Source organism: Epinephelus moara, chromosome 14 (genome assembly GCF_006386435.1).
Source record: "Epinephelus moara isolate mb chromosome 14, YSFRI_EMoa_1.0, whole genome shotgun sequence".
Classification (NCBI taxonomy): Eukaryota; Metazoa; Chordata; class Actinopteri; order Perciformes; family Serranidae; genus Epinephelus; species Epinephelus moara.
In genome coordinates, this window is record NC_065519.1 from 10,638,857 (window position 1) to 10,710,945 (window position 72,089).

The window sequence follows — 72,089 nt, forward strand, 5'->3', positions numbered from 1 at the left end:
TGTAGTGGTAGCATTAGTAGTAGTAGCAGTTGTGGTAGAAGCAGTAGCAGTAGTAGTAGTAGTATCAGTAGTTGTAGCATTAGTAGTAGTAGTAGCAGTAGTGGTAGAAGCAGTAGCAGTAGCAATAGTAGTATCAGTAGTTGTAGCATTAGTAGTAGTAGTAGTGGTAGAAGCAGTAGCAGTAGCAGTAGTAGTATCAGTAGTTGTAGTGGTAGCATTAGTAGTAGTAGCAGTTGTGGTAGAAGCAGTAGCAGTAGTAGTATCAGTAGTTGTAGTGGAAGCATTAGTAGTAGTAGTAGTAGCAGTAGTGGTAGAAGCAGTAGCAGTAGCAGTAGTAGTAGTACCAGTAGTTGTTGTGGTAGCATTAGTAGTAGTAGCAGTAGCAGTTGTGGTAGAAGCAGAAGCAGTAGTAGTAGTAGTAGTAGTAGTAGTACCAGTAGTTGTTGTGGTAGCATTAGTAGTAGTAGTAGCAGTACCAGTAGTTGAAGTAGTACTAGTAGTAGTAGCAGTGGTAGAAGCAGTAGCAGTAGTAGTAGTGCCAGTAGTTGTAGTGGTAGCATAAGTAGTAGTGGTAGTTGCAGTTTCAGTAGCAGACTTCGTAGCAGCAGTAGCAGTAGTTGAAGTAGTACTACTAGTACTAGATCAAGTCATTTTGTTTTTTGTTTTGAGTCTTGAGCGAGGGACAGCTAGTAGGTCCTTGTCAGAATGAACGAGGGTCCTACTGACAATATAAGGATGGAGGAGATCACTGATGTGTTCAGGTGCCTGACTGTGGAGGGCTCTGTACGTGAGAACAAGTATCTTGAAGTGAATCCTGAACCTGATGGGAAGCCAGTGTAAAGAAACTAAAATGGGAGTGATATGGGTTGACCTGCTGCTGGACCTGGTTAACAGCCTAGCAGCAGCGTTCTGGATTATTTGAAGACGATTTAGAGAAGATTTGTTTAGACAAGTAAAAAGAGAATAACAGTAGACAAGTCGAGAGGACACAAAAGCAGGGATAATCATCTCTAGCTCAGGTCGAGACACCACAGACTTAAGCTATCGACAGACAATATCTCCAAAACTTGTCAAGGAAACACACAAGTAGACGAGGACCGTACCCTTTATTTTATTGTCACACACACAAACAAAAAGACACCACCTTTCAAACATCTGTAACACATTCTAGTCCAGAAACAGTAACCAAACATACTCTCCTCTTAAATTACTCTGCTACATAAAGGAAACTGTACGTTTTCCAAAATAAATGTGAGAGTTGTGGAAAACGTTACCTTTTTTAAGCAAAAGCCAAAAAACATTGTTGGAAATAAAATAAATAACTAATATGGACACAAGACAGTGGTTTGATCCAGAACAGTTCAAGTCATCAAAATATTTTGGTAGCTCTGTTTTTTATATTGTTTTATTTTTTCCTCTCCTTTTGTTTGTTGATTATTAAAACACTTGAGTGACCTGATTATTATTATGCTGTACAGTATGTCTTATGTTATTAGAGGACTATCAGATAAATGAACACATGAACATGTTGCACTGCTAAACGTTCACAGATGCTTCATTCATACAGTATATCACTGTAACACACCTGTCATATCCCACTGTGTTATTGTGTACCTCAGTAATGTTTCATCAGCAATACATCACTTTTATTTGGCCTGTTTTACGCTAAATAAGTGAGCTAAATATTAACTTTTCTCATTAGAAACAATAGGAAAGGATTACGAAAGGTTCCTTTAATATGACCTTCATTTCTTTGGGGAAAGAAGTACCCTATCTAATAATCGTATTAGGCTCAAGTTGAATCGATTAGTTGATTAACTGATTAGCTGACAGAAAGAAAATCAATCTGCAACTATTTTGACAACTGATTCATTATATAAGTATTTTTTTTAAGCGCAACCCAGTGATTATTTTTTAAAGATTCTGTGATATTAAACTAAAGTCCCCCTCCACTCACAAATCTGTTTTTGACAAAGCATATTTACCATGTGCTGATAACACAAACCTTTACGAAACGTTTCTGCTAAAGAAAAATAATTCAACCATATGTAACAAGTTTGTTCTGATCTCACTCCCTCTTGACTTTAGGCGATTGTTTACTTTCCTCACTTCCTGTTTCTCTTCTCGTGCACTGAGCTGAACTGCCAATCAGAGAGACTTTATTTACCGACGGACTCTGCTGTCTCCGACGCTGAATCAAGGCGCTGCATTTGCTGAAAAAAGGCAACAGGGGCCGACGCAAAGACTAGGGCGACAGACGCTCACTGATGGCCCAACACTGACCAACAGCCAACAGTCGTTTTGGTGTGTCCCACAGGCTCAAACATATATGGCTGAATCTCTCAAATGTTTTCTCTAATGCTAAAACTAGGGCTGCCCCCGACTAAAAACTTTCCTAATTAACCAATAGTCCTCATTTGGAGCCATTAGTCGACTAGTCGCCCGCATGTTTATGATATTAATTTAATTATTAAATGATATATTTTGGGCGAGGCAACACAATGGTTTGAGCTGAGGTTTGAGAAAGAATAGTATCAGGCAACAGCCAGATCCAGAATTTCTCAATGAGGGAGAAGGAGTAGATCTGCAAACAGACCCTTTTTAGTTTTTTAAACTATTATGAGGGAAAACCATGTTAAACAAAATATTGGTATCATAATTTTTACAAACTTTAAAATGTGTCTGGAGGGGGACTTTAAAATCTTTGGGTTTTGCACTGTTGGTTAAAACAACAATGTCAACTTGAGTTTCTGTTTTCTGCCATTTTATGGACCATGCAATTATCATTAGGTTTATCTATAATGAAAATAATTAAGTAATATTAGATGTAGTTTATCTTAAAACTATGAAACTGAAGTATCACAAGCTGTATCAGTCCCTTTCTAATTGCACAGTACCTCTATGAATGTATTTAAACTATAGTTCATTGTCAAGTACGAGTGATCATTCATGGTCAATACACAGTGACACACAACACTGTATTCCAGTCAAACCAGCTTTCAGAAGGCAACACCTCACGACAGAGAAGAGTCTGAGGTCTAAACGACTGGAAACATGAAGGTCAGAATAAGCGGCAGCCGGCAACTAAAAGCATCACACTGCGAGTGGAAATGTGTCCTCAGTCCACTTCTATATTTCAAACATGATCCCAAATGTTACATCTAAATAAAGCAGAGTTGAAACACTCTTTTGTTGTAGAAATAAATAGTCTAACGACTGATCCTGACATTTCTAAATCTAAATCTTCATTACAAAAATGAAAAAATAATCTACCTGGTCTGTTAGAATGTAAAACCCGCACATGCAACTCAACGCACTCCATATGAATGCGGACTAAAGGTAACTGTCGTCATCAAGCCTCCCTGTAGTCAAACAGTCTCTGTTGCTTGCACAATTCACAGTAGTGTGGGGCCCTTGGTGGTGTAGTTCATGGCGGGGAAGTGCCTGCTGTCAACGTCCCAGTGACCGAGCGGCTGGTGTGAGGCAGGTGGGAGGCTGGGGTTCCAGTGGTTAATGTAGCTGGCCATGAGCAGCGTCAGCTCCAGTATCTGCGACAAGAGCAACAACAGGTCACATCAGAATGAGGGATTAATGGTTTTAACACTAAGATATGATGTTTCATTTGGTTCCAGGGAGCTGAAGGACCACAGCAGCTCACAGAAGACGGGAGAAACTTGAGACGCCCAAATGATCTGTTATCAAGAATGGAGTTTCTCTTATTAGCTTCGCCCACAGGTGTAATATGACTGTGTTAAAGCTCCACTGAGAAAAACAGAGAACCTGTTTTCTCCATCAGCTCTGGGTGGTGAGGGGATGGAGAAACAGGTAAATATAAGTCAGGGCTCACTGTTTCCTCTCTTATCTTCAGAGCTCCTTTATATGACTTCAGTGCCTTCAACATTCAGTCCATTTACCCACACTTCCAGTATGCCTCAGCTGCTGGTGGTCTACATCAGCGTTTCCTGACCTTGCTCCCTCACAGCACATCACATGAACTCAACCATCCCTCCATCAACACCACCTGTCATGTCTGTTTAAAACTGGGTGTTATTTTACACTATTAATTTAAATTTAATTTAATTAAACTTTCAATGTTACTATTGGTTAAAGTCATTTTTCTTATAAAACAGCTTCACAAATATGAAGATTTGCTGCTTTTCCTTAAATATTTTCACCCTCAAATTCACCCTCAAATTAAAAAAATATATTTTAAGAGCACACCCCTCCGCCCTTCCACATGCAAATGAGGAAAGCCTGAAGCAGAGAGAGCAAACCTCCCTGCCCTTCCATGCGCCTACATGGGAAGCCTAAGGTGGAGAGGGCACACCTCCCTGCCCTTCCACATGCAAACAAGGAAAGCCTGAAGCAGAGAGAGCAAACCTCCCTGCCCTTCCATGCGCCTACATGGAAGAGAGCAGCAGCAAAGACCCCACGGGAACAAAACAGAGCAGCGTCAATGACAAACAGAGATGACACTGATGAGTCAGACACAGCATGCAAAGGAGGAGCTGGGGTGGAGGCAGGTTGCAAAGCAGCTTGCAAGGATGCAGCAACAATAGGCAGGCCAGAGCAGTTTATATAGGGTGCTCTGAATGAGTTTGCCAATTGGTTGCATAGAAAGGAATCATGTGATCTATCAGCTGACTCCCTTCCATCAATCAGCTGCTCCATCAGTTGACTGGGGTGTTTGAGATGAGCTGATGTAGCTGGGATGTGAGCTGAGCTTGACATCGTGTCCTGCCTGAACTAATGCTATGCTCAATTTTTTTGAGCACCACAAGCCGAGTGCCATCTAGTTCCATTATACTGTAAGACGAAGAGGCAGACATCTTTATGGTGGATATCTTTAACACTCAGCAACTCACAGCAAAACAATATAGATTGATAAATATCACTACAGGTGAGAGTAATATTATGTATTTCTGATTTTGGGGTGAACGGTATTTTTGTTTATTCAAATTAGTTAAGCTACTCCTGAACATTTCCACCTACTCCTTAGCAACAAGTGTACCTGGTTGTGAATTGTAAGGGAAATTGTTTGATCACGCTGCATCCTGTACATGTAACCACTGACTGATGTAATCATGTTAACTACCCTTAAGTTTGATCCTGCTGGACCCAGTACAGTGTAACCTTTAACTAAATCAACACTGACCTGATTGTCTAAACCAAGGCATTGCTGCCAACCTGAATGTCTTTACAAGATCCTGATAAGCCTTTATCTTGAGAACAAAGGCATGTGAGATGTACAAAGGGGAAGCACAGAGCCAATATATACCAAGAGAACAACTAACCCTTGTCTTTAATACTCTGAGCATTAAAGTGTGACAATATTGTGAGAGATTTTTGTCTCCTTCCTCCTTGTCAGAGCTGAATTACAAAATTGCTACGAGAATATCCTGATGCGGATCATCTGACAAATTGTTCGGTGACAAGCTCACATGTTGTGGCAAAGTGGAAACATCTCAATCACTCAGACTGACCATATGTGCAGATGTACTCAGTGACACTTACCTTTGGTTTGGCCATCACAAAGACCAACTTCTCCACGCTCTTCTTTCCGACGCCAGGCTCCCTCTGCTGGCTCGTGACCACCATAAAATCGTCACGGCAGCCACCAAAGGTAATCACAGACTGGTAGGAGTATGTGAGCAGCGTGTGCTGAAGAATGAAAGCATTGCCAGTGTGAAATGTGCAGTGATATAAACAGGGAGCATGTTCAGACTTTATTGCTGCTCCTAAAATAGAGCGTAGAATTCTTTTGGGAAATCATTTCTGTTTTTCTGCCTTTTTTTTCTTTCTGAAGGGCAAATTGAGTGTGAAGAAGCGTGACATAACTTCCAGCGACTTCATGTGATTTGCACTTTGTTTTTCTCTCTGGCTTTCATGAAAGTGCACGAGCAGCGCCGTCCGCCAGACCGAGAATGAAATGGATCTACATGGGCTGCTGAAAATTACAGAGTTCATGCTAACATTGTTTACATGTTGGGATGGCTGTGTGTCAGGGTCAAGGATGTTGAATCGGAGGCTGGCCATTTTATTTTCCTGTGGATTTCTGGTGTTTCAGACACCACAGAATAAAAAATCATTCCAGACCAGTGGGTCAACAAAGCTCTGCAGCTGTGGCCCCGGCAGCTGAGAGCCACAGTCGTAAAGAGGAATCTCACTTTTTGAGCTATAAAGTGAAGAAAATGTAAATTCTAAAATATTCTAAATAAACATGATTCTCTTTTTCCTCGCTTTATGCAACAACAAAGGAAAGAGACAGTGTGGATTGAAGTATCTGTGTGAAACTCACCATTGTATAGTCCAGCACACACAATCCATCTTCATTGACTGCCAGCCACACCTGGCTCTGCTCAACAGGAGAGGGGGGGACAGGCTGTGGACAGGGGAAACAAAGACAGGTCATGTTACAGGTGTTATAGATCCTAGTAAACATTAAAGCTTCCTCTCAGGGTCTTCTTCTTCTTAAACTGGTCCAACCTGTGCTTAAAAGCTTGATGGATGAGGCATGTTAGGGGTCAAGCCAGATGAAAGGTGGAATTTTACCTAAGACGATTCGGATGCTTGTTTTCTACAACCCCAATTCCAAAAAAAAATTGGGACGTTGTGTGAAACGTCAATAAAACCAGAATGCAATTATTTGTAAATCCTTTTTGACCTATATTTAATTGAATGCAGCCCAGAGGCAACACATTTAATGTTCAAACTGATAAGCTATAGTGTTGTATGATAAAAAATACATTCATTCTGAATTTGACGCCTGCAACCTGTAAAAAAGTTGGGACAGGGAAATGTCTTGCACTGTGTAAGCACTCAGTGAGCGTTTGGGAACTGAGGACACTAATTGTTGAAGTTTTGGAAGTGAAATTCTTTCCGATTCTTGCATGATTCACAACTTCAGTTGTCATTGTATTTGGTGCTTCATAATATGTTCCACATTTCCAATGGGAGTTAGGTCTGGACTGCAGGCAGACCAATCTAGTACCTGCACTCTTTCACTAAGAAGCCACGCTGTTGTTACAGGTGCAGAATGTGGGTTGGCATTGTGCTGTTGGAATAAGCAGGGACATCCCTGAAAAGACGTTGTCTGGATGGCAGCATATGTTGCAACAAAACCTGTATGTGCCTTTCAGCACTGAAGACCCATGATGCCACTGGCACTAACACACATCACAGAAGCTTTGAACTTTGAGCTGGTAACAATCTGGATGTTTCTTTTCCTCTTTAATACGTAGGGCAGGACGTCAATGATTTCCAAAAACAATTTGAAATGCTGACACATTAGACCACAGCACACTTTTCCACTTTGTCAGCACTTTGCATGGCAGAGTCTTAACTTGCATTTGTAGATGCAGCAATAAATTGTTTACTAACAATGGTTTTCCAAAATGCTCTTGAGCCCTTGTAGCAATATCCTTTCAACAATCAAGTCAGTCTTTAATGCAGTGCAGTCTGAGGGGGTCAAAGGTCACAGCCATTCAATACTGGTTTTCAGCCTTGCTCCTGATGTGCACAGATTCTCTGGATTCTCTGAATGTTTTCATGATATTATGGGTTGTAGATAGACACCCTTGAAATCCTTGCAATTAATTGTTGAGAAAAGTTGTTCTCAAATTGTTTTTCACAAAGCAATCATTGTTGTGTGTGAACAACTGAGTCTTTCAATGATGATTATTTCAAACTCAGTCATGATACTTTGGTTTAGTTTTACATGGTTTTACATCATTATATGATAATCAAACGGCAACTTTCTCAGTTGCTGTTGGCAGTGCCACCTCCTCAATGGCCCCTCTGACCCGTGGTGTTCCCCAAGGTTCTACCCTTGGTCCCTTGTTATTCTGCTTCTACATGCTACAACTCAGACATACCATAAATAAACACAAAATCCAGCGCCAGTAATATGCAGATAACACACAAATATATGTCTCATGCCTTGTGGTCTTTTATGCTGTCTATAAGATATAGAGTGCTGGATGTCCCAAAAACTTCTCCAGTTAAACAAAAACAAACCAGAAATTCTCTGGTCCATCAAAGCCCATCCCTGTTTTACAAAACCATCCTGGTCTAGTGTCTGGAAATGTCAAACCTGCAGCCAGAAACCTTGGTGTGGTATTTGACAGTGATTTCTCTTTTGAAAAACAAATAATTATTACTATTATTATTGTTATTATTATTATTGTTTATGCTGCTGTGATTGTTATTATTGTTGTCATTCATTTAACTTATTTCTTTTTCATTTATTTTATTGCCCCACCTGATCCCTCTCTCTATGTAGTCTCTATGGAGACGATACTGTTAGTTTCAAATTCCTTCTCTGCATTTCATTCATTTGTACATACAGTGTGCAGCAGTAAATAAGGTACTACGCAACAGTACATGTCGTCACAGTGAGACACAACCTGAGTTTTTATTTGTTTTTCAATGTGTTTTTAGATGAAACGTGCGGCACACTGAACTGCAGGCTGCAGTGTGTTTACCCCTGTGACTTCCAGCAACCCACGTCATGTTGCTTTTTCATACGTCAGCAATGACTAATCTGCCTAATCTTCACTGGTCTTTAGACCTCTGTGGAAATAGTGACATCAATGGGCTGACGAAACTTTAGAGGTCCTAAAAAAGTCGTCCCACAACAAAAATGACCAGGAACTTCTTTGTGTAAACAGAGCAATACAGAGTTCAACATTCAACACAAAATAAAGAGAGAAGTGGACTTCCTTTTCTTACCTTGGCACTAAAGAGTTTGGCTCCAAACAGGGGCCATTTCCGAGCCACAGTCAGGTATATTCTCACACACTCGGGTGCACTGCACCCACGTAGCATAGACCACTTAGTGGCCAGACGCTCAGTAAGATCCCTGGAGGAAGAAAAATCAACATTTGTAAGAGTTTAAATCTCATCTATATCAAACAAGAACATCCTGCAGTGTTTATGTCTGATCAATTTATTGAAAAGTCCCTCTACAGTGTTTGTGTTTTTGTTGCAACAGCATATTGCAAAATACATTAAACAAGTCTGCGTGAGGACTTCAGGTTCTTTGGTTCTATCATAAATACGTCATTTGGACAACAGCAGTGTTTGTTTTACCTGAGCTGCTCTGAGCTGCAGTCCTGTTTGTAGCGTTTGGGGTAGAAGCGCTCTAAGGCCTGCAGGAGGATCAGCTGAGACTTGGGCTGAGGAGAGCTGGGAGGAGACGAGGCCGCTGGTCTCTCCAAGTCACCGTGTTCAACCTGGAAGAAGAAAAATGAATAAGAGAGAGGGGTAGAAGGAGAAAGATTGTTTTAAAACACGGAAATTCTGTTTTCATAAATCAAATTACAAGTCTTTGTAGTCCCATAAGGAATTGCTATGGTAAATCAGAAAGTTAATCATAATCATAAATAAACTAAAGAAATTGTAGTATTAGGGTGTACTGCAGTTCTGTGTGTGTTTGTCTAAAGGCCAAAACACAACAGGTGTGAACGCCGCGCATCAAAAAATACGCCCCTTTTATTTTCAATGTACAACCTCACACCAGTGGTGGCTAGATGTGCGTTGGCGCTCCGGGATGCACTACCCCAAGGCACTTCATGCCACTGTCATACATACTGGCTCCTGTAGCAGCTCTTTTTCTCTGCTCCTAGAGCAGCTCAACTCCTCTCCTCACCATTGATGTATAAAGAGAACTCTGCAGCTGCTGTGTCTCATGTGTGACAAAGAATGGATGAGGAGAGACTCATTTTTGAGGTCAAGAAATACCCTGAGCTAAATGACCCACAGTCCCGTCATTATAAGGACAATAGCCAAAAGATGTTGTCTGGCAAGTCATAGCTCTGGAGATCGGCTCTTCAGGGGAGAAATAAAGTTTGATTAGGGGCTGTTCACACATGGTTTCAAGCTAACGCAGAGGTGGAGGAAGTACAGATCTTTCATTAAAAGTAGTCATAACATAGCCTGGTCATCTGTTGATGAGCTGCAGCGCAATGTATTCAGTGTGTGCTAGGGGCCACACTTGACATGTGTCACATGATGCGCCACACCACAGCAGCACTGGTGTGTCTTCAGTTTAAGTGGTGTTGCTTTACCCCAGCAGAATCAGCCACTGTTGTGGGTACAATCAATGTCAAACATTGTACTGTTTCTCTATTTCATTACTTTTAAATTATATTAAAAAATGAAACACTAGAATGCAATATGAGTGTTGTGGGTTATATCACCATCGACTGTAATAGGTTTTATAAACTGGTAGTATGTCATAAAAAAGTCATAAAAAAAATTCACAGTGTCTGCACTTTTCCTGAGGCCCTTAATTATTTAAAATTGATCTACGATTCTAAGAAAATTGTTTCAAAATGCTTTTAAATGTTCAGTGTAGCTGTTGAGTTTCCAAATATTTCTCCTTGTGGGAATTCCCCCGTAGAACCCCCTGGAGGGTTGGGTCACAGAAAGCGTAGATGGAAAATGGTCCCCCCCTCCCCAGTGAAAATGAATTGATGATTATAGCCCTGGTTTACAGACCTGTGCCATGAGGGCAGCCACCTCAAGAGCCAGCTCTTTGTTCACCGGGAAGTGGCCTTGCTGAACCTCATCATTCACCTGGTACGCCAGCAGGAGGCGCTCCCGCTCTGTCTCTCCTTTCACCTGAGATCTGAAACACAACCTGTGCATGCACACATGAAGAAACACTTGTCATGAAACTTGTTTTCCTGGTAGAGGCTGGAATTTTATACACTTTGAACCTGACACTTCCCAAGTCCCACCTGTTCTTATATGTCAGACGCACAATCCGTGTCCCCTCATTTTTCCCAGGATGCAGCTCCTTCAGGGCCTGCTCCCACTTGGAAATAACATCACAGATCTGCAAACAGACAAACAAGTCAGTCTCAGTCACACATGTGGAAGCTTTTACTTTATTTCTGGTTCTGTCAGTAGGTGGCAGCAGCTCCATCTTTAGAGAGAGACATCAATCTGTCCAAAACTCCACTGTACGAGCCAGAGTTATAAATGCACTCTATTCACTGTCTCTGGTGAGCTGGTTAAACACAATGGAACAGTTTCAGTAACCAGAGTGAATGTGGAGTCAAGGCACTGCTTTTATCATGATTGAGCGGAATTAAATTACAGAGTAAGAGTTTGGTACGCTGGCATGTGACTACATTTAAAAATCAAAAAGTCACAAAAAAAGTTTGGACAGCCCTAATTTGTCAAAACAATCTTTGACTACCCACCGCTGCTCCTCTAAAATATTAAGTAACAGGAGATAAATGATTTGAATAATACACCACAGAAGCCTCAGTGGTGTGCGGAGAGTTTCTTCCACCCACTTATGTTCACTGACCCGCGCTCTTACCTTGGCAGACGGCTGCAGGCAGTGCTCCAGGTCTTTGCCAGATGGATCATCAGTGAAGAGGGCAAACCCAGACAGCTGAGGCTTCCTCACGCAGATCCTCTGGTTCAGCGTGTTGAGGAACTCTTCAACTGTGGTGGAGCCGTCGAAACCCACCACCTGCAGGAGAAAACAAGGACACGTTTCACTCTTACTGATGGGAAGAACTGGAAACCACCTTTTGAAGAAAAGTAATAGCAGCAGATTACAACTGCAGATGTACTGAATGCTGCAGCTGTAAGAGGAAGTTAAGACCAAAAACAGCCCTGAATTTAGAAAAATTTACAAGTTGTGTTGTTTAAGGTACCACTGAGATGATAAAATATGATCCAGGAAGTCCAGTTTGAGTAAAAGATCCATGAGTTTGAAGGCTTATCAGTGCCAAAATCTTTATGAGACAGGATTTTGCGACTCTGGCAAGTTATCACAATGGCAGTTTTTATTGTCTCAAAGTAAACACTAATAAATACAGCCTTCACATGGCACATATTTGATTGGCCAGTGCAGTGTCTTCCCAGATGACATTGCACTGCATTCTGGCAAAAACATTTTTTGTTGTTGTTGCCAGATCTCTCTGTGTTGGCACCCTCACACTGCAGGTGATACTAAATACTGAAGCAGCTGTTGCTTTATTTGCCCGTAGGTGGAAACATCGACGTGTCCTCCACATCTGCAGGTGTAAACTGATGCTGCTGTTACTTTCCTTCCATATGGGCAAAATACATACAACTGCTCTGGCTTAAGGGAAATCTGCTGCTAAAAGTGAGTGATGTGCAAGCTGATCTGATGAGCAGTGTACCTACACATTTTCCGTTACAAAATTCCATACTTTTCCAGACTTCTCTGTTGATTTTTCAGAGTAAAAGTGATTTGACATCTGAGTACAAATAGCTGGATATTTGTGATGCTGATGCAGTTATAAGACACTTGGGGCAGAGCTGTTTTACGTACAGGCAGCTCTGCGTAGAAGTGTGCATTCAGTCACATGCCATACTTCTTTGCCTTGCTTTCAGTGACATTAAGCTCCCTCTGGCCCACAATCTGTTACACAGCACATATTGGGTGCACTGGCTGCCTGCTCCAAACACCATGAAGAACATTCTGCTCATATGATCAATTTACTTTTTGGAATTCAACATTTTATATATTTCAGAAAACAGAATAGGAGCAATTGTCTGGAAACACAAATATTTTTCCATATTGATTGGCTGTTGAAACAGGTGACGTGCTTTACGTTCTAAAACCAGCCACTGGTGATTTGACCAGCTGAGTTGCAGGTGACACCGTCAGCCAGCTTGAGTTGAGCTCAGATTGACCAGTTCACACTGCTGCAACTTTTCTCTGCAACCTTCTAAAACGGTTTTGTCTCGTTGCGAATCATTGGTCTGAACTGGGTGAACTGGGCGAGCAGTGTGTTGTAATTTTGTGTTACCTGGTAGGTGTTGTTCATGAAGTGGACCGGGATGCTGAATGGCAGTGAGTGGTGGTAGGGGTTCCTCAGCAGGATGGAGACGATCTCCATACGTGAAGGTTTGGCCTCTCGCTCTCCATTCTGCAGCGTTCGCTCCACAGACCTCTGACAGTACACCGCGTACTTCCCCACCTCACTCCTGTGTGGGGACAAAAGAGATAGAGATGGAAATAATGCATTAAAAACTGCCTCAGAAGTGGTTTAAGTTATTTTGGAGGCAGCACTAAAGGGGATCAGGGGTCGGCTACAGGCTTCAGGCACCTCACCTTGGGTCAGCATTACGTTGCAGGTACTGTCTCAGGTACCACAGGAAATGTTGCTGAGGAAGGAACAGCGCCACACAGAGAGACAACAGCTGCCAGCACTGCAGGAAGAGGTGGAGAAGGGAGAAAAAAAAACTTTAATTTACTTTTTTTACGCAAATACACAAACATTCAGCATCACTGTCTCACTTCACCACTTTGCCCTTCGCTCGCATCTGTTTAGTCTCCAGTGTGTGCACCAGGCTGACCTGTGTGAGGGAGTAGTTGTGTGGCGTCCGGCGGTTGGTCTGCTTGATGAGCTGACAGTACATTTCATTCTGCAGCTCCGGGTGGGTCAGGCACACTTGCAAAGCATTCTGGGCCAGCGAGGTGTGGTAGTCAACAGATGGAGATTCAACCAGCACATTGATGAAGAGCTGACAGGACTGCAGAGGAGGAGAGGCTTGTTAATATTTTACATGTGACACTTATGTACAGTGAACAACCAGCAGGTGGAGGCAAACACCAGAGACCCCAAATGTAAACGTGTCTTAAAGAGGACCTAAAGATGCTCATTTTCCAAGTTCATATTTATAGTTTGGGTACCTACTAGAAAATGTTTACCTGCTTTAATCGTTAAACACAAACCCATAAGACACTAGTGATGAGCGAGTCTACCCATAACCTTCATGTCCCACGGGTCGGGTGGTCCAGGTGAGCTTGTGAGAAAAGATTACTGGTTTCGGCCAGGCGGGACATTAGGTGGCTTGCGGGACGGGACGGGACGGGACGGGACAGGACCCAACCCAACCCAATCCAATCCAACCCAACCCAACCCAACCCAACCCAACCAACCAACCAACCAACCAACCAATCAAATTTATAAAGCCCAATATCACAAATCACAATTTGCCTCACAGGGCTTTACAGCATACAACATCCCTCTGTCCTTTCGACCCTCACAGCGGATAAGGAAAAACTCCCTAAAGAAACCCTTTAACGGGGAAAAAACCCCCGGTAGAAACCTCAGGAAGAGCAACTGAGGAGGGATCCCTCTTCCAGGACGACAGACGTGCAATAGATGTCGTACAGAACAGATCAACATAATAAATTAACAGTAATTCGTATGACACAATGAGACAGAGAGAGAGAGAGAGAGAGAGAGAGAGATGCAGGACAGACTCACTCACATTTTACAATAGTCCACCTTCCACCTTTGTCACCAAATTAGCTCTGATTCTTGAACTGGTTCTGTTCATGATGAACTGATTACAGCAAACTTTTGTTCTGTTAGGACAGATATTTGTTTTTACCCAAAAAACAAGCATGGACCAACTATTAATGAGACCACTGCACACTCATTGATGAGTTCTCACTCAACTTCTTCATTGTTGCCCTCTAAATCCTCTCTTTACTTCCTGTAGAATATGCTCACTGATGTTAAATCTTGATGCACTTTAGGTCCAGAAAAACCCGTTATTTTTTGGTTCAAACTGAGAACCAACTTTTGGGGTCTAAACCAATTTATTTTTGGTTGAAATACTCTAAATGGTTTAAAATTAGGTGTGGGAAACAGAACCAGTTGTATGTTGGTGGAAAAAGGTTATCTGTCTCTCAAACAGCAAGCAGCTTCATAATCAGTGCTGCTGCACTCAGGGTTTCTGTTATCAGGAAAGTCTGTTGAAGTCAGACATATTGAAATCTCTCTGGTAAAAATATTTCCCTCTGAGAATATGTAGGCCTAAAACCATGTCCTAAGAGCAAACAAGCATCTCTCTGTGCACAATGAATTTGTTACATGAGCACTTCCATTACATCATGTATACAAACCACTGTACCAATCAGCTGTGCGCTCACGTAAACAAACCATGAAGGACATCAGCTGCGTGCTCAAGATCATACTTAGGATGTAACCACTTAAAAGATGGCTGGGTACCTGCTGTCTTCCTACGTTTGTACTTGTTAAACCGAAAACACATATTTTATATTGATGACTGGAAATGGCATACGATAAAGCTAACAGCAAGTAGGTTGTTACTGGCAATGGTCATTACCAAAAAATTTTCAGCTGGCGGGTTTGGGTGACTGATTGACATATATGCTGTGGGTTACGCACTATGGATTGGCTCTCATAATTGGCCAGCTTGCTGCAGGTTTTAAAAAACCTGAGCATCACTACCAAAGACGTTCCAGCAGGAATATGAACTGAAATCTGGAAGAAATTCACAACATCAGCAACCAAGATTACATGTTTCCCCAACGTTAGCACATAGCTGTGTAATGTTAACACTTGCAGTAACGTGCCTGGAGCAGATGAATATATAAAGACTTCTTGCGCACGATGATTTCATACTGTAGCCAGAGTAAAAATCATCCTTCATTGCAACATTATATTTGTGAAAGAAAATAAGGAAAACCAGGACTCCAGGTGATAATGTTGAGATAAAAAGAAATATAAACAACATAAATACATGGCATGAGGTCACTGAGAGCCCAAATGTGTTTTTTGAAGTGACCTTTGTTCTTGTCCGCCGGGACAGTCGAAAACAAAAGAACCAATTTAACAGTTTATCAGTCTTGTCAGATTCATTAATACTTCAAAGGCATGAAGTAGAGCATAGACTTGAAAAGTGCGTCACTTCCATTCACTCTGTCTCTTTGTGTGTGTTTGGGACTGTTTTTTAAGGCTGGCTGGTCAAAGAGAGAGCCGATCTATTCAACTTTCAATCCCTGTAGTGTAGCGACTGTAGTGGATGGAGCTGTGGAGCAGGGAGTGAGGGGGGGGGGGCTCCTGGGCTGGCACACAGAGTTGAAAAGAGAGGAAAAGGATCTGCCATCTTCCTACAAGGTCCCCATTCTGCTCTGATCCCAGTTCTCCTCCCCCATCCTGTGGCTTCCATATCCATTGCTGCCACTCTCTGAAGGCCCTGACCTCCCATGTCTCCTCTTTAAAGGGGCGCCTTTCACCCCGGCTGTAAAGCAGAGGAACGGTTAGCCTCAATCAGAGCAGATAATCAAGGCCATTATCTCTCTTCCACGCTTTTAATGAGCTGGGGCCCTCGTCTTCGAGCCTTTGATCTGGTTTAAAGGCAGGAGGAAGGAGGGGAAGAGGGCGGCGGCGCGCATCCAGGAGTAGGAGGGCATACTGAAGTAGGACGGCTGATGCCTTGAACAGACCCTCGCAGCAAGAGCAGGACAGAAAAGGAAACAGGGACTTGGAGAAAAGGATGAAAGTAAGTGGAAGAACAAGAGAGAGAGACAGAGGGGTGGGAGGTGGAGAGACTGACCTTGAAAAGCTTGAGAGCTTCAGTCTGCAGAGCTTCAGAGGGCAGAGTGGTGAGAGGGGAGCGCAGACCCTCCTTACAGAAGCTCAAGGCCTCGCTCCTCCACAAGGCAGAGTCTGGGAAAAGAAGGACGCACACACACACACAGACAAACATACAGATTGAGTTTCAAAGCCCTAACGACTCAACAGCTGACAAGAATTCACGCACACAGCTCCAGTCGTAAACACAGTCTGCAGTGTGGATTAAGGCTGTCACACATAGTGGATCAAAATAACATGTAGCATGCTACTGAGTAAATTTGTATCCACTTATAGACGGACTCTACAAGCCTTATAGGTGGAGTCAGCCGCTCTGGAGAAAGACTGTTGATAATTGAACTCAACACCCAAACAAATACACCCCGCCAATCGACGCCAACATCAAATTAAAAAAAAAACTCAGACCTGACTGGTGTTTACCTCTACATGATACATGCAGCTGGAGTTTTAGTTTTAATTTTCATTGATCGAGGACTCTAAAGAGGAAATACAGTGGGTGTGGATAAACAAAAATTTGCAAATGTTATGATGGACTAAATGGGATCTGTTTCTATGAAAGAATGTTCTGTCCCCTGTGGACAAATCAACAAATGGATAAGTAGGAAAAAAAAAATCCTCCTGATATGTAGTGGAGTAAGAACATTAAGTAGCAAATTACTCCCCAGCCATAGTTACCACTGAGGTCACCGAGGTCGTGTTATAAAGTACTGCTGGTGTAAATGTCTTGATTTCAGTGACCGGTTATTTTACAGGCTGATTTCAGTAGGTTCAGACCCAATTTACTTTATCTTGACTACTTTAAGGCCAACACAGAATATATAATTAAAGAACTTGGGTATTGACACTGGTGCATCTACATGCCTTACTCAGAAAACATCTGAGCAAATATATCAATAACATATACCAACTTTCATGCTTACAATGTTGGATTCTCAGCGCTACGTACATTTATGCTGACAGTCAGATTACATTGAGGCTTGACACTGAGCCATGTAAAAGACTCAGTTTTCCACTAAAATGTTATTTCTGGCAGTTTGACGAAGGCTTTAAAACAGCATTAAGACCTTCATGTTGAGAAATACATTTTATAGAAAGTACAGTTGAGGAGTGAAATGAATAAACAAATAATTAAAGATGTAAAGGGTGAGTAATGCATTGGGGTAATTTGGACTCATGACCTCAGTGCTTTTAAAATCCTGGTCACAGTGCTTGATTTTAATAAAACAATCAGTTCTCGTACTCTCGGCAACACAAGCCTGACACATCCCACTTTTCTGACTGTGTGATGCAAACATTTACTCCTAAATTATACAGGGGAGCAAGGTAGATCATTAAATAAAAAAAAGATAAAAAAAAAAACAACCACGAGGATTTTTCAGGAACATATGGACAAATTTAGCTTGCACAGCCGAGACCTTTTTAGATACTTAGAGTGGTGATTACATTGACAAGAAATTATGAAAAAATGCCCACAAAAAATGAACTGCTCTAAATATTTGTTACAACATATGAGAATGAACCTCATAAAAGTCATTTCATAACTGTACCAAACAAGGAAAATACATTTAGACTTAAAACAAGGTGGGAAACTGAGAATAATCTGACCATCACACAAGGGGAATGCGAAGAGATATTTAGACAACAATGGAAAACAACACACTCTCCATCCTGCAGAGAATTTAGTTTGAGCGTTACTTTTGTACTCCTGCCAAGACAAACCAGACGAACTGTTGGCAGACAGACTGATGGGGATCGTGTGGGAACAAAGAGGGTTGGGTGCCCCTCAGTCGCTCCTTTTTGGACTAAATAATAATAACCTTTCAATAACCTTTAATTACCTGATTAGACTGGAGGAACTCAAATGAAGGAGAAAGGATAAATATCTGTTGAGAATATTATTGGTGGCATGAAAGAAATCCTTTACCAAGAAATGGCTGAAAAAGAAATACCTAGTATTGATGAATGGATTGACTTGGTTTAGTTGAATTAAAATTAAATTTTAAATTTTATTTTGCTCGAGGTCTTCATGTTCAACTTGTTGCTTTGTTTATCTATGTGCATATTGCTCTTATAAAACAATACAAAGACAATTACAAATAAAATAAAATAAACATCTCTCTTCTTTGCAATACTTACGACACAGGAAAGTTTAAGCGTACATGGTCAATTTTAAGTCAAACATATTTTAAACCCTCTAATAAAGCAGTTACCCTGATAACAATGCAGTAACTAATGATGCTCCTTTGATTTCCTCACCTGGGTCTCCCTCTGCATCGAGGAGTTTACCAATGAGCTGCTCGTACTCTGTACCAACTTTGAAGGTCGCACTGCTGCCTGCTGCCACAGCCAGGTGATACAGCCATGTGTCCTGTGTGGAGAAAATGAATTACTGTGCAAACAGATATAAATGAAACCCGTCCCTAGTGTAAGGACTCAACTCAACATTTATTAAGGCACTGCTTGTTTATTTACTGCTGGTTACCTTCTCTTGCTTGGTGCCGATGAGTAGGTATGTGGGACTCTGCTCTCTGGGTTGGACCACTAAGGTGCAGTGGGAGGAGAGGAAACCTCGACTGCCGGCCTCATAATCCTCGTCTGAGTCACAGGAGCGATCCACTTCCTGTACAGAGGCCTCCCGTATCTGCAGCTGACCCAGAGGCAACTGAGACACAAGACGTAAATCAGTGTCAAAGGAAGAGTGTGAGTGTGTGTGAATGTAGGCCTTTTTTGGTTTCTCCATTCACCGTGGAGGCATGCAAGAAAACTTTTTTTTTTTTTTTTTTTGAGTAATTGATATACTAATGGTCATTTTGCAGGTAGTATCCCTTTAAGAAAACTGCTAAGGAGCATAACCTTTCTGAGACAGGTGTTAAAAGTCAATAACACAAGACAACATTAAAAGCAGGTGAGAGTGTGTTAGGAGAGAGGAATTTAGTGAACCTTGTCTTCCTGATTTCGAAAGTAGTAGAAGACTTTTCCGACCAAAGAACACCACACCAGCTTAGAGTGTCCGTGTTTGACCTGAAACAAGAAGACAACAGCACAGAGAGTATGAGAACAGTTTCAGGGCGAGTCCCAAAGACTGGCTGGCAAATCTTCAAAACAGTAGTAAATATTAAGACTGTAGTTTTTTGTATTCTTTGAAAAGCTTGACAGATGTTAGTCAGGCAGATTTCTCCATCTGACCAGCAGATGTCCCAGGAGTGTGAAGAACAAGTGTGCAAATAATTATAGGATTTTTCTGTTTCCAAAGCAAAGTGACGACTAACTTCTGCCAAATGTAAACTGTCCACGCTCTGATCCTGCTGCTGCTGCATTCAGCTTCATTTTAACCAGGAATGCATCTGATAATTACACATCACTTTGTGCGACAGACGTCTTTCAGAGAGTTTTGGGAATCTGAATGGAGCAATGATGTCACTGGAGGAGGTTATCAACAAGACGCCAGCTGTGGATCCCTCAAAAAGAGGGTCACGGGGTTAACTGCAGAACTGTCTGGACTGAGATCACGTCATAACCAGCTGATCAAAGACGACTCTCAGGAAGGGATTTGGGGTTTGGTGAGAGGACGTGTGCTGTCAGTCATCTGTCAGAAACCAGTCACACACACCCGTCAGATGTTTAAGTGTCTTCACTTTACCAACAGACAGGCTTTGGTTAAAAAGAGGAGGGTGGAAGGGAAGGAGATCTCAAGCATTCCAGCAGCTCGGGCCTTTCAGCCGTGTCCCAACGTGAAGGAGGTTTTCAAGTATCTGCTTCAAGTGCTTCATCAAACCCTCCCCGCCCCAGCAACAGACACTATCTGTCTGAAAGACGACTTCAAGCCCGAAAATGAGTTATTTCTGGCATCCTCTCCAGGCAGTAAGCCTGGCTAATCTACACCGCTTGCAACAATGCAATGGAAGGAGGGAGGAAAGGAAGGATTCTTCACCTGTAATGACACACCAGTTAAAAACCAAAGAAGTTAGCTACATTATTTCAGTAAATACAAACAAGTACACACAATAAGTTTTATTATTTCTCCAAGACTGTGAAGGTCCAGTGTGTATGATTTAGGGGCATCTATTGGAAGAAATGGTACATTTTTCATTAGTTTATAATCACCTGAAAATATGAACAGTGGGGTCCTCCTCCACAGAGTCCGCCATATTGTTTCTAAAGTAGCTCAGAACAGACAATATTGGCTCTAGATAGGGCCATTCATTTTTTCGGGTTGACCACCATAATTCTCCTAGAAGCAATGTGCAACCTCAGCACTAGATGCCACTAAATGCTACACACTGGACTGTATAAACTGTAGAAACTGTAGAGTATTTTTTGGTGCATGTACATTTTTAGTATGGATCCTAAGCATTGTTTTATAAGTGAGATCTCAGGTGCTTTAACTGACATACAATGACTTCTGTCTACTGACCTTTGTAAGCCAACCCCTCACAGTGGGCTTGGCGGCGGTCTCCACGGTAACCGGGCTGCTGGCCTGGACTTTGAGTATGTTCTGCAGGACCCTGATCCACTCCTCCAGGATGTTGGGTGAGTCGGCGGTCAGATAGAAGGTCTTCTTCTCTGTAATCAACTGATGAAAAGGGAGAAATATGGGAAAAATGCTGAGCCAAGCCCGACGGAGATAGCATCATGGTGTCAGAGGAGATCAGAATCAGCTTCCCAAGAGCCGGGAAAACATTCCTGTCCAACGCTACACCTGATGTCATTTTAAGCTGCTTCTCTGGTATGCAGCAGTAAAGCTCTGCTGGGATGCAGCGCTAAAATAAGAGTGCTGGTGTGTGTGTGTGTGTGTGTGTGTGTGTGTGTGTGTGTGTGTGTGTGTGGAGCTGCATGTGCCTTCTAACAACTGTCTATGTTTAAGTTTTTATATTTTTCTTTCATGCCAGAGTCTTTTGAACTGTAGATCTGTAAAGATTTAACTACCAGTTCGATTCTTTTCAGAGCCTGTAGTCACAGTGTGCAGAGTAAATCATACTCTTCTTGTCTTGGAATATTTTCACATTAATTTAAGCACTGTCGGGATCCTTTCTGTAGGATTTCACATGTGTTTTCCACTTACTTGAAACGTCTGCGCTCCTTCCCCACGAACTATACGGCAGGAGGAGTTCAGCTCAATCTGACCCTGAGGTTTCCTGATCACGTCACTCTGGATACACACACCAAAACACACATATACACACACAACAATCTTCATTACTGTCCAAAATCCTAATTATAAACTCTATAACTACATTAATGTACATATTTTTTAATCTAAGTTGACAACAATGGCAGTGATGAGTTGTGAAGATGGTGCTCGTGCCTTCAGCTGCAGCCATCGTGCACGCAAATGCACAAAATCTCGAAATATTCGTGCAATGTTTTCGGTGCGGACAGCGAAACCTTAGAAGGAAGCAGACGGGCTCAGACTCACAGGAGATTTGTAGTAGAGGATCTCTCCATTCCTGAGGATGAACCAGCGACGTTTCCAGGCTTTCACCTGACTGCCCATCTTCAGCAGGTACCCAGACTTCTCCAGCATCTCCTACAAACACAAACAGCACAGGGATTATTCAAACACTTCTGACTGCTCACACTGTATCTGACTAAGCATGGGAGTTTATAATTACAAAGCAGGACTTCACTTACAGGCCCAGTGCTCTCACAGGAATAGGAGGAGGTTCGCTGGACTTTGTGCTCCGGTTCGGAGTAGTCACTGTCCAGGGAGTAGGCATCAGGGGGAATGGCATAATCACTCTCGGAGCTGATGGAGGACATGGACACACCTGGGAAAACAGGAGATGTTCATACATAAAAGGTTAGAGGGGATAGTAGAAGTTGCTGAAAGGAGAAGAACACAGAATATAAATTATACTCCTGACTGAGAGCCAGCGAGCAACAGGAGGTTCAAGACAGAACGTTCTTAAATGGAAAATCCAGACTGTGAGATCACTCCGAGATACCATCAGTACGTGATGCTCTTTGCATTCCAGCAGTTATTTTGCATTGAGTTTAAGTGGTGAATATCTACATCCACCGAGTGCTGTACTTTCCATACTTACAATGCAGCTTTTTGAAACTACATACCATTATGGTCAGCAGATAAACGTCTGTTTATTCTATGGTAGATTTCTCTGGATTTGTTTCCGTACATTGACAAGCACACATCATAGTTTGGTCATGTTTTCAGATAAACTGAGGAATAACTGCTGCATACTGAGATAAGAAAGAGCCTGAGAGGACTCCTATATCAGCCCAGTCGCCAGAGGAAAATGCTGATATTGTAATTTCTGGCATAATCACAGGCACAAACCCCGGATACGTTACATTTGTATATTTCATATCAACGTTCCTCAAGTGGCGGAGCTGGAGAAGACGGTGGTTGGCATAACACCTAAGCAAGACGCCTTCCAAACTGCCAACCACTAGATTAGAGATTATTATAAGCCAAAATATGATCTTTTCCTATCAGTAACCAAGTGTTTTTTGTGCCTAAATGAAACCACACGTTGTTGAAATGTAAACGTTAAGTTTCAACATATCCACTATGTAATAACGTACAAATGTCACGTATCTATGCTTTGCAGACACTTACAAAGCAGACATTTATTCTGGAGTTTGAGTTGCCTGCCTTCAGGTTCATAAAACACTGGATCCAAAAATCATGAATTGTTTAAAACTTAAATTGATGACATTTTAGAGGTGTGTGCTTTTCACTGTCATGTCTACACTGTAACGTGCAATCCTCACCTCTCTTGACGGCTCGTGGGCTCCCTGGGACGCTGCCCTTCCTGTCCGGGCTCAGGATGGAGGTCCGTAAACTGGCCAAAGAGCTGCTGTCGTCCTCAGACCCAGAGTCATCATCGGGTAGAGGTACACTGCTGATCTGAGTGGCTTTCTGTAACAAACAATTCAAAGAGTAAGGTAAAGGTGAGGTAAAACACAACCTAATCTAATTTGAGTAAAGATTGCCTCAAAACTGACACACAGATCCAGCCGCTCTGTTAACCTACAATAATAAAAAATAAAGTTTACTCACCCCTTTCAGTGTGGTATAGACTGGTACGCTGATATTCTTATAGATCAGCTGGGTGAACGGACCTGCCGCTGGATACTGGGGTAAGTTGGACCCTGCAACACACACAGAAAAACATTCATTAAGAATCTGTTTAATCTAACACGTACATTACATGTTAATGCTTGAAACCACAGCATTTATAGCTTAAAGTGAGGTAATGTAACTTTTGCTGAACAGTGCCAACTGTGGCCACAAATGGTAATTACAGAAAAATGTTCAGCTCTAACAGTGGGAGCATTTAATCATGCTAATGTGTCTCCTCGCTTCCTTCACTGGCTTCCTTCCCTCATGTCTTAGCCCCCCTACCACGGGAGATGTGAGTGGAGGAGGTGAAGAAGAGATGCAAGTACACACGGACACCCCAAAACTGCCAAATAAAAAATCCTTGGTTCCAAAGCATCTGTCTTAAGTGATGTCAGTGACTTATGTTGTGCTGCACAGCTGTATCACCTGTCAAACCTGCCAGAACCGCAAATTTAAGACCAATTTCAAGCCTTAAAACAGTTTCTTTCAAAGAATCATAAAGGTGTGGCATTTATAGGTCACGTAACACAAAAACAATACATCTTGCTGTGACCTTTGGGGAGCTCTGTAGACACACCACTTAAAGTTCCTCCATGATGGCAGAGGGGGAACTATTTGCGGGTCACAAATTTTCGAAGTTGGCTAACTTTCACCACCACAGACGACTGACTATGGTCTGTAGCAGCAAAACTCCTGAGCGTACTGACTTGAACTGTGGTGCATTTTATCGCTCTTATCGTTTTTATCGCGTTCGAGGAGCCAGACTTTGGTTTTGGTTCTGTTGGAGTCAATGAGGCAGGCACTGAAAATCACACTTAAACCCATCATATCGTTGTTGTTTCAACACTGACAGAAAAATCCTTCCATCAGATTAAAAAACACACATGGTGTCACTGTCGTCGTGACCGTTCCTTCTTTTATATCTTCCTTGTTTTATAGGTGACATAGTCTCGCTTTAAGATAGCAATGCAAGCTAGCAACTGCATCCCCGTATGTTGGCCTTAATTACATATACACACAACTTAATGGGAAAACTCAAATAGAACAACACCAAACACAAACAAGGATGTATTAAAAAAAACTTATGAAAAGCACGAGTTTAAAACAGATGCAAAACAGCTTAAAGACCGTTGCACTATATTTGAGCCCCTGTTATTTATTAGCAGTGTATCAGCAATATTCAAACAGCCCAAATCAAAACATTAAATTATATAGTAATTCCTATAGAGTCTGTATGGTTGCAAAGGGGGAAGGAGAGCACCCTTAGTTATAATACAGACGTATAATTCATACGCATTTGCAGCAGTTCTATGTGCCTCTCAAGTAAGTGAAGACAAAGTTGAACAGTCCTGAGCTAAAACAAAAATAACCTGGTCCCCATGGTATTCATTTAGAGATTTAAATGCTCTACAAATGATGCACCTCGAGGCACAAACATGAGAGGACGCAGAATAAGATGAGCAAGCTATGACTTAATCCACAACAGTCGCTTGGCAGCCAGCTCCGTGTACCTGGCAGTCAGGAAATTCAATAGTCGCAGCGCTGTCAAACCTCTCTGTCTGCATCCTGACAAAATGGAAGACGATGTCGGGACAGCGGTAATTACAGCCAGACCACGTCCTTTCATCACAGCTGATTAAAAAGCAGCCTCTCCCTCTGCCCCTCTAAACCTCCCTCCTCTTATTCTCTTCCTTGGCTCTTTACATAAAGAAAAGGAGCCTCCTGAAGAGGAGCCCACACCTGTGCAGGTGTGTGGTGCCTCGGGCCAGAGGAAGTGACATCAAAGGCGGCAATGACAGATCCAAACCAACCGCACACCTCCTCAGCAGCTTTAGCATCAGGTGAATGACATGTCACTTCACAGCACTGAGTCATCTCCCACACCACCCAGGCTCATGCAGACAGACGAGCACACACACAGGGTTACACACACGCTTCACACATGATGGTGTGGAAAAATTATTAAACATGAAAGTATGTAAATGTCTTTGTGAAGGCCTCAGAGTCCTTCACTGTCTGTATGCACGTCGGCATGTGAGGAGGCTCCACAGTGTCTGTTGGTTAACAAACTGTAAGATGAAGACCTTGTGGATGTTCAGACTCCAGTGTTTAACAGGTTGGACCACCTGCTTCTGTATAATGTGTGAAAAATGAGGCTGAATTATTGTTCTGTTACCTTAGGTTTTTGGTATGGCTGTGTCTATGCACACATGTGGCACCAAGATCTTCTTTGACATCAGATTTGTGTTGAATCAAACACATATTCAACTTAGATCAACTGTGACTCATCACGTTTTTCTGTGCTTTTGCTGCTGGCTTTTATTGTCTTCCTCTCTGCATTACATCGACTATAAATGGATCTTGAACACCTCATGTTAGTGAAGACAGAGTTGATAGCTTGTTATTTGTTTCTGTCTACGGGGGGACCCACCTCGTCCGGGGCCCCTGGCTCCAGGACCTGCCTCTGATACTCTCATTCCTGACTTCGCCACAGCGTAGATCCGACTCTCCTGCAGACGTCAAAAAAGTCAGGAAACATTCATTATGGACACCTTTAGATAGTGCAGAACTTTGGCATCGAGATCTTTGCATTTTGGGAAACACAATCATCTTTTTTTTTGCGTTAGATGAGCTATACGAGAAGAGCAAGCAGCTCTTGTATCTGTACATTATACCATCAGCAGATGATTAAGGTTAAAAATAGAGGAAAACAACTAGCCTGGCTCTGTCTGGGGTCACTCCTGTGTTCCCCAGCTCTATAGAGCATGTAATGGGAACCTTAGAAAGATGTTCCTCAGCTCTGTTTTTTGCTTAATATGAAATAGGATTATGACTCAGAGTGATAACATTGTCTTTGTCTAAATGTATCTGCTCTTTCTATTATGAGAACAGTTCCAAAATGAACTGCAGCCCAAGAAATTTAACAACTTTAATAAGGATAAACTAATTAAAAAATAACAACTAAGCAATTAAGGATGAAAAACGGGATAACTCAGGGTTAGAAAAGAGGCTTGGGACCAGGTTTAATTCTCATTTGGAAACAGGTTGAGCTTTGGGAAGAGGTCAAAGGTCAGTTTTCAGTAAAATGCCCATAACAACTGACTATTCTCATCTCCAAACAGGTTAAAGTTAGGACAATAAGACCTGGAAAGGGCATCCGAAACCTTCACAGGCAATTTTACTCATCAGTTTTAATCTTAAATTTTCTTATATTTATGGCTTTTTGTCTGATATATCTTACAGATCAATATGCAGAGTAAACCCAAGATATCTTAGGGACAGAGAGGGACAGGGCAGTGGCATGAACACAACAGGAAGGTTGATGCGTGTTGCTGTGTAACATAGAAATACTCCTGTTCTGTCCAAAGGTAAAACCTCTGAAGCTCACTTACATGTCATATCTGGTTTCTTCAATCTGTACAAGTGTAAAAACAACAATCTATAAGCTTATAGAAGGTAATTTGTTGAACAATTATTTGGCCGAGACCAGTAACTTCCTAGAGTCTCCGCTGGTTGCCTGGCAAGTGGTCCAAAAAATAGTTAGACAATTAACCCACTGTGAAACAGCAAATTGTCTTTCTTTCACTTTGGTTTTTGTAAGAATCTAACAAACAAGATATACATTCTGGAGGTGCTGCTTAGCACATTTTGTTCTCTTTGAACGGAGCCAGGCTAACTGTTTCCCCCTGTGTCCAGTCTTTGTGCTAAGCTAAGCTAACCGACTGCTGCTGCTGGTGGCTTCATATTTAATGTGCAGACATGAGATCAGCATCAATCCTCGTGTCTAACTCTCTGCATGAAAGCAAGTCGGCATATTTTCAAAAATGTCAAACTTTAATCTCTTCTGGTTTCTAAGCGTCCTGAGCCTTGGGGCAGTAACTGACACAAAATATAATAGAACCATTTGACTTGCTCGTACTTGCAAGAAAAATTTTATCAGCATGATATAATACAGTACGCAGAAGCTGAGTTGATAATGCTGGTCTTTCATACCCATGAAGGGAAGCGGTGTAAAGGAGGCGTTGGCGGTGGATCCAGCTGCTCCAGTTCTTCTGGCAGTCCCACAAAGGAAACTCCATCCTGGCATGGCTCCTCTGATCCCGACCCCTCCACCACCCCGTCCATGCTGTCAGGAAGCCCATCGTCAATGTCTGTTTCTTCAATGACCTGTGAGAAGGGCGAGGTGGCGGTGCCTGTGCTCTTGAGGGTGGAGGACGTGGAGGAAGGGGTCATGATGTCTATATTAACGTTGAGGTGGTGAAGTCTGTCCAAGCTGGGCTGCGGCTGGCTGTAATGCTTCTTCACCAGCTGGATGCTGTCTCTGGGGGTGAGCGGAGTCCGAACTTTGGGCAGTGTCATGCTAGTGCCTGACTGGTGAACTGGAGGGTTGGGGAAGGGGTTGTTGGTGGAGGGGGAGCGTGACAGGAGAGGGCTTTTGGGTATTATTCTGAGGGATGACTCTGGGGAGCTCGGTCCATGGGCCATCTCGTAGGCTGAGGATGAAGATGAAGAAGAGGAGGAAGAGTGAAGGCACTGAGAGCGGAACTTGCTGTTGAGCTCATCTGAGGAGTTGTCTCTGTCAGAGCCCCCCGCCTGATCCTCTGAGCCCACTGGGAGCTCTGGTCCGCTGATGGAAACAGGGCTGCTGGGACCCTCCCTGCTCCGACCCTGAGAGAGAGCATCGTGGGCCGCAAGGTCTCCGAGACAAATCCCTTTACTGGACTGTTCATGAGTCCTTTTCACATCTGAGGAGACACATTGAGAACATTTGACAAAGTCAACATAACATGTAGGAACTGATGTTCAAGGACTACTCTCCTCTCCAAAACAAATGAACCCGGTGATTTAAACTGGTAAAAATATTGAATAAAGCAGTTTTATGTTAAAAATCAGTGTTTCTTTGATGCTGTTCTGCATGACAGGGGCTGGGGCCAAGCTGCCGCTAATGTTTGCTAAGGTTGTTTTTCTGACAACTTAAAATCCAGACAACTGATGACTAAAATCCTTCATTCAGTTAATAGTTAAAAAACTACCAAGATCTAAAAGTGTCCCAACTTCTATTAATTCTGACCCATTTGTGAATTTATGAATATATGTTTGTACGGCAAAACGTCCTAAGATTTAGTTTTAGTACATCCTCTCTGTATATATTTAAGGAATCGAACATTTGATTTAAATATTTTTTTCTTTGCGTGTGTGTGTGTATGTATTTGTTTTTCGCCTCTGATGTTTTTTGGATAAGTGTCTTTGTCCTTTTACTTTTTAAAATAATGTTCAAATGCACAAATGGCAAACCTGACACATTTCTGGAATTGCTCCTACACTGTAATTTGAGCATTAAAAAAAAATCTTTGCAAAATAAAAGTGTATTGTAAAATACCGCTTAAAATTGGATAGAGAGTCCCTTTATGACAGCTTCTTGCAGACAACCACAATCCTGACACATGTGAAATGGGGACATGATATCACTGACAGACGACGGCAACCAAATGACCGAGAACGTTTGGGACAATGTAAGTACACAACTTATAACAACTTAACTTAACAAAACTTAAAATGTATAACTTAACAAAATATATAGCACAGGTCTCATTGTTTTCAGACATTTAAATGCAGAAAAGTTACATAATATCTTTAAAGTCCACCACTGATGGTTCTGTTCTCGTCATGTGATCAGCCAGAATTGAATTAAACAACAAGCTCATTGCTTCAAAGGCTTCCTGCTCCTCATCCCAAGATAACATAAATTAAGAGCAGCACACCTGTCGGCGAGGTCTTGATATTAGCAGTGGCTCCTCTGAGACCTGCTTGTCTCCAGCTGTCATCTTGAGCAGGTGGTGTGCCGGGGCAGCTGGGAGGAAACAGCGGACTGCTGGGCACCAGGTGGGTATCCATTACAGGGGAGGTGGCAGGAGATCCAGAGGAAGCAGGTTTCTCTAAGAGAGCTGGAGGAGGAGAAAGACGACACCAGGAACTCAGACTCTTTCCCACCGGAGCTCTCGGAAATTATTTTAACAGACACTTCAACTTGTCTACATGACCTTTGACTGCACTACTGCTAACAAAATACTTCATCTGCAATATTATAAGCAAGAAATATTATTATTTTTAAACTACATCATGTAAATCAAATCATTACATTTAATTTATGACTTCTAATCTGATGCTGAACTAGCTACCTTACATAAAATTAAGTTAATACAATATTTAACTATTGTTAAACCTAATAGTTTCTGTTGGTTGTCACCTTGTAGTTTGTCCTGCAGCAACATGATCTGTTCAGTCTGCTTCACGTTGGCCATTTTCAGCTGCTGGTTCTCCTGCTCCATCTGCAACACAGTACATATACAGTGTAACTTACATGACAGCTGTTAGCAGACATCTACTTTGCAACTATTACAGCTGAAAAAAACTTTTTAAAACATTTTTTAAAGCTGATATTGTGATTTTCATCTAAGTGATACGCTTCTTACGGCTGCTTTAATAAAGGGAAACTTAGTATTTCCAACATGGAGCCTATTTTCATGTGTTTTTTAAGTGACGAATGAAGTTCTATCAGGAAGACTTTCTTTGTGCTCATCCATTCACAATTCTCTTCACTCCACTCCCACTGCTTCCAGATTATGGGGGTTCACTCTTCTAGTTATCCAATCTAACTAACTGCAAAATTTTAAATCTGCTCTCTCTTCTGCTGCTGTCAGCTGTCATTTTAGGCAGAATAGGCATGCCCTCCTCCACTCGGTTCAAATCAAATCAAATCACGTTTATTTATAAAGCACATTTAAAAACAACCAGAGCTGACCAAAGTGCTGTACAGAACATGTGAGTCAACATCAAATATCAATTACTCAAAGAAATCAGCATAATGTAGTGCAACAAGGACCAGTGAAGGACAATCAAATGCCAGGGAATACATATGAGTTTTTAGTTTTGCCTTGAACATAACTACAGTGGAGGCACATTTGATAGAAAAAGGTAAAGCATTCCACAGCTTGGGAGCGGCCACCGCAAAGGCCTGATCTCCCCTGCCCCTTGACTTTGAACAAGGGACAGCCAGGAGCAGCTGGTCTGAGGATCTGAGAGGTCTGGGGTTGGTGAGGGGGCACAGGAGCTCAGAGATGTACTGGGTTTGAGTTTTGAATCAAATATGACACCAAGATTTCTGGCATGGGAATGATGGTTGGGTGCCAGGGACCCTAGATGGTGAGCAATGTCCCCGGTGGTGTTTGAGGGACCGAATAGGACCACTTCGGTTTTACTGTTGTTTAACTGGTTTGTCGACATCCAGAGTTTCACCTCCTGGAGACAGTCAAGGAGGGACTGAACTGAGCTGTTGTTGTTGTCACCAGATTCAAGCAGGATATATAACTGGGTGTCATCAGCGTAGCAGTGGTATGAAATGTTGTGTTCACCTCCAGCCATCGTATCCAGAGTCCAGGACAAACTCCATGGAGACTCATTCCTCTACTCATCCAGATCTTTGGCACTTCTCCATCTTCTCCTTGTCTTCTTCTCATCTCATCTTCACCATCTCTACCACCACCAGCGTCTAGACCCCAGGGGGATTCCCTATTTGACCACAGATTCATCACCCTCCTTGTATCATACCATCTCAAGGGGTTTAATCGCCAAAGACTTTTCACATTTTTCATTCTTATGTGCACATGCTAAAAAAATGGAGACAACAATTTTTGAAACTGGTCCAGGTTTGAGTGATAGCCCTGCAGCTGGCAGACGCAGAAGAGGCTGCAATGTAATCGTTTTGGGTGCACTGTCAATATACGCCCTCTAAAAGTGCTTATTTTTGCCACTGACTGCCAGGCTCAGATTGTTATTATAGGTGTCTGACAACAATATTTAAAGGACCCTACAGAGAAATAAAATGTATATCTTTACCTTTCCTTGATTTGGTCTGTTTCTTATTGTCTTCCTGCAACAAATCAACTCACGAGACTTCAGAATGAGACCTTGAGTGAGACTTGGTGAGATACAATAATAAACAGACCAGATCCAGTGAAAGATAAAGAAAACATGTTTTTTTCCCAGACACTAATGACAATCTGAGCCTCTCAGTAGGAAAAAACAAGCACTTGTAGGACTGTTCCCAAACATTAAACTGTAGTCTCTTTCACAACCCCGTCTGCAGCTTGCTCAATAATGGAATAACTCAGAAAACTGTTGCTCCTATGACACAAAAACGTGGGAAAATAAGGTCCAAGTTGAAAAGTTTCCCGTTAAATACTGTAATATATTGGTCATCATTTGTGTATAACCAGCTGTAGATAATTAGCTTTTACGCAGAAGCTTCTCTTGTTGCTACAGATCATGTCTCTGAGCAGGGTGAGGGCTCTCCCAGAGGCTCCGACTTGAGTCAGGGGCGTTCCTCTACATGTGTGAGCTTACCTCTCGGAGCTTAAAGGTGACCCAGTCTTTAATCTTGGCAGCCTTCTCCTCAATAATCTTTGCCTCCTGGGCTCTGACTAAGATCTGCAGTCAAAGAAGAAACAGAGTTTGTGGATTATTTCAACTTACATTTTATGAACATAAATGGACATTTCTGCTCTTTATCTGATGGCTCCGTCCATACCTGTTTTTCCAGCTGCACCTCTAATCTCTTTATCACAGCATCTTTTTCTTGAACCTGATTGGTCAGGTCTTGGTACTTTCGGTACAACGAGCTCTCCGATTCGCTGGTTTGTATGTTTGCAGACTTCAGCTTTTCCTCCATGACATGGATCTGAAAATGTAATAATTAGAGGAGTGAATGCACGAGCACGGCCAGAAGAAAGCTCGAATTTGCATGATTCGTTTAGTTTTGAGGGGCAGCAGACGAAGTCAAGAAGAAAACACTGAGGATACTTTGCAGCCGTCTCTGACAAGGAGAAGCTTTCTAAGCCCTCAGGTATTTCTTGTTTTTAAAGAAAGGGCACCATTAAATTACCACCTACAGAAAACACCTGGAACGGCCAGTAATGACGGCAAATAGGAGATTAAACACAGAGTATGTGTGACACGTACATGTACGTCCCCTAACTCCAACTCAGTGGTTTGTAGTCCAAAAAAAACACAAAATCCAGCTGACTGTGTGACTTTATGAATCCCAATTTAAGTATTTCTTCTGACGTCACTCAACATTGAGCAATTCAAGGTCCACTTACTAGCTTTTATCCAGAGCTTTCAACAAAAAAATCAAACTTTTCATCAGAGTTTTTGCTCTGATACAAACTCAGCAAACTAGTGGACTAACTTTGACAAATCACTCAATGTAAAACTCAATTTATAATGGGATGGGAATCGAGAACCGGTTCCAGTTGAGAACCAGTTCCAAACTGTCGTATGCTACCAAGCTTATAGATTTCTTTTATTCATGTCAGTATGTTTTTCTGACAATAGATTTTAAAACAATTACGTCAAAGTCATGTGTCTATGCTGCTGGAATCTTGCAACAAGAAAGGGTCATGGCAGAGAGGAAGAAACAGTCTAAACCGTGGCTTCTTTTCATGAAGAAAATGATGACAGTGCTGCTTGTAATGTCTGTAGAATGATAATTTCAATTGAGGGTGGAAACACCAGTAAAATGCGGAAACGTCTTTGTACACAACATGGGCTTAAATTCCAGGAATGCCATGTATTTGACATTTTACGTACGAGTACTGCTGCTTCCCACCAAGAAGCAGCACTGAGGGTAAATATTCTTTAATGATAACATAAGCTCACACAGGTAGGCTTAGCAGATTCATGACTGGTTCAAGCTTGAGAGCCGGTGACAAATATAGTGGTTTCACAGTGGGGCTTTTGCACACCTGAGTCACATGCAGGTCTTTTTTCCTACTCAGTGTTTAGATTCAGAGATAATTTAACAGTTGCTTTGACGCTGAAAACCTGTGGAGGCCTACTTTTTTCCCACACACAAAAACAGGAATCAGTGTGGGAATTGATAAAGAATCGGACACATAAGAAGAATCAGAAATACTATTGTTATCAATAAAATCTTACCAATTCCCACCCCTAAATATAAGTTCAGTTGTTATGGAAAAAGTTGACTGTGGCCCGCACAGATTGCATTGACAAGGACTTTCTTTATATGAAGCATCACTTAAACTCATGCAGGACACAGAAGGCATACGCCTCAGCTGTAATCAGCGGACAGCCAGCTGATTGAGTCATTGTTCCCAATCAGCCACACACCGATCACAGCCCATTCTCACAACAATGCGATCAATTTAAGCACTGCACTTCCTGTTTTGGCTTGGCATGCTGCTTGTCTAATCCAGGGACCACCTTAAGAGCAGAGCCCTCAGCGTCAAGCATGACTGTATATCCATTTATCGCAATAAATGGTTAAATCAAGACGAGAGTGTTCCTGACAGAATGGTTGATTTGACTCAATTTTTAAGTTATGTTTTCTAGTTTTTTAATGATAATTCTGGTTTATTTCTACAGTTTTATTCATGTAGTTTTGGCCATCATCAGTTATGACAACACTGTTATCACCAAAGTACTCACTGACATCCAAAAATGTGGCAAAATTGCGACAACATCATCCAATGAGGCAAAAAACAAGCGGTCAGATGTTTACACAGATTTTAAGCAAGCAAATGATTATTTAAACCAACTTTTGGGGGTAAAACCAGAAGCAAGTCAGTAATAATCCTGTGTGATACTCAACGGCAAATATGGTAGATTTATTACATTTATTTTGTCAAATGCTTTCGTCCAAAGTTACTTATAAAAAGTGCATTCAAACTCAAAATGGAACAAGCTAGATGTCATCAGGAATTAGAAGTGCATGCCTCCTGGAAGGCTTTGGTGCAAGAGCTTTAAAAGTTGACCAAGAAGATTATCTATAACAAAAGGCATAATTTGACAGTTTGTCTTTGTATTCCTTCTCCAAGTAAGTTCAATGAGTTCACATGACTGCTGGTGCTTCGTGCTCTGTTGGACTTCTCTTGGGGGTTTGGTGGAATTATCCTTTAATATTTCACAAGCTGTGGTCAAAAGGATGACAAAGCGTCCCTCTACCTGTTTCTCAGCGCTCTCAGCCCGCTGGTCAGCCTCTGTCACTCTCTGCTCCAGCTCCTGCATCTGAAACAGAGACAACAGAAGTTACAACGGTTTGAACACATCATACATCAGCCAGTCTTCAACAGTTACATCTACAGCCCAGGGCAACAGGTTCTGGCAAGACACATCCCATAACCTGCCACAAAAGACCTGATTAGACAGACAGACAGACAGACAGACCACCAAGCCAGAAGTCGACACAAACACACACCTACACGTGCATGCAGACACACTTAATCCTTCCTAATCACTGTTGCCATAGGGAAGACATTTCAAAGATTAATGAGCTTTAACAAACCAACTGTGTAAGGAACATTCCTAATTGAGACAATCTCACAATAATAATAAAAGCAGCTGAGAGAGCAGCACAAGGAGGATAATCTCCTGTAACAAAATCAAATAAAGAAGGAGTGATGCTTTAAGCAGAGGGGCACAGGCAGCAGAGAGGCCCTCAGACATCTTTCCAGCGCTGGTCAAACAACAGTGTGATAAAAGAATGCTACTACGTGTGTGCACAAGCTTGCGTCACCTTTTGTGCAGGCATGCATGCTCATGCTTTCGAAGGCAAACACTGTCCATCCTGCACACATCTGCAAGTACCCCCTCTCTCAGCAACACACACACCAGCTCAACACGGGACTCCCTTTCTTCTGAGCTCAGTGACCCAGCTGAAAGGAGAGCAAACGTACTGATGGATTCACTCTGCCTGCGAGATGCATTTGAATTCCTCCCATCATCTTTGTTTCCCTTCCCTTTGTTTCGTTTTTTCTTTCTTTGTCTCTTCTCGTCACCTCCATAAAAGGCCTCCAGATTCCCAGAATCCACTGCTCACACAAGGTTTGAACACTTCCTCGCAGCCAGATTAACATTCACTAAAGCCAGAGCTCATGTAGATGGTTAGTGGTTGGATGACTCCTCACCTCAAGGTCAAAAGCCTTCGTCATGACTCAAAGGCTTTACTGAGCATGAGCCAAAGAGCAAACAGCACTTTGTCCTCCACTCAAAAAAACAATAAATAAAAGAGGCAAGCACTTGAGGGGAATGTAAAGGAAGTAAGAAGTCACAATGTGGAACAGATGTGAGAGGTAGTCATCAGAAGATGGCCTAAAAAACTGCCACATCCAGTTAGAGGAGGCGTTAGAGGTCAGAGGTGGAGGTGGTTGAACCTCGACATAAATGAGTTCAAAAGAACAAATGGTGACACTATCAGGAAGCCTCTAAAAGTTTATGCAGAGAACAACTTCAGCATCACACCTCAGGTTCGAGCGACCTTCTTTAAATAAGACTTCACCCGCAAAATGACCAATAACTCATTGTGTGTTACGTTGATTTGTGAGGAAGACTTTGTTTTGCTGGTACGCCTCAATGGCACGAACGAAGAATCCAAAAAAAAAAAAAGCAAACATTCTACATAAACTGAAGTCACGACCACGTTTAACAACAGTGAAAATCTATCAAAACTCTCACACAACTCGTGCAGTATAATCCAACGCTCATTTATCCAGTTGAATGCTCAGTACTTCCTAAACACATACATTTTTTACAAAACAAAAAAAAAACTAATATAAAGACACATCTCAAAAAAACAGTTAGCCAAAACAAATGAATAAATAAAAAAATCTATTTTGTGACTCTTCTGTTACTAAGATATCTCAGCCATTTCCTATAAGTGCTGCTTGAGTAGAGTTCAAATGCGTATGGGTGCCCAAGTGCACTTGTCGTTTGCAGGGCTGCCCCTTGATAGTCGAAGATTCTAATCATCAGTCAGAGACCCCTCAGTCAACTGAGACTGCTTTAAATGTTTTTGCTTTTGCTAGTCAGTGTGCTGTGCAGAGTACTTCTGGGGATGTTTTAGTCACCAGATTTTGCTGTGGATGGAGTGCCCTTTACTATCACGTTACTCTTTGGTACAGACAGCTGTGACTCTGAGATAACACTTTCTGCTCACTTCTGCTTGGACGTGATGAATTTACAGCTTACAGATAGTTACTGTGACACAGTCTCTGGCTTTCTGTCTCTGTTGTTAGCACCGTTAGCTTGTTTACTATACTACATGAATGCTGCTGTCATACTGAATATCCCGCTGAGCCGGTTTAAACTTTAAAATTCATGTGGGAAAAAACAACAACAAATTGTCGAATATTCGCATTAAACGAATCTGATTCAACTGAAATAATTCTGAGTTGGGTACAGCCCTACTCATAAGTGCATGACACTTTGTTCTGACATGTTAGTGAAAAGTCATGTGTGGGAAGCACTGGGTAAATGAAACCTGCATTACACTGCACAAGTTGTGTCAGAGTTTGTAAAAGGATGTTTTGATATAGTTCCTCTGCTGTTAAACGCAGTCCCCGTTTACTTTAGTTCATCAAGATTGTTCGCCTTTGTTGGATTCTTCGTTCACGGTTGGGTAACTGATATACAAATGGTAATTTGTGTGATACTTGTCGAAACTGTCACTATATTCTAAAAGACGTACATGAGAGAAATGGTCTGTAAAAAAAAAACCTTCCTGCTGCTTGTAGTGGCATTCGAGAGACTTAACTGTACTGCACCAAAAAAGACCAATTAGAGCCAAGGAGTCTCTTATGCAGCTGTCAATCATGTCAATCACAGCTCAAGAACTGCTGTCAAACTGTCGCATGAATCAAGAGTCTATTACAGCATTATGTAATGTAATGTACTGTTTAGCTGCAGGCTACAGCTGATTCAATAAGTGGAGACATATTTTATGGTAAAATTGGATTTTTTATGCTTTCAGATTAGTTATGCTACTTAAAAATATTACCACATACTCCCTGGTAACTGCAGAGCAGGGGTCGCGTTAACCGGATATTCTTGGTCACTGACTGTTTTTTTACAACAATGACTGGAAAATCTGAAGGCCGTCGGTCATTTTGACCGGTTGCAATTACCACCCCTGCCCACTTGGCAGCGGAGTGCACAGTCAGTGGTTTAAGTGGCTGCCATTTTCACACTGCAGAGAAAAAGTCATTCATCTGCTTGATGTAGCGTTGTTGACATAATGGCCTGAACACACCAGATGCGTTAGTGCCGCAGAAGTCCTGCGAGTATACTCGCAGGTGCTTGACTGTCCACACAGGCAGCACATTTCTCCTGCGCTCTCCGCGCTGATTAAACATCGACTCCACTCGTCTGTTCCCGTCAGTACTCATTTTTTCACTTCAACAGGTCATTTATAAGGCCATATTTTAATCGTTTTTTATAACGTAATAAGTTAATGACAATTTGTCATTGCATGTCCATGTATTGAGCGTGTTGGATAAACACTGAATGAATAAGGCATATTGTTCTGACCATTTTATTCATGGAGTTATGCCTGTAGGCTCGGTGACACAAAATTAAAATTGTAATGAAGTGATTAGGGTATTGAAAAATGTGTTTGGTTATGCACTGTTGTGTTATTTTAAATTACAAACACAGTATTTTCTCCTCACGTTCCTAAGTGCATGCTGTTGTTATTTCCTGTTTGGTACGATCCGCTCTATCCAGCTTGACAGAAGCGCTCGCGGCTCGCGTGAAAAATAGACCAGATGCCGAACTGAAGCACTGCAGTGTGTGGATGTCTGTTCATCTTTTCGTTCATGTCCTTATTAATGCACACTTTATAACTTGCTTGTTGGATTTATTAAAAACAAACGAATGAAAACTAAATGTCTTTGAATATCTTTATTATCATTTAAAAACGAAAATTAAAATGACCGGTAAAAATAGATTATGACCGGATTTTTATGACCCTGTCGGTCAAAATGACCGGCGACGAAAAAGTCTAGCGCAACGTCTGCTGCAGAGGTACCTCTGGTTGGGAATCACTACATAACATCTCTGCCTTGAGCTCTAACTCAGTCTGAGTGAGCTGATGGTAACAAACTGACCTCTGTAACCTTAAGGCCATCAGATATGGACTGTGTAAGCTACTGCTGTCAGTTTATCTCTGTCTGTTTAGTCACTGCAGAGAGTCCAACTGTTGAGGCTTGAGCAGGCGTGAGACAAATATGTCTGCAATCCAGCATCTGTCAGGCCACAGTGCAACACATTAGCTCCTGCTGCTGCTGCTGAGGAGGCAGAAAATGGACGAGGTGGGAGTCGTGTTTCGTAAAGCTTTGTGTTAGCAGTCTGAGTTATATATGGTATCTCTGGAATTTAAGTTTAAGTCCTGTGATATTCTGTATTTTTCTTGCTGTCGACAAATCCCATGAAAAGACTAAAACCAGCAGTGGATTGATGTTAACATGTTCCTGCAGTTAGCATGAACATGTAAAGATCCTACTGTACGTACACGTCCTCCTGCTGCTGTAAATAATCGTTATAACGATTATAAGGTTTGTTGGGGACTATTTTTAGCCGTGGATTTGTTGCTCTAGAGCAACAAATCCACGGCTAAAAATAGTCCCCATCAAACGCACCACTCACATATATTTATGACTCACTTTTTAAGAATTAAGTCTGTATATATATATTGACAATAACAAACAAATAGAAGATCACCAGCCTATTCCTACTTTTTGTGTAGAGGTTTGCAGAATAATCTTGTCTGGAAGCAGAGCGTTGGCGTCCTCCGTTTGAACATGGATTCCAGGGGAACTGATAATATCCAGCGAGGTGAAGATAAGATGAGAGCCAGCTACAGACATCAGATCATCTGCTTCTCACACAGCGAACACATTTGTCACTGTGAAATAACTGTTTACGGTTACTGCCGGAAACAACTGACAGAGGTTTGAGATCTGATCTTGTCAGCATTTTCACCACTTTCAACCTCTATTTGTTTACACTGCTCATGTGATCTGGATCTGAACATCTGATGGTACCAACACTGGTCACAAAGGACATTAATTTAAACATTGGAGAATGTGGTTTCACTGAGTGCTCCACCTGCCTCTCAACTTTAATCATTAACACTTGTGCACAGCTGATGGTTATTTACGACTCCAGCTCAATCATTAAATGCTAAAGAAAACCCGTACACAAGAAGGGAGGGAGGGTGGACAGACAGATTTTCAAAAAATGAAAAAGGCAGTGGTGGAGAAAAGTAAAATAAAGACATCACACAGTGTGAATACTATGTGGGGTATCAGCATTTAAACACTGTAGTCTAACAGTAACTTATAATGTTATGATGAGTATAACGCCTCAGTGAACTTGTGAGACTTTCCTTGAGACTTGGCTGGACACAATAACAAACAGATTGGATCGAGTGAAGGTGAAGCAAATAGTGGACCAATTTCAAAAATTGTTGTCTCCATTAGTCACTTAAGCCCCGTTTCCACCAAGCAGTACGGTTCAGTTCAGTTCGGTACGCTTTTTTTCCATTTCCACTGTGAAAAGTTGTGGATGGTACCAATGGAACCGTTCCGTACCATCCCCATTTTTGGTCCCCCCTCTGTTGGGGTACCTGTCACACAGATCTGGTACTAAAAGGTGGAGCTGCAGTCTGTTGATTGGTCAACTCTGCTCAGGGCTGAGTTGTGGCTGGTTTGGAGGCTCATGTAACCACTGTTCATACTGTGGAGAGTTTTATTAGTAAACTGTAACTATAAAATGAAAGGATGTTTTGCTGCCTCTTGCAGCAGCTGGAGTCTGAGAAAAAATAACTTAATTCACTGTGCCGAGTGCCGGCAACTTTCAAGGTGGAACGTTTACTTGTAATGTTACCTAATGTATGAGTTGATGATGTGAATCCATCAACACACCTTAAATGTCACTGTGACAACTTTACTTTAGTTTTTATTGTCTCTCTTGGATGCCACAGACTTTTGTTGTGAGTGGATCTTCAGGCGTTTAAAAATATATATTAATTTTGACCGGGTTATGTGAACTGCATATATCTCAAACCTCACTCGGAGAAAAAAAAAGCGTCGCTGAGCATGGTTCCTGTGGGCTCCGCCAACACTAAACCCCTGAGCTTGCCTGAGAAGGACTAAATGCACAAACCCACTATCTTTAAAGGAGCTATATGTAAGAAATCTAAAGCAAATAGTCGTAAAATCCTCCTAATATGTCACAGAGACTAAGGAATAATGTTCATGTAACATACTGATCTCACCGACAACAATAGTACAGCCAGAATATTCGCATTTAAAAAAAAATTTTACGGTCCGCAAATCATGTTTATGTTTTGGCCTGTTGCGCCATCCACCGCCATCTACCAGTCAGGCAGTCAGTAGAGTCTCAGCATCAGTTAAAGTTACGACTGAGCTACAGCAGCACAGCAAGCAGCATTAGCAGTGTTCCGGTATATAGCATTAGCAGCCGGCTCCTCCGCTGTATCCCGGCAGCAGCGTTAGCAGCAGAGAAGCCGGACTTGCTCGAACGGTCCGCTGGAAAACCGAAGATCAAGGACGCGGCGACGCGGCCCTGCCACGGCAGCCGCCCGTGGGCAAACAAATCAGTCTCCAGCGTGCCACTGTCCAGCAACCTCGAATCTGTAGGGGAGGGGGGGCGGACACGACCCGCGGCAGTATTTTGAATTTGAGTGCAGTAACCGTTTTGGCCACATTCTTACATACAGCGCCTTTAAATATCCCATGGAGAGAGACTCTCACTGCAGCCTGTTTTATTTTGTTCTGAAAATGTCGGTGTGCAGCCTCTTTCTGTGGACGATAAATGAGGTGCAGACTTCCCTCTGTGGAAATACAGTGAGTGCTGGACGGAGCAGTGAGTGACAACAACCCCGCCCAAATGAAAGAGGTTTTTTTTATGTTCTCAGAACATAGCCAGCCGCCATTTTATTTTTCAGACATGCATCTACTATTACGTCATCCACTAGTGGGAGCATTTATTGGTCCAGTGCGACACAGTGCATTCTGGTACTTGTAGGTTTCCTTCCTCTTAAGCAAAAGCAAATGCCACAGCTCTGTGTCTCTATTTTCTCTGGTCATGTGGCACCAATTTCAAAAGTATTTGTGTCTTTGTACTGCACAAACAGCCCAGTTTTACAAGACTATCTTTCCAGCAATGAAACACTTCTTTAACCCATCCCTCGGAGGGTTAAACACAGACTACAAATGAGATAACCGACCTTAACATTAAAAACAGACGAAGGCGGCTGAACTATTAAAGACGGAGCTGGTCCAAACAAATCCTCTCATGAAAATAAATGTTTATACACACACATGTGAACCTGCTGACCTCTCTGCAGTCATCCTCTCTGACTGATACCACTGAGTCAAACAACTGTGTTTTGCTCCTCAAGCCACGTGAGGCTTATGGAGATTAATCTAATTGGTCCAGTATTAGATTATCCACGTAATGAAAGAAACCTTGAAGTGGGAATACCACCCAATTTAAAATTCCTCTTAATAAGGTATTTCTATATCATGGGACAACCTAAAGACATTCGACACGGGTATATCTCCTCCTATATTTCAATCAGTCCTCCATACTAAGTCAAAAAACATCCAGTATTATGACTTCAATGTTTTGCTTTTTTAGGCTAAATCATTTATTTTCAATTCTACAGCTATGTCACATCTGCACCAGAAAACATGCTACATTTTCCCCCAAATCTCTTCCACTTCTTTCTGTAAGGAGAAGTTTCTGTTTTTACGAGGCACCAGCTGACAGCTGTCGATTGCACTTTTCCTAATCCACAGTAAAAACTCTTAAATGGAGTACTCGTCCTGTTAAACTCCTCACAAGGCAAATGGGGCATCTCCTCCTCTCCTCTCCTCTCCTCTCCTCTCTCTTCTCCCTCACTCTGGGGATAAATGCCATGTCACAGGCAACCACGTCAACTTTTTTTTTTCTCTCATGTTTTTCCATACCAAAGTGGGTCAATGCGTAAAACACTCCTAACTTGGCAAAAGAGGAGATGAAGAGCGTGAAGCAGACTTTCCAAACAGTAATAACATGACGGCATGGTAGTCACTCAGCACCCTCCCTCACCCCTGAAAAAAAAAAAAAAACTCAGAAAAACACACTCAGCAGCACGGGCCTCCACTTAAACCCTCCTCAGTGTGTGTGTGTGTGTGTGTGTGTGTGTGTGTCAGAGTGTGTATGCATGTATGTTTATGAGAGAAGAACTAAAAGTGAGGGATTAATCAGCCTATTTTCTTGGCAACGTGGCCAAAAAAACATTTAACAGTGAATACAGTGCGTGCTGCCTGGGTATGAACTGGGCAGTAATTAGTCCATTTTCAGAAAGCTTTAACTCTTTTCTATTCTTGGCATCATGGCTGAAATGTAAAGTGAACATGCAGATATGTACATACACTACTTTAAGTGTGTGACTGAGGGTATCACTTCTTAATAAGGCAAAGCAAGCTGCAACTTATGGCTTGATTGGTGGGTTTAGGATAAGGCTGATCTGAAGGGAAAATCTCTGCTTGTCACTAGGCTAATTTATACAATGTAAAATGCCATAGGCTTGTGCTAATAACGTTAGCATGTTGTATTTGTTTGGAAAACGTGTTTAGTATAAGTGTTTTGTCAGTGAACCTTGTGAGTTGTAATGGAGCCGAATTTTGTAACGTTACCTTTGTTAAATGTTGCTGTTGTCCCTGGCTTTATAGGAAGAGGAAAAGTCTGCTAGCTGGTAGGCTAATTTATACAATGTAAAATGCCATAGGCTTGTGCTAAAAACATTAGCATGTTGTATTTGTGGGGAAAATGTGTCCAGATAAAGACAAGTGTTTGTTTGTGACTACGAGTTATAGTGAAGCTGATTTGTGTATTTGTGTTTGACACAATCTCTATTAAGCCATGTTTAATGTGTGTTTAATCTGTGTTTTGAATCAACTAAACTTTACAGCACTTCACAGAAACCTCTGCCGCCGACCAGTGTTTTGGAGGTGTAACTGCAGAGTGATACAGACACACCACCACACAAGTATAAATGCTCACAGCGGTGTAGGCTCTGCAGCACAATTATAAATCCCCCTTAAGCATTTCGACTTAGACTACTTAGTTCTTCAACTAAAAGCAACCTGTGTCTCTGCGTTCATGTCATCCCCACTTGGAGCAATTTTCGTGGGCTGTGTTTCATAACTGTTCTTCATGGATGTAGCTACATGAAAAGAATAGTCATCCCTCTATATAGCTAGCTATATATGTAAAAAGATGACAAAGCTGTGGAAACAGCCGTCAATGACCACAACATCCGACCTATTTGAGTTTCTGACCAATTCAGAGATGCTGGGGATGATTCAGAGATCTGGAACCTGTTAAGAGTTTCTGGATAACAACTGAGCTATAAATCACAGAGCAGTAAGTTAGATCAGACTTTTAGCTACACTAACAGCACTTGCTTCTAAGATCAATTGTTAGTTTTAAACCTATTTATGGGAATGTTTACAATAAGGAAAACACACTGTGTATCATGAGATGTATCCATTAATGAATAAAAATCCACTCTGCTGGTGTAGATCCTCCTCCAAGATTATGTGGTGGAAAAACTCTTCACTAATGACTTTCTCACAGTTATAAGTGTGTGTGTGTGTGTGTGTGTGTGTGTGTGTGTGTGTTGCACTGGATCTCGCAGACGAGCTGGAGGTCTGACAGAACCTGACAGAGGACACAGCAGGGAGTCGTCCTGCTCTTATCAGGCACATGGGTTATGTTTGGACTGTAAACATCCTGCTGACTGACTGAATGAATCACTCTGACACTCTAGAATTAGAGATGATACAGAGAGCGAACCGCTGTGACACTCCAAACAAAGGCAGCCCCCGAGCTATCTGAGTCTATAAAAAACAGCCACTTGTGGAGATACAAAGAAAGCCGACTGAAAACTGTAGAAAAGTCAAGACAGGAGAACAACTTTGCTGCTACTCCTCCTCCCTGTAATCCAAACACTTCCACTCTTTTACCAACAAATCTTCAGAGCAGAGCTGAACCTCCTGATGACAGCTGATTACTTTCCAAAGTGTCTGGTAGTCAGGCTTTACAACAGCCACAACTTTACAAGCATTTGGCCAGCGGCTGGCGGTTATTTCCCCCAAACTTGAGGGGAAGCTCCAGAAGTGATGAGTTAAATGTTAAATATTCATCTTGGCTGAAACTGTAGCCAACCTCTGATGACACAGAATGAGTGGAGCAAATGTTTACCAAATACGCTGAGTAATCCCATCTGTCTTTACACACACACATAAACACACAGTCACCCACACCTGTATTTCTAACTGATTCACATGCTCTAATTGTCTCCTCATGTACAAAACACTTAAAAACACTCCAGGAGAAGAAGAAGATGATGATGAGGCAGTGAGACCTGCACAGTGTTTGGTCAGAATATCTTATGGCATGGATTATTTTGCAGATGAGAGTAGCGTGACTAATTTTCACAGTAGTACAGCAGTTTAAATGGCCGCAGATTCAGTTCGTTTTACATTATTTAAGCCAAATCAGTCAGATCAAATCATCAGGTCGAACATGTGACTGAAAATCCAGTTAACTCTCACCCCTTTGTACTAACAGAAGGGTTTCTGAAGCTCATACCACATTAAGTGTTTTATGATAAAGCTGTCACTTTCACTTACACGCCCTGGCCTTTTAGCACTTAAGGTGCATCGGTATTTTGTTTTGTTTCCATGGTAACAAAGCGAAAGGTTTAAATTTGCAGGTCAGTCTTTGTTCCCACTCTCAGCTACACCCTCAAGCTCTTGGTGAAGAGGCAAAGGATGAGATCATAAGCATAAAACTATCTGTAGCTGCAGCCCTCGGTCACACGGACAACCCGCACTATCTCTGGTGAAAGTGCTTTTAAAGTTTTGCTCCCTTATCTTGGTGTCAGCTACAGAGTCATCTTAAACTGTAGTATAATATAAGCAGTGGAGACTTTAAAAACAGGATTAAGGACTACTGCACCACTGGATGCATGTCTTGTTACTGAATGCTGTTCATTCAATTGTGTCCTGTACATTAACTGTTTAAGTCTGTTGCTTGTTTCTTGCATGTGATTTTTTTCTGCTGTGTTTGTTGTGATTTTTTTTTTTGTTTGCTCCCTTATGTGAAACTCTTCATGCTGCTGCTTTGCATACAAGATTTTGAATCTAAATGGCAATATTCTTGGTAAAATAAAGGTTAAATTAAAAAAATGTGGAAAAACAGACCCCAACAACCTATTGATGTTTCTCTTTGATGTTGCTCCAGTTTTGAGAAGCTCAGCAAACTGGACTCTTTGGACGTCACACTTTGGATAAACTACATTTCCCATCTGTCTTGGGAATGTCATGTTCTCTCAGGAGGAGCTAGAGGTAGTCTCTGAGGAAAATGACATCTGGGTTGCTCTTCTTGCACTCAGACTTTAAAGTTTTAGAGGTACGTTATAAACCACTCTCATCAAGGTTTGGGTTGCTGAACCCATGACTAAGCTTCAAACAGGTTATCATCTGTTGGGGTGCTTTCATGGCTTAGATTATTAACGCGGTCTGAGTCCGGCTTCATCTCTCTCTACCTCATTTCCTTTCGTCTCTCTACTATCACTTCCTAATGAAGGACCCCCAGAAAATCATTGTAAAAAAAGCTCAACTTTGTAGAGAGTAGCTGTATCATAATTCTAAACATAACAGTTTTAGGGCAAACAATACATTAAACTTCAATTTCAATTTTATTTATAAAGCCCAATATCACAAATCACAATTTGCCTCACAGGGCTTTACAGCATACAACATCCCTCTGTCCTTTGGACCCTCACAGCGGATAAGGAAAAACTCCCCAAAAAAAACCCTTTAACGGGGGAAAAAAACGGTAGAAACCTCAGGAAGGGATCCCTCTTCCAGGACGGACAGACGTGCAATAGATGTCGTACATCTGCCAATTGGTTATAAATGTTAGCATGATGCATATGCATACATGGAGAAGTTTTGTTTGTTTTTAAAGATTGTGGTATGAGGGGAATTATCCAATTATGCTAACCTTACTGATGTTATGTGGTCAATCAATAGCATACTGTTGTGTAATTACTGGTATATTGTTTTATTTTTGTGAAATATATACATATAAATCTTGTCAGTTTACACTGACAGTATTTTGATCAAGTCTGAGGTCAGATATATCAACCATATTCCATGTGAGCTCTTCAAAGGCCTTTACACACTGGGAGCGATTTCGTACGATCAAAGGCCTTGACACACCAAGCCAACAGTCGGCCATCTATCAATGTCGGGTCCTCTGTGACATTTGTCGCCTTAGCTTGTGCAGACTGTCTGACACTGTTGGCACTAGTTGGCCCTTGTCGCCTGTTTCTTAGCCGATACAGTACGCTGAATCACTGTTGGAGCCCATTGGTGAGTAAAGTCACTCTAACTGGCCATTCAGCTCAACACACAAGAAGAGAAACAAAGTGAGGAACGTAAACAAGCAGCTTAAGTCAAGAGGGCATGAGACTGAAACAAACCTTGTTATATTAGGTAAGATTATTGTTTTATCCATTGAGCTATTTAGCAGAAACGGTTCTTAGTTATTTGTGTTGTTGTTCCCTAGCGCATGATACATTTTCTTTGTTCTTTTCTTTTCTTCTAACTAGCTAATTAGCATCCTAAATCTATTCTATTCGTTTTCTGGTTTCCCCTTTTTGAATGACAAATACAGACTACCACCACCTGCTGCTATAGAGAGTAATTTCCTCTCACGCAGGTGTTGAACTTACATGCTAGTTGGCTGTTGGCAGCAATCTGTAGCAACTTTTTGGCCAAGACAAAGGCGCATGAGGCGACGCATCAGTCCCCTTCATTGCCACTAGTTCTTTGACATTGGTTTGGTGTGTCTGGGCCTAAATTCACGTCAGTACATTTTTTTAAACTGTTGTTTTTGTCGTAAGTTCTTTCACACAGAATGCAAATACTACACAGTGAAAATCCAATGATTTTTTTTGGGAATGAAGTCAATTTTTCTGAGCTTTCACACATCAACCAATCACGTTTTGTGGAACAGATGTCATGTCACAGCAGCATGACAATGGGTGGACCTATTGATTGTGTGTTTGTCAGCATCATGTGTTACATGACAAAGGAAACACAACTTATAAAGACAGTGAACTCTAGGATGTGTGGAGAAACATCGCCAAACAACAACACCAAGTCTCCGCAGTCCGAACCAAGATGGCAAACTTTATTACTCCTTCGACAAAGGCAGTGTATACCAGATCCACTCCTTCCATTCTTACCTTTCAAAATAAAAGCCCTAGACATATACACTGCATAAATTAACCATAGGAAACTCAAATTCACTCAAAGTGAAGCCTTTCATTAAATAGTAATTCGCATCACTGTTGATAGGAATAGTTTTGATGCAAAATATTTGCGGACAAGTACTTTTCACTTTCATGTCGTTTATTCTTCATGCTCTCGATGTGTGAAGGCCTTTCCTCTTCATCCTAAGTGGGTCATACTGTACATTAGCAAGCTGACGTTAGGTTTGTTAGTTAAGCCAGCTCATTAACTTTGCTACACAACAGTTACGCCTGGCAGCTTCTTGATATAAATATTTAGTATAATTAAATTTGAGCTTATGAAGAGCTGGTGCCACCGGCTCCACAAGTTTAGAGGTCCTGCTTGCTCCAGTAACCGTGCATGCTGTTTTCTTTTTCTCTTACCTTCTCTGCCAGCAGCTCTCGGATTTTCCCCGCCTGGAGCCGGAACCTCAGCAGCTGCATCTCCAGAGCGATGCAGCGTTTCTGCCAATCCACGCTCGCCACTCTGACAGCTCCTGACCCGCCACCGCTCTCCAACACGTCGGCCATGGCGAGGGTTCAGAGCTCTGCCTCTGGACTCAGACTGCACTGGAAGACAGAAAACACATGTCTTCTCATATATGTTTGGTCTGATTTGAGTTTGCTTTTAAAAGTGTATTGTATGAGCTTCATGACGCATCATGTTTAACTTGAATCTGTTCTTAATAAGGCATGAAATGACACGTGTCAGCCTGAACGGGACAAACGAATACTCCTGTGATGGTATTTCCTCACCGAGTCCAGCTTCTGTTTTCATTTAAAGCACAAGAGGAGAAAAAAAAGTGATTCAACCTCCTTAAATGCTCTTAGCTGACCACACTTCCCATGATTCACTGAGGAAATGTGAGTGAAACAACGATGAGTCCACAGTGACACGAGGTTAATGAATACTTCCTCTCACTTTCTGTGTTTCTCTGTGACATGTAACCACAGAAAAACATACATACATTCACGTGATCTGTATGCAGAAACAGACACACAGCTTTGAGAAGTCGCCACAGCCTGAATCTTTCTTTCCTCTTCATCCGCAGTCTCTCCACATGCCCACACACACTGAACAAAACCTCAGCAGGGAGGCTCTGTGTCAGTGGGGGAGTTGGGTTCATGCGTGCCGGCTCCCAGGCCTGCCAGCTACAAAGCAGGTCAGCACTCTGCTTTTTAGCCAAATTACCTACTAACCCAATCCCCTGGTCTCTACCTCCCCACTCCCCACCCACAGCTCCCTCGCCATGCAATCCCTTCTTAATTACAAGGCAAGAGTGAAACGGGATCCTGAGCAGCACAATGGTGTCTTTCTGCATGACAGTCCCATCACAGCGAGAGAGGGGGGGTGTCAGCTCGCCTCGGCAAAGAAAGGAGGAAAGAATGTGTGAGAATGAATGGACTGAAGGCTCAATGTGGGAAACTGGGGCGCTGAGGTTATTTTTACCTGAGGAGGATTGACCAGTGGCTACTTTTCTCGGGGCGGATACTCATTCACAAAGGTTACGGCCTGACTGTGTGAACTCAATAAAGGTCTGATTATCTTGAGATAACAATCAGCTTTGAGGTTCTAACTCACAAGAGCCCAGTGATGGTGTGTGACATTTAGCATTTCAATGAGTAAATTGAAACCAAATGAAATTACAGGGGAACTACAGCCATTTTCAAAATTCATACATGGTATTCCTACGGTCTACGAGTCTAAAAAACATTAGTTAACATGAACAACTCTCCTAAATCCAAAAATGAGAGTGCTGAAACTCAAATTTGTGATGTCACAGGGTATAAAGTCTGAAACTATTCCACAGACAATAAATTAGGAAAGATGTTATTGACCAGTGGTTCCCAACTGGTGGGTCGCAGTTCAAAAGTGGGTCGCTGGTCCATTCTGAATGGACCACAAGTGACTTTCAACCTTGTCATGTTTGTAAAAAACACACTTTATTTTGAAGTACAGTGAAATTCCGGCACAAAGCTTTCATTTTGAAGTGCTGTGTCCTGCTGTAGAGTGAGTGACTAACGGACTAGCTTGACAACATGGCCAAAAGAAAAGATGTATTAAACTGTGTGGACCTTGAACTAATGACTAGAAAGAAATCTGGACCCCATGGCTGGACCAGTTGGGAACAATTGATATACATGACACTGAAAGTATCCAGATGAATGTTCTGAGTGTATCAGTACTAAAGTTGAGTACCAGGGTACTTTAAGGGTACAGACTGAATTATGTAGGTACTGGCACCAAATACCCATTCACTTTAAATAAATGTGCCAGATTTCAGTACCTCAGAGTGCACCTAGGTGAGAACGCCGGGTTCAAACATGAGGCGAAAACAACATGAAAAGCCACGAAGCATGGAAGCCACCTAAGGAACTCCATAGCTATCTTCCCGGCCTTGGGGCACTTTCAGGCGGAGACAACAGAGCTCTTGCAGCCGCCAGGTTCAGAAAGGAGGCAGAAGTGCCGCCAACTGCCCCAAAGCCAGCCATGGAGCTCCTTCAGCCTCCAAGCAAGCCAAAACTATAACTGCAGCATCAATAGTTTTGATGTATCGGGTCTGTATCATTGCCATTTGTGATGTGTTTTCCAATTACATACTTAATCCACATTTTTGTCAGTTGTGTCTAAATAGAAAGCAAAAGAGATGAGTAGACACACGCACGTACACACACTCTGACATAAACACAAGCAGACAGACAGAGACACCAAAGAGCCGAGAAGCAGAATCGCTTGTTGACTTCAGCTTGTTCAAAAGCTATAGTTGTTGTTAGCCTATAGAAAGAGTATCACAAAAGGTACTGTTGGGTACCAGCACCGGTACTGGTTCAAACGAGAATGGTACCCAATCATAATCCATACATTTAAGAACTATTTAGAATTTGGCGTACTAAACAGTAGGGCTGTAACTGGCTCAGAAATATGTCAGGCAAATCAGATGGTCCGTTCAATACGAATATTCGACTATTTCGGTCCTTTTCTTGCATATAGGCTTTGAGAGTTTGAACGAGGTTCACCAGGATGTTCAGTGTGACCATGACATTCACATAATATAGAAAACAAACTAACTATGCTAACAATAGCTTGGATAATTGTCTATGGATCAGTTCCAGATTTTATACATGATGACATCTCAAGTTTGAGACTTACTTCTCTGGTTTCTGGCTTTGAGAGAGAGCAGCTCATGTTCACAAATATTTATTGAACTTTTCTAGGCCATGGAAATAACATATTGGAGGTCTTAATTTAGGTGGTGTTTCCCTTTAAGTGAGTTGAAAGTAAGCTTAAAAGAAGTTTGATGTTAAAAAGTTAAGCAGTCTTCACACAGACAGACTCAAAGAGCAGCCAGACACTGTCAGCAGAACAGCAGACGTTCAAAGTCCAGCAACTATAACTGCACCATGGCACTCCCTACAATTAGCATGCTCATAAATACAGGCTTAGCAAACAAATTACAGAAGTCATGCATGCGGAGGTTTCGCCAGCCGACCGCGGTACCCAGTCAAGGTTCAGCTACCGACGTCTCCCGCTCTCTCTCCGGGGCAGAACGGAGGGTATGAAGGTCAAGCAAAGCCGGACGCCGGCGTGGGGAAGAGGGGAAATCAGGCCGCTTAAATAAACCCTGCTGGGCTGCACTAGGGCAAGCCAGGACAGACGAGTCCAGGCCCTCCTCCAGGAGCTAAAACAGCTGGGTGCAAACAAGCCATTTGATGGTTAAACACTCAGCACTGCCCTGCTAATTCTCCCCGGAACAATTCCTTTAGCGCTCCCTGCTTGTTGGACGTAGGGGGGTTGTTTCAGTTCATGCCAACCGGTGCCAGGAAGCCAACTGAGTAATCAGCAAGTGTAAAGTTAAACTTTCTACCGAGCAGGATGCGGAAGGAAAGGCAACCTGAGGTTACAAAAGGCCACAACTCCTCTCTGCATCGGTGTGCATGAGGATAAAGTCAACCCCACATCACCCGCCTGTCAAGAATGAGGTCATTTACACTGTGTGTGTGCGCGCGCGTGGGTGTAGTGTAGCTTTTGTAACATTTAAACTGGAGCCATTTTCTCCCTATGCATTAGCGTAACCCTCCATTGTGGGATGGGTTATAGAAACACAGAAGACAATTTTCCACCAAGTCTACTGTTATATACAATCAGATGAACACTGGTCTCTACTGCAGTATCTCCTATTATGTTGGAAACATTCAGGTGGGGGCGGGGGGGAAGCCAGGACAACAAAAACACGCTTTCCAGGATCTGCATGTTTGGTAACACTTGGGCCACCCAGAGTGTGAGACGCACGGAGGAGCCAAAGCCCAGAACGGTGAGTCCTCTCCTGGCTGCAGACAGACATGAAGGCCCTGGAGCTTCTTCAATCTAGCTGCGAGAACTTGCACGCAGCCACGTCCAGAGCAAACACTGGGGAAGACGACTGAATGGAAACGCCACCACAACGATCCCAGCCGACAACTGCTTTCCATTGACTACACTGACAGTTATACTGTATTATTCCTCAGACTGAGTGAGATTTGATATCCAGCGAGGAGAGTTTTTATTAAAAATGTGGAAGCTATCAGAGGTCGTTATGAAATTGTTTGGACGGGACGGTGCTGTCTGTCTGGCTGTTGCAAAAAGCAGATTATTCGGCTGCACCTTTACTCAGAGGATGCAAGGAGCACAAGTGCAAGTCTCAAGTCAGTCCTTCCATTGACTACAACCTCCTTAATCACCACATATTCAAACACACACTCCCCAGCCGGCCGTAACTCTTCAGCACTGGCTTACCAGAGCTCAGACAGACACAGATGGAGATACACACTGCAATAGATTAGAAACAGACACATGTGCACACACACACTGCTGAGCATGCAGCTGCGGTGATGTAAGTGATTAGGTGGTTCAGTGATATCATCCCCGCCAGACATTTCAAATCCCCACTGTTGTTGTCTCTGCCGAGGTCCAACTTGGCTTCCCCACGTTTCGGCATCCCCCCACCTAGTCAAATAAAAAAAGACTCCCATCAAACAGCACAGGAGCATGTGTGTAAATCTGGGTCAGTCGCTGTGGATTCGTGTCAGCGTGGCAGATCTCTGTGTGTATGAAAGCGGACAAAGATAAATTATCTGAGAGCACGAGGAGTCAAGTGTGTTAAATATTGCCTTATCTTCTCCTCGGCTGCCCCGTGTGTTTAACAAAGGGGACCTCTGTCAGCCCCCATCCAGTCAAGTAGGCCTCACACTTTTGTTTAAATTAGTGCCTCACTATTTTGGTACAGCTGGGATGCACTACTATAAATACAAGCGGGGGGGGGTCTCCAACGCAGCTACACATTTCTTAACCTTTGACTCTATTCTTGGAAAACCTGGAGCGCTTGCCCTACTTTTTATTGTTATCTAGAAATAATTCAGATTCAAGAGGCAATTTTAACCAAGCAGTTACTCAAATCAGACATTTAAAGCACTGCAGAGGCCAATGCAAGTCGTCAGCCTTCTTTTAAAATCACAAATACACCCCGTGTTCATCCTCCTACCATTTATCATCTTATCTATCTTATCTCACTCCTCCTCCTCCTCCTCCAGCACCTCTCACTTTCCATCCTCCTGCAGCACCTTTCCCACCCTCCCTTCCTCCACATCCTCTCCTCCTACCTTCACCAGTGAGCAGCTCTCTCCCCAGCTCAGGTTAATGACAGGCCTCAGCAAACTGACCACACTCATTATCAGTCTCAGCCTTAAACACAGGCCCTGACATTCTTCTGAACTGAGGTGTAAACATCTACCTCTGCAGTTCTCCTGTCCTGCACACACACACACTTTAAAGTGTTGCCTCCCCTGCAGCCCTGCAGGGCATGGAGAAAAGCTTTGTTTGCATGAGTTATAGTAACAGACAGCTCTGTAACCACACATTGTGAGAGTAAATATATAAATTTTGTTCATGTTGTAGCTTGGGGAAGGTGCTCAGTTACAGCCATGGTTGCTGCTGGAGGAGTCAGATTGATGTATGGAGCCATATGATTTCTCCAGATGCATATAATGATGAGAAGAATGGAAAGTGTGCAGACATAAATGTGCACAGTTTCCTTTAAACCCTCGAAAGATTCTTTCTGGATTTACATGACTTAATATAGCTTGTTTTTAGTGCTACCACAAGGGCAAGTAGTGGCCAAGATTTAGTCCAAAAAAAGGCTACAAGGAACAGGTGTGCCTGACGTGCACGGATTAGTAAAATAGTAGCAACCGTAAAAGCGTCGGTCAGCAAAAAACAGACTTGAGACATCTCTGGAAATACTCAGCTGCAGCTGCGGCTTTTGTCCCACAAACCCTCCCGCGTCCTGGTTAAATTTATCCTCTGGCTTCTGCATTAAAAACACTGTGATATAAGGAAGAACCGAGCAGATAATCGCAGTCCTTCACAGTTTCTTTACCTTGTGACTTTGTTGTCTCTGCCCCCCTTCAATCGGCTCTCTCCGCTCACGGACACCTTCCCCGGTAATTCGTCGCACTTCGGTTCATAACTTCTTCTTCGTCACTCCGTCGACTTTCTCTCCGCTTTCACTCTTCATTCATTTCTTGTTTCGTCAGTGTTTCATGTCTTGTGTCGACCCCCCCGGTCCCGCTGCTGCTTGTCTCTCGCTTTTCTCTGGAGCACAGAGGCTTCAGTGGGACTTCACTCTCAGCTCCATTCAACAGACTCATCCCATATTCCTTTAAAGGGCCCAATGCAGGATCAAATTTCTCCAGGAGTCAGGCCCCCCTTGTGTGCAGGAGCTGCTGCTCAGGATATTGCATTAAGGCTGGCTCCAGCTTTTTTTTCCTTTAGGATGTAAACACAGTCTTGAGGACTTCTTTGAGTTAAGGGAAAAAGTCTTTTGCCCTGTAGTTTTATACACGGTTCATTTTATATTTTATATTCATGTAGTTTCCTGAAAAAAAACTGTACTGCTCTTTGAATCTAAAAATAATTTGACTATATTTTGTATTCTTAGTTTTACAATTTTACATTACCCAGCGAACATTTTTCCTGAAAAAACGACTATAGTCACCGGTAAAAAAAAGTGTTAAAAAATGTTTGAACGTTCACATTTAGACCATTTTTCACTGGGATCAAAATAGTTTAATACTTTTTTCATTTTGACAACTTGATGTTGTAACCGCATTTTGGCTGGTTGAAAAGAGGTCTCAGATGTTCAGACCAGTATCAACCAGTTTTCAACCAGAATTCAACGTTGAAATACCGGTTGGTGCTCACTGGGCATGCACCAAAACACAGAGACAAATTCCTCATAGCCTATGTGCAAACCTTGACAATAAAACTAATTCTGGTCTTGACACATTAAAGATCCATTTCAGACATGTTTAAAGACATAAAATACTGTTATTTGAACAATGGTTTTTAAAAAGTTAAATTATCTTCTTAACAAGTCTACAGCCATGCTAGCTAGTAACCTTATTTTAATAGTCATAGGTGAAACGCAAGGGAAACCTCTTCAATATTAAGAACATGTGCATTTGTCCCTCTTTAATGAAAACATGAAAGCAGAATAGGACTTTTGTTTTAACCAAATTAAAGACATTTACACCATAAACTGATGCAGAAAATACACAAACTGGTCCATTAAAACCACCAAAATGCAGGGAATTAAGTGTTTGACACTCAAAATCCTGAAGCAGAGGACTCACAATCTAAGTTTGGCATGTTAGCATGCTAACATTTGTTATTTGCTACAGTTGTTACAAATGAGATGGGAATGCCATTAGTTTCAAGTACAGTACAGGACTAATTTAAAGTTTGACCTGATGATGGTGTTTTATGCAGTGCTAGGAAGGCTACTTTTGAAATGTACTATATTACAGATAGTTATCCTCTTGAAAATGTAATAAATATTGGAACTATTTACTTACTTTCTCAAAGTTACTATATTTGATTACTTTTTGATTACCTTTCTGAGAAATGTTTTAAACTGGGCAATAAAGCTGAAAATTGTCCGGAAACAGGCTTTGCCAAAAGACGGCAAGACACAACACAACATAATGAAACTCATATTCTGATCTGCATATAGATATGTTATGGAAAAGAATATCTACCTTGATGTAAGCCCTTTGTCATCACCAATTGTCATTGATTAGAAACCAATTAATTGCATATTTTTGGTCAGTAACTGTAACTGATTACAATTTATTTTGCAATTTAATTACATGTAACCCAACACTATAGCTATATGGTGAGTAATGGGATCATTATTATGAATTATTACAATTAATCCTGACGAATTGAATGTCTGTACCAAACATCACAGTAATCCATCCAATACTTTTCAAGAAATTTCTCTCAGAACCGCAACCGTCACCCTTATGATGTCTCTAGAAAAAATGTCAGGGGATCACCTGAGTTATATACATCGTCTGAGAACCATGAGTGTCAATGTTTCATGGCAAACTGTTGAGATATTTCTGTCTAAACCAAAGTCAGTATCCTGCTTGCATGTCTACAAAATCTGAAAACATATCTGCTCTTTCTCCCTCAGTGATAAATTCAGAATCTATGACCGTGCAAGTTAAATCACAATAGGCAAAACACATTTGTGAGTGGTGGGGTCTTTACAGTAAGTCGTGTGAAGCAGTCTGTGTATTACCTGTGATTAAAAACCAAGACCACCATGAGGGAGCATGGAGAAGTCCAACTTTTTGGTTTTAAGTAGCCTAATTACAGTATGTTTGTTTATTGGCAAGGCTTGCAGGCTGGGCTTTACTGGAATCAAAAGTTGTTAAACCACTGCGTGGAGCTTTGCAACTGTAATGAATCATTATCTGGGTGGTAAAAGAATTGTGAGGGGGTAATTTGGGGAGGTTTGAGACCACACCAACAAAACAGAAGTGTGCTATTGGTCTCAGAGTCCTGGCCTTCATTCTGTAAATCTCACAAGGATTCCCTCAAATGTCAGAAATAGTTCCCAGTCAAGCTGTTTTAATCGGCGCTGTAGTTTAGAAACAAATGGGGCCTAATCAAAAAGGCAGACTTGTGGCCCTGGTGGGAAGATCGGTTTTCCTCGCACATCTCCATCTGGAACATTTTATAACGTCTGTCTGAGCATTTGAGTCGTTGCATCCACATAAATAATTCTGCTACGTTCACATAGCATAAGATACTAAGTCGTAAAAGTACAGAAGAGTGTCTCAGTATAGCAACAAGAAAAGAACATTGCAAATGTAATTATACAATAGCCTGAAATGGAACCATGGCATGATTTTTTTGCGTGTTAATGTAACAAGCATGCAGTGGTGTGACACGCCCTGCTGCGTCCACTGACTGAAGCAGTATTGCACAAATACATAGTGCATGCATGAAGACAGAATCAGACACAGACAGAGAACACACACAAATAACCGCAAGTATTCCTGTCAGCTGCCGGCCTGTGTAAAAACTGGACCAGGAGTCTGTGTGACATGGGAATAAGATCACATGTTCACATAAAAGCTCTTCAGCAACACAAATACTCTTAACTGTTAACTTAATACTGTTCAACCCGCTCCAAAGGGCATCTGTATTTCTATAGTACACAGACGTGCACTACAACGTTCCTAATCAGAAAGCCACTCTGTCATTAATATGACAGAGTTCAGAATACTGTAAGCTTCTCTTGATGTTAGCTCTTGATGTCAAATGCGATGTACTGTACTGTATTGTAAAAAGTGTAGGTATAATAAGCCACAGCTTCAGCCTACACCTGTTTAGACTGCAGAGATCTTTATGTCGATAATGTTGTATTAGCTGTGGTATTTGAGTAATTGCCTTTCTTAAACTTTACATATAATGAGTTCTTGCCTTACTGTCTCCATTAATGATTGCAGAGCACAACAAATTTCAAATTTAAATGTTAGCTAGTTAGTTTTCAACATAGACATGGACATATCATGGTCCAGTTGCCTCTGATATAGATGCTAACAAGAGCCCTGCTAACGCCTCTGCTAACATCAGCATGGCAACATGCTCATAATGATAATGCTAACATGCTGATGTTTAGCGGTTTTAGTGTTTACCATGTACACCAAGGGTGGGCAATAAAAGAGTCTGAGAAGTCCCAGGCTGTTTATAAAACATTCAGGGCAACACAGTTTATTCCACGCCACTGAAGCTGCGGTTGGTCAGTAATAATTTCGCTTTCAGCCATGCTTATTGTTGCTGTACGTAACAGTATGACGTATGTCAACAAGTCAAAACATCACGAGTATCACAAAATGAATTATTTATATGATATTAAAAATTACATTGGTGTTATTGTGAACTAGATGATATGGCACACACCTAACGTACACCATATAAGTTTAGCACGTCAGAATGCTAACATTTGTTAATTAGAGCTAAAACAAAAGTGCTGCTGTTTGGCATGGATGTGTAGAGAGAACTGGAAACAGCCTGTTTGAAGCCAATCTGACATAGTGGTGTAACCATGTTACTACAACTTCTGGGGTCATCGCATGAGGCCATGGGGCCCAAAAATACTTTTCCCATAGACTTACATTGTGAAATAGACGACTGTAAATCAGTGGATACATTTTTGGGGGGCATCACAACCCCTGTGAAATGACTCGTCTCACAGTCAGAAATGAATCCATTACATCCAATAACATTTTGAAAGTCTTGAAAAGCCAAAAGATCAAATCATTTTATCACCATTCAAGTTAGAAAACAGTAGATTAGCTGCTTGGCCAGTGGAAGTTAGCCACTCGGCTGGCAAAGTCTCTAGTGCACTTGCTCTATAACACTAAATTTGATTGTTTTTGGCTTTATGCACCACTGAGTAGCTTTCATAGGAATGACTGCAGCCCCGCCTCAAATGCTGTATCCAGGTTTCTTTATACATCTATGGTATGGATGCTAACAATAGTCTACAGCCTTGCTAGTGCCTCTCCTAAAGTCAGCATGACAACATGCTCAAAATGGCAATGCTAACATGTTGATGTTTAGCACTTACATGGTTTACCTTGTACATCATATAAGTTCAGCATGTTAGCATGCTAATGTTTGCTAATTAACACAACAACACAAAGGCAACTGTTGGACAAATTGGCATTTTGATGTAAGCTAGCTAGCTAGCACAACTAATTATTATTATTATTATTATTTTTTTTTTTTTACCCACATCTGGTTTAAGCTGTATTCCTATTTCATTCATGGCCCTTATTATACCCTGCTTGGACAATATGTAAAGTGCCACTTTAGATATCTTGAGTGCCAATTAAAAACTATTTAGTGGCTTTATATCCCTATTGACTTTACAGTGAAAATGTAAGAGCGATGTAAGTGGTGACTGGAGTGTTGTTTGTCTGTTCGCAGCACTGATACGGCTCTGGATGCCTGCTCAACACTATCACATTACCACATTGAATCTAATGGGTGTGGATTTCTCAGGGAACACTGTAACAATGCTGAGAAATACACCCTCCGCTGTGTGTATCAAAATTTTCTGATATGATTAACTGCACCTTTCAGGAGAAAAAATGCCTCCAAATTCCATCCTGGAAAAGATCTGTTCTGGAGGAGGGAGGGGTGAGTTTACAGCTGGGATTTCATCGTTATAGCTTATAGGGCTAAAGGCCCTGCCTTGTGTTGCACAATATTAGTCAGTGCCTCAGTGCTCTCAGTCAAAACAACTGGTGTCAGGCCTACATGGTTTACATGCCTATTCTCGGGCACGGCTGCCCGTGCCGCGAGGGGAGACAGGACAGTCCAGAGGGAGCTTAAGGCCAGTTTCACCAAGTGCTTGCAGATTAACGCGTGTTCTTACAGCTATTTAACCTCCAGAGCTGTGTGATGACCCAGACTGCGACCGGGTCACTGAGCAGGGATGGTTGACTCTACTGACCCCCGTCGTAAACCAAAGGCAGAGCTGAAATGAAGAACTGGATGACAGTGTATTCAGACGTCAGGCTGAGAAAATGACAAGAAAGAAAAGATGATGAGGATTAAAACCATCTGGTGATATTCTATATATTTCTTTTCAATAAACCCTATGAAAACACCAAAACCAACAATTAATTGATTCTACAAGTATTTTCTGTTCTGATACAGCTGATTTCCCTCCTCCATTATTGTCTAAAAATAATTGAAAACTCATCAATGAATAACAAATGATGCCTTCATGTACTCCTCAGAAGGTCTTTGGTGTGTTCATGAGCTTTAAGTTGTAATGTGGAAACAACATGAGTGCTACAAAGATGTGTTGTATTTTACTGATTAGAGGGTTGATAACAGTTTGAAGTGATTTTGTCCCACACTTGTTGCTGCACAAGTTCATCAACTAAAACTACTAAGTAATAATTTATCTGACTAACGCTAATAAATAACTTTTCTAACTAATCAAGCTCACTATGTGGACAGCAACTAACAGTTACAGTTAATACCTTATTACAAATTACACATGAGCAAAAAAAACATGCAATATGTGCATTACTAAAACATTTGTTACCATTAATCGAACATTTATTTTGATCCAGCATGTTTCTGTATCTATGATGTCAACTTTTCACCAAATTTTTCACCAACCTTCAACAGAGTTGTTGTTCTGCCTCTAAGGAGGCGTTCTGGAGGAACCAACAACATTGTTGATTTAAGTCTTTTCATGGGATTTGTTTGTTTGAATTGAATATTGCAGAGATGGAACCAAGTCATTGTTTTGCAAGTCACAACTAAGTCTCAAGTTTTTGCATTTAAGTCCCAACTCAAGATACGCAAATCCTCAGTCAAGTCTCAAGTCAAGTCTGACAAGTCCCAAGTCCCTAGTTCTAAGCTTTGAGTTTCGAGTACTAAACAAGTCATAATGCCCTCTTTACCAAATGTAATGCCATTTTAACAACAGAGTAATGAGGTGGGTGGCACAGCGGTGCAGTGGTTAGCATCGTCGCCTCACAGCAAGAGGGCTCCTGGTTCGATCGCAAGGGTGGAGGAGCCCTTCTGTGTGGAGTTTGTATGTTCTCCCTGTCAGCGTGGGTTTTCTCTGGGTACTCCAGCTTCCTCCCACAGTCCAAAGACATGCAGGTTAACTGGTGACTCTAAATTGCCCATAAGTTTGAATGTGAGTGTGAATGGTTGTCTGTCTCTATGTGTCAGCCCTGTGATAGTCTGGTGACCTGTCCAGGGTGTACCCTGCCTCTTGGCCAGTGTCAGCTGAGACAGGCTCCAGCCCCCCACACGACCCCTAACGGGACAGGTGGTAACGAATGAATGAATGAATCTGTAATTGTTAGAGCCATTTCGAGCAAGTCCTTCTAATTTCCTATTACTTTTTGACCTACTTCAATGCCTCACCTGACCTGGCATCTCAGGAACCTTTAACTAAAGGTGGGTGTGCTGAAGTGAGTTTGGGGTGTGGAAGATGCCATGGGGTTACAGTGTATTTGGTTAATCTTAGTTTATTGTTTGATAAAGTAATTTAATACCCCATTGACTTGAACTTAGTTTTATTGTAAAGGCCTGTTTATTTGGGGAATGTTTGTTTAGGGACCTTTTTTTTGTTTTAACACAATAGTCAAGACAATCAGTTTATAGTGTCATCCTGCAACTCTCCATACAAAACCAACGAAGCACCTGGATCACCAAACAATGAGACCAACTAAACCAAACACAGCGAGTTTATCATATCTTCTGTTATGGCAACACATTCTCACTCCGACCTTGTCACATGTTGACGTTTGGTCATGGACTTTCCACGTCCACATACGACGTGCAAGGTACCCTGGACTTTCCACGTCCACATACGACGTGCAAGGTACCCTGGGTGCATTGGTTGTTGACGTTCTGGGACGTCGTGTCATGTTCTGCCTGTTACATGCATTGTCTTCTTTCAAAATACACTTCAGTTTTCACTGCCCAAGCTCTGGATTTCGACGACTTTGGAGTGAGATCGGGCTCGTTATGGTGTCTGTGGTCGATTATTTTTTAACTTATTTGGAAGCCATAATAATAATGTTTATATTACATTTACAAAATCAATGAATGTTAAAAAATTGTATTATTTGTTTTTATTTAAACAAGTGCGACTGAACTTAATAACAAAAAAGTAGTGCTGACATTTCAAAGCATATAACACTATTAACCAGCAGCCTACCACAACAGAATAAGTTTTGTATGTATTTGTCTTGTTGTATTCTCATATTGGAGGAACATCTATAACTTTCTCTTCCTAAATTGGCCTGGAGTAAGGTATCAAGTGTTTTTAAGTCAAAAGTCAACTCCAAATTAAGTCATGAGTCACTGGTGTTAAAGTCCAAGTCAAGATGCAATTTGTTTTCGATTTTGGCAAGTCCAGTCTAAAGTCATCTTTTCTGTGACTCAAGTCCAAGTCATGTGACTCGAGTCCACATCTCTGGAATACTGGCAGCAGTATCCTTAACTGTCCTTCTGAGGACAACTTTGTAACATGTATTTATACATATAAATCTTCACTGTAAGTCAGTTGAGCGCTGGCTTTCCTGCCTGTGCATTTGTCTTGGATTGAAATACAAGACTATGAAATCCATATTTAATGCACATTTGTGAAATAAGACCTGAAGTTTCCTGTTGTATCTCAGGTGGTAGACTGGACCATTTTAACTCATATTCAGAAAATAAGTCTTCCACGTTGACAGGAGTGAGGCAGAGACAGAGGGTGCACACTGACATAGATTTGTCAGGACCATTTAGTTCTCAAAGTCCCCAGAAACCACAATAAAACAAGGAAAATCTGCTTTCAGTTTTCATTCACATCCAAATGGAACAGACTGCAGGAAAATCTTCACGTAGACTCACTCATTCCACTTGCGTCTTAAAGCCATAATTTTAGCAAACACAGCAGTTGAAAGTGCTTTTTGTTTTTATGATGACTTTGCATGCATTTTTTTATTTGACCGAAGCTGCTTTAATTTGAGTTATGTTCTTGTTTTTTAATGTGTTTATTTTCTTGTATTGTGCATATTTCCAGTACTTTTAGATGACCTTGTACATAAAAAGAAGCCTCCCACAACATAAATAAAGATGAGATGTCAAAGGTTGGTTGACTGACTACTGACTCTCCTTCACTGACACAGACACTGGTTAGCTGCTTCTCTGCGGCTGTTGTTCGGCCACTTGTCTTACTCCGAACAACAGCACTGAAGCTCCTTTTTTCTCACATGTTGACTGCCTATTTAACTACTTGAGATTTTGTTAGGCTAACAAATAGGTCTCCTTCTCCCTCTCTGATGTCCTTTGAGCATTTTATTGCCATTTGGCCAGCCGCGCTGGAACCACAGAGGGAGTGGAGCATGATGGAAACTCCATATAAAAAGAAAATAAACCAAACTCACTTTAACAGCAACATTGTGAGAGAGAGGACAGCAGCCGAAGATGAGAGATGCAAAGGATAACACGTTTGACACTGAGGGGAGGCGGTGTACATACATTATGAGTTTTTATGGCGGAAAAAACTACTCACCATTTCATTTTTCACCCTCTGTGATAACAAGACTGTTAACTCCTCTCCCCTTTGCCTCTTTATCCTCTCTATTTCTTTTTCAGCAGTGGGCTTCCTCCGCACTCCGTGTGTGGTCTGCCTGATGAGCTGCAGCGTGGCTTCAAGTTAACAAAAGCTAGTGTTGCAGGTAGAGGTCATCTTGCTTTTGGCCACTGCTGTGAAAGGAAATAGTAGAAACCCATGCCAGATTTTACACTCCAACGCCACACTGAATATCTGGCTCCATAGCTGCTAAATGCTCCACTGTGTTCCCCAGCTAGACTCTAACTGTGTCTGTCTGCAGCTTGCTGCTGAGCAGGTAGTATACGCAGGTTTTTAAGCCTTTTTCTCTGAAAACAGCTGCCTGCTTTGGCTGAGACGGACACTTCAAGAGCCGTGAGAGTGAGTTGAAAACAATAATGCTGTTTGAAGGTATAAAGTTTGGTATAAAGCTCAATAAAGCCAATACAAGCTGCAGATTCAGGTGTTAATTCTCTGTACTGTAGGTTCATATGAAAGATCCCTTCAATTCAAATGTAGACCAAATTTCAACCGAATTTGATGAAAATCTGTAAAGGAAAAGGGGAATTTCTGTGTTTTTCTTTCCACTACTGTTACGCGAAAGTTAGGAGTTGGTTCATTGCAGTATTTTGAGATTTTGTCCAACTTTTGGGAATCCCACTCAGGTTTTTTTATGCGCAAATTGAAAATGCCCATAAAAAGACATGGATAGAAACGCACCTACTATTTCACTGTTTTCACATAGTCATTTAATACATTGTTATTATAGTCTAGCATCCGAGTTATCAAGAAGGGGGGCCCTCAGACTTGCTGCAGGAGGCCGCCAAGTATTGTTTGATATTTTGTTTAAGTATTTTTTTTTTTCCAAAAATAAAATATGTCTAAAGATAGATATCACAATCATGGCTAAAAAAGAAACAATCACGGCTAAAAGGGAAACAACATTGTTTTGACATGGCAATGATAGACGCCACAAAATACCGTCCATTTCCATCCAAGCAGTACTCAAATATTGTTCAGAATTTAGTCAGCGCCGAGTTTTAGAGAGACTGAATAAGTAAGAGGCATAAAAAAGGAGTAACCTCCATTACTTCATGAGTTTCAGTGGCCTCCGTGCTGCTTTTTGCTGCTACTAACCTGTTTTCTGCCCTGTCCATGATATCAACATACCTGAAAAGAAAGAGAATCGGTGGTTTGGTGCATGCAGTGATGCGGGCGCTGTGTCAGACCGTCGTGGTGAAGAGGGAGTTGAGCCAGAAGGCGAAGCTTTTGATTTACCGGTCCTTCTACATCCCAACCCTCACCTATGGTCATGAGCTCTGGGTAGTGACCGAAAGAATGAGCGGCCGACATGAGTTTCCTCCGTGAGGTGGCTGGGCTCAGCCTTAGAGAAAGGGTAAGGAGGTCCCCGATAAGTGGATGAAAATGGATGGATGGACACCTGAAAAGAAAAAAAATAACACAGAAAGGCATACTTTAGTCTGCTGTAGAGTTGTATGCAGTCCATTGCCTATTCTTAACCAGTTTTCTTGCATTTAAAAACCCTTCATCCATGCACTAATTTTGATGGAAAATGGCTCATGTCATCTGGTTCGGGATTTATGAAAATCTGTGTTTTTCAACACTCTCGTGGACATCTATTCAGGATGGCCACCAAACAAACCTCATAGGCCATCAGCTGACCTTAGCAACATGAAAAATTCCCAACTAGACACCATTAAGGCCCTAAAAAGCAGCTGATGTCATGTGGGTGCATGGGAACTGATTTCTCCTGCTAGACAATAATAAAATCCATTACAGCCACATTAAGGTGAAACCTAAGCTTGTTGTGTCCAACACTGGGGTCAAAATAACCACACTTAGTTTGAGTAAATAACCAAACAGTAAAACAAAAAATAACATTGACTTAAAACACTATATTGACCCAAACTGGGTTAATTTTTAACCCAGTTATTTTTCAGTGTGCACACTATGTGATGTAATACTGGGCATGTGTAATAGACATTAAAGCAGGGGTCTGTGCTCGCATTGTGCATACTGTCAACATCGTCGGCACTTAGGAGCTATTGGAAAATACGTCTGGTGGGCGAGATGCAAAGCAGCGTGCCTGGTGACAGTGGCTTTGGAGGCAGACAGTGTGAGTGTGGTCAGACAGTGAGCCTTAAATCACAGGTCCAGAGAGTGATGACTGTTTAGCCACTTCACAATAACACTCATTTTATAAAGCTGCACGTGGGACTGCATGCGTGTGTGCGTATCTCTGAAAGACATAAGTACGTCTGCAATGTGTAAACAATAAGCATGCGTGTCTGTGTGCAGGATGAAGCCCCGTAAAGATCTAAATTACACTGCAGATTCCCGTGGTCATGCATCGCAGCGATTTACCACAGGTGATCCAGCCAGAGTGTTTGCAAATCACAGCCAATCCACAGACCACGATTGTTGAATATAGTTTTCCACCCCAACTGAAGCTGTGAAACTAGCCACGTTCACGTCCTGCGGTCATAAATTCACATCTATAGTCAGAAAAGATTTCACTCTGACAAGCCCCTGGTGTCATATCTGCTACTTTAAAAGCTCTATCCTCTTATTGGATTACGCAACAGGGAGTTTGACTTACTTTAAGAAAACATACATGTGCACCAGAGGAAGGAGTTCAGTGTCGATGCTGAGGAGCATTTATATTCAACCTTCTGACCTTGCAGCTATGGGGTGGTCTCATGTACCACCAGGCTATCGTGAAAAGATCTTACGTATCTGGGCAGAATGATTAAAAGGAACAGCTCAGAATTTTGGGAAATGTGTTTATTTGCTGTCTAGCAGAGAGTTAGATAGAAGATTTACACCTCTCTCATGTTTGTACACTAAATATGAAGCTACAGCCAGCAGTCTGTTAGCTTAGCTTAGCATGAAGACTGACAAGTAGGGAAAACAGCTGGCCTGACAGCGTAGGTCATGTGCGTAGGCTACAGCATAGGCTCCACATAGAGCTGACGCACAAGTATAAATCCCGCAAAAACGTAACAAGTCGACCTACTTCCTGAACTCTGTACTCTCTGATCCTGTAAACTTTCCTGATTGAAACAAGGAGACAGAAATGTCAAAATCAGAGTGGACTAGCTAACTGGCTGCTAGCAGAAGCTTCATCATGGTACAAACATTAAAAGTGGTATCAATCTTCTTACCTAACTTTCCATCAGAGCACATTAACTTTTCCCCAAATGTCAAACTGCTGCGTTAATGTTTAGATGCCTTAACAGGAAGTGAAGTACCTTTGCAGAGATCTTTTGACTCCTGGAAAACTTTATGTCTGCACAAAAATATCAAATATTTGATAGAAAAGAAACAAATTTTATGCTGATTTGTCACTGCATTCACTGTCCTTACTTTAATGGGAAGAACAGACATAGCACACCAAACCAAACATCATTGTTGTTTGTAGGACTGTCAAAACAAAGCAAGGGAGAGTGAGTGGAAGCATCCGCTCGCACACACTGCAGGCATGGAGGTGATCTCAATCCATCATGGTGATTCCCACAGACAAAACAGTCAACACCGAGGACAGACAAGATCTGTCCGGACACAATACACTCTCTGTTTACGGTGGGAAATCTTGATTCGAGTGAAAACAAATGTAAGGAGATGAAGAGTGATGGAGTGAGAGATAGAATTAGAGTGCAGTGCCAGATAGCGTGCATAAAACGTGTTTAAAAATCTGGAAAAAACACAGTAAAACAGGGTGGAGGAAGAAAAGCAGGGCGTATTGCAAACAGAGGATGAGGCAATGTCACATGATCGTTTGAAGCCCTACGGATGGGGAGCTGTGAAAGCTCGGGGACAATGGAGAGTATGAGAGCATGAAATGGAGAAAACCCAGCATTGTAAACTGTGACTCTGCAGCCTGAAGGCTTCGCTCCTCTGGGGAGATTTTGGCTGCAGTCCTGCCCTGTGACTGGCCCGCTGTCAGCCGCCACAGAGTGAGAGTGTTCTGCATGAAGAGATGATAAGATCCCGCTTTGATAAGCGTCTCGTTTGACACAAGCAGACAGGATGTGAGGTTTGGGTGCCATCGTATTAGAGAGAAGCAGAAACAAGAGTCAAAGTTGACAAAATTTAAATATATTATGCTTTAATCACTGCTGTTTCTTTCAATTGTCTAACTTTATTTGAGACTAGCAGTCAATTAAACAGATGCTCTACCTAAGTATGAGAATTACTACAACAATGTAAAAATACTCTGTTACAAGTAAAGGTCCTGCATTTAAAGTTCTACTTAGGTCAAACTATTGTTGGTGACTTATACTGACAGCATCAAAGTAAAAGTACTCTGCAGAAAAATGGCCCATGTCAGTGTTATAAAGTTATTATATTGTTCATGGACAGGGGTCAGGCCCATCCAAAGGGTCACAAGATAAATCAGAGGGGTCGTGAGACGATTAATCGGGCAGGAAAGAAGAAGTCCTGCAAAATTGCTATTCACCTTTGGAGCTTTTCTCTAATCTTCAATTACCTCTTTGGGCCATACCTGTAGTGCTATTGATCAATTTAGAATATTCTGCTGTGAGTGTTGGAGATATCGGCCGTAGAGATGTCTGCTTTCTCTTCAATATAATGAACTAGATGGCACTCACCCTCTTACTCAAGATAATCCACAGACCTTGTTGTGAGCAGTTTCATGTAGGAACTATTTTCTTTCTACCGAACTATACTTGCAAACTGTATCACCCCACAGATGGAGGCATGCATCTACTCATCTACTCGCATCTTCTCGTGACAGTGTCAGATGTAAACATTAATGGCGTCTTCCTTGGCTGAGCTGTAACGTTAGCTAGCTCAGTGGTGCTAGGTGAGCTAGCAGTAGATGCACACGTCCTTCTGCGCAGTGATACAGTTTGTGAGTGTAGTTCCGTAAATAGAAAACAGTTGCCATATGAAACTGCCCACAACAAGGTCTGTGGATTATCTTGAGTACATGGGTCATGACTTCACTAAAGAGACATTGCTGTTGAGCTTTTCAAATGTATTTTTGGGCACCAGCATCTACTCATCGATGAGAAGCTTCTGCTCAAGAGATATACACATTAATGCCGTCTTCCCTGACTAAGCTGTAATGTTAGCTAGCTCAGTGCGAGTGTCGCTCAGTAAAAAGAAAATAGTTCCTACATCAAACTGCTCACAACAAGGTCTGTGGATTATCTTGAGTAACCAGGGAAAGAGACATCGCTGTTGAGTTTTTTAAATGTATTTTGTTTGGTGCTTTGAGCACCACAAACCAAGTGCCATCTAGTTCCATTATACTGGGGAGAAGGCAGACATCTTTACAGCCAATATCTCCAACACTCTGCAACTCACATGAAAACAATCTGGATTAATAAATAGAATTACAAGTGAAAGGAAAAATATGTATTTCTGATATGTTCCTTTAAAGGAACGGTTTGATACTTTGGAAAATGAGCTTATTTGCTTTCTGATGGAGGTTGAGTTGAGAAGATGTTTGTCCTTTCAATATAAGGCTAATCCAGACAGATACCTTAGCATAGCCCCAAGACAGGAAACAGGGGGAAACAGGTAGCCTGGCTCTGTGCTATGGTGACAAAATCCACCTACCAGCACCTCTAAAGCTCACTAATTAACACATTATATATTATTTCTGTAATCTGTACATTAACTAAAGTGTAAAAATGACAATTTGCTGATTTACGGGGAGTTATGTAGCTGACTATTTGTTGGCCAGACACCATAACCTCCTGGGTTCTTTGCTGGCTACTGTATAAAAATAGTCTGGCCCATCACCCCTCTTAAAATGGCTATTTTTGTTTTAACACTTTAACCTGAGCTTCAGAGATGCAAAACAGTCATGTTTTGTTTATCCCCGACTCCACTTCCTGTTGTTGGTCCTCTAGAGATGCCTGTGAGAACGTGTGAATACATCTGTTGTTGGTGGTGCTGAGCAGCGCAGAGTGAGAGGTGAGCTCAAAGAGAAGGTGTGAGGCCCACACAGACCTTCATACAACCCAAGAACACACTGCTCTGTTAGTGTATGTTCCACCTGTTGAAAGTATGGTGTCTTTTTACCCCCAGAAGAGAAGAGAGAACAGTGTGAATGCACCACAAAGAGATTAGCACCTACACATCCTTGTTTTCTCAAGGGGCACCAAACATACCACACACATGCTAACACTAACAAAGCCTTCACTTGGTGAGAAAACGTCACATATATACACTCATTTAGCAAAATATGGTAACAATCATCTTTGCCACACATTCCCAGATGCTGCTGCTGCTGCTGCAGACTGGTCATCGTCACTCGCGGTTTGACGTGTTGACAGAGCAAAAAACAGCTAAAAATGACCTCCTGAGGGGAAACTGTTAAGCACATCCCCAAACCAGACGTTTATGAAGCTATAAATCCCTCGGTCAGTCAGCGCTGAGAGGTGTTTGTTATCTGTCAGCCAGCTCCTGCAGAGGAGGAGAGGAGACACTGAGGGCGGCTCTCTGTAAACACATACCAAACTGGCTTTGTTGTTAAAGAGACCTACCAGAGGACTGCAGAGGACTTCAAGGGACAAGGAACAGGACAGAGAGAGCTGTGACACGCTTGTAAAGCTAAACCCACCACACACACTCATACCCTGCACCCTGCTCAAGTCAACTCACCGAATTCATACGAGGTAATGCAAATACTCTCTCATGGGCAACTAAAACCAACACACAAAAAACTTGTGACCAGAGAAAACAATCACTCAGTTTGATTTTAAAAGAAGCTAACTTTCTACAGACATGCTAGCAGCTCCGTGAAGCTGCCTATGCGCTCACAATGACAGTGCTAACATGCTGATGTTACTGTCAGCAGGTATATTTACCATGTTCAGTATCTTAGTTTGAATGTTACAGTAGCATGCTGACATTTGATAATGAGCACTAAACACAAAGTACAGCTGATACGAATGCCATTAGTTTTGCAGTTTTAGTCTATAAAGTATTGGAGAAATTAAAAATTTGACATGATGGTGGAGCTAAATGAAAAGTCAGAGGATCACCAAAGTCAACAGGATTCATCATCTGGGAACCATGAATGTGTGTACCAAATGTCATGTCGATCCATAAAACGGTTGTTGAAATATTTTGGTCTGGACTAAAGTAGTGGACCAGTTGACAGACACAAATTTCCATTGATGTTATCAGCCTAGAATTCTTAGTGGGACGAAAAAATTACAACCCGATCTGAACCAACCCATCTGAGTTGAAGCCTGAAAACGTAAGTGAATACTGAGGCCAAGCCCAACCAAGCCCAACCCCCCAAAAAGCACTAGTCTGCTTCTAACGGCCAGGACACAGCCCAAGCCCTACTTGACCCAGCCTGTCCTCGGTCTGACCCACTGGTCTTTTCGGGACTGTTGGGTTCAGGTTGACATTGAGAACTCTATACCAGCCCATTAAAAGGCTGTTATCTGTGGCTATAAGCCTCATAGATATGGGTTAGTCGAGGCCTGCTACACCTACTTGTAGGTCTAGAAGGCTGTTATCAGCCCATTCAATAGTCGTTATCATTTGTTAGGTTTCACTTTCACTTTCCTTAGGTTTAGACGGTAAAATGATGTAGCTCGGTTTAGAAAAAGATCATGGTTGGTTTCCCATGATGCTCGAACTCCAGTCTCCTGGGAGAAAATTCTCTGTTTGACCCCTTCAGCCTTAATGCAGGTGTTCTCGCACATGGGAGAAAGTCCTATGAAGGCCCTTTTTGGCAGAAAGTTTAATTTCATGGACTGGTAACGGCCTCTTCAACCCAATATTAGGTGTCACCCACAAAGGTCACACACAAACTGACCATTTGTGCATCAATTACTCACCATGAATTAGGTTAAACTTGAATGCCTCCATGGTGAACAGACAATCCAAAAAAGGCAAATATTCTTTGTGAGCTGAAATCATTGGGATTCATGTCTAATTTATCCCATCACATTTTCAGTACTCCCAAAACACATTAATTTTCACTAAAACGTTATAATATAAAACTCTTCCGCCAAAGAGTAGCTCTAGTTCAAGTGAACACACGTGCCCAGGCCTGCTACTCATCTGTGCGTGAGACTGTTTATACTCATGTACCTAGAATAATAATGTTTTAGTGAAAATGGATGATTTGGGGAAATACTGAACATATGATTGGATAAGTGAGACTTGGATGAGTTGTGTGCCAGTTTGTAAACAGATGTTTTGATATAGTTTTGCTGTTGTTAAATGTGAACCCTGATCCTCCAGTTCATGAAGAATGTTTGCCTCCTTTGGGATTTTTTGAGAAAAACAAAGTCTTCTGAACAAATTCAAACTGACAGGTGGTGAGTAATGGATATAGATTCAGTATGTTGATTTTGTGGTTAACGTATTCTGTTAATGGCCTGATAACAGCCAAGTCGGCTGCAATCACAGTGTTTATTATTGATAAGGAAATGGCTTCCTTGTAGATCCCAGAAAGGATGAGGAGCCTGTTAAAAATCAGTTAGAAAATGTAACGGCAAATTTGTGGTCATGATAGAAACAAGATGGGACATTAATTCTGACCACACACACCATTTAACAGCCGTGTAAAAGTGCATAACATGAAGTTCTGCCTACAAACACAAACAATAACTGTATGAATGAATAAAAAGATGAAGTCGTGATGTGTGGAAGCCCACACGCACGAAGCTGAGTGCTCAAACTGCTTTGGAAAAGCTGATGTAAAAACCATGAGGCCTGTATCCTGACAGTGTTGCGTCTTCTTTGACGGAGAAAAATGTGGGAAATATGAATTAGGTCTGGCGAGAAGGATCCAACAACACACACGCACACGTTGGCCTCATCCCACCTGGCCTTTCGTTTCATATGTCGGCTGCTTTCATCTCAGTGAG

At 41.9% G+C, this 72,089-nt stretch overlaps 1 protein-coding gene across 1 annotated transcript; it reads right to left on the bottom strand.

Moving 5' to 3' along the window:
* Window positions 1–1,096: 1,096 nt before the first annotated feature.
* Window positions 1,097–54,410, bottom strand: plekhh1 (pleckstrin homology domain containing, family H (with MyTH4 domain) member 1). The gene is made up of 30 exons (XM_050061714.1): window positions 54,139–54,410; window positions 48,110–48,295; window positions 34,513–34,575; window positions 32,078–32,227; window positions 31,894–31,977; window positions 29,738–29,819; window positions 29,253–29,435; window positions 27,484–28,235; window positions 25,922–26,000; window positions 23,428–23,519; window positions 23,139–23,286; window positions 22,038–22,174; window positions 21,823–21,933; window positions 21,469–21,555; window positions 20,821–20,979; window positions 19,347–19,427; window positions 18,889–19,068; window positions 18,663–18,774; window positions 16,369–16,481; window positions 13,351–13,527; window positions 13,106–13,203; window positions 12,801–12,978; window positions 11,333–11,488; window positions 10,743–10,840; window positions 10,501–10,642; window positions 9,091–9,233; window positions 8,731–8,860; window positions 6,299–6,382; window positions 5,515–5,661; window positions 1,097–3,548 (listed from the first exon to the last, which is right to left on the bottom strand). The coding sequence occupies exons 2-30, from the start codon at window positions 48,254–48,256 to the stop codon at window positions 3,396–3,398; spliced, it is 4,266 nt and encodes a 1,421-aa protein (XP_049917671.1). The 5' UTR covers window positions 48,257–48,295; window positions 54,139–54,410; the 3' UTR covers window positions 1,097–3,395.
* Between the last annotated feature and the right edge of the window lie 17,679 nt (window positions 54,411–72,089).

Bases quoted from the DNA above. Each gene is read 5' to 3' on its own strand.
- plekhh1 (XM_050061714.1), bottom strand. From the start codon at position 48,256: ATGGCCGACGTGTTGGAGAGCGGTGGCGGGTCAGGAGCTGTCAGAGTG. The intron at 19,428-20,820 runs GTCAGTAGACAG...TTCTTGTTTCAG, and splicing joins TGAGGGGTTGGCTTACAAAG to GTCAAACACGGACACTCTAA. The intron at 10,841-11,332 runs GTAAGAGCGCGG...GTCTGTTTGCAG, and splicing joins GCCTGCAGCCGTCTGCCAAG to ATCTGTGATGTTATTTCCAA.